This window comes from Triticum aestivum, chromosome 1B, assembly GCF_018294505.1.
Source record: "Triticum aestivum cultivar Chinese Spring chromosome 1B, IWGSC CS RefSeq v2.1, whole genome shotgun sequence".
NCBI classification, from domain to species: Eukaryota; Viridiplantae; Streptophyta; class Magnoliopsida; order Poales; family Poaceae; genus Triticum; species Triticum aestivum.
Window position 1 is genome coordinate 264,904,214 of NC_057795.1, and position 72,089 is coordinate 264,976,302.

The 72,089-nt window shown below is 48.3% G+C and overlaps 1 protein-coding gene across 1 annotated transcript; it reads right to left on the reverse strand.

Moving 5' to 3' along the window:
• Positions 1-13,485: 13,485 nt before the first annotated feature.
• LOC123078159 (uncharacterized) lies at positions 13,486-43,533 on the reverse strand. Its single transcript, XM_044500564.1, has 3 exons — positions 43,469-43,533; positions 16,458-17,039; positions 13,486-13,763 (listed from the first exon to the last, which is right to left on the reverse strand). Exons 1-3 carry the CDS (start codon positions 43,531-43,533, stop codon positions 13,724-13,726), a joined length of 687 nt encoding a protein of 228 aa, XP_044356499.1. The 3' UTR covers positions 13,486-13,723.
• Between the last annotated feature and the right edge of the window lie 28,556 nt (positions 43,534-72,089).

A 72,089-nucleotide genomic window follows, 5' to 3' on the forward strand; every position in this document is an offset into this window, starting at 1 on the left:
CCATCTCGAGCAGCTCGGATGTATGCATCAGCCGAGCTGAAGGCGTTGAATGCCTCTTTTAAAAACCGGGGTCGCGAAGAGCGGCCCGCCGGTGCCGATGATTCATGGCGCTTTCCACTTCAGAGTTCGTGACAGATACATCATCTGAATCATCTGCAGAAGGACAATCCGGTGTCACTCCCGTGTCAACCTCGGTCCTTGAGGTAGGGTCTGGAATCCGGCTGGTAGAAGCATGACCGGCAGGATCCCTGGACATAGTCCGGCGAACGCTTTTCCTGATAAGACACGACGGACAGTGTCACACTTCGATGTCACAGCCAAGGAGCATATTTAAAACCATACCTTTTCGATGAAGGCTCGGCCGTGTTTCCATTTTGCCTTCCTCTTGGAAGGCCTTCCCGGTGTAGGCACCGCTCTCTTGTGAGTCGCCTCGGGTGTAGCATGGCGTGTCGAGCGCCTCCCCTTTGGAGCACAAGATAGTGCGGTGGGTGAGGTAGAATGAGGAAGTTCTTTCGGAAGAGATGTCTCCTGATTACTTACATGTGAGGCAGGGAGAAGACCGGGATAGTCGGCGGTGATGGCCACTTCCGTGCCATCATGGCTCGCCTGGTAAAACACTCCATCTCGAGGTCCACAAATATATCCGGATCGTCTTTGAATCCGGGGTCTAGGTCCCGGTTGTGGTCCTCTAGCTGTGGTGCGGGACTGTGGAGCCCCGCGGTGATCTTCCGCCATTCCTGTTACAACTAGACGAATTAATGCTCGTGGAAAGTGACTTAGGGAGTAAATTGAGTAGAGTAGTAGAATTGGAACTCACCCAGCTGGGAGGATTGTACATGGAAAATCCATCTCGACGCTTAATGCCAATGAACTCCTCTTTCTCCCCTTTGTATAGTTCAGCCAGTATTTTGGCCAGAGCGGCGGGGGTGTCCAGACCCTTCCGACCACAGTGGGAGGCATCATATTCCCCATTATAGTGCCACATAGGGAGCCTTCTGTATTGGAGTGGTTGAACCCCTCGCACTATGGAGGTCGCCATTACCTCAACCATTGATAATCTAGACTGGGCGAGCGTCTTTATCTTGCTCATCAGTTGACGGACTTCTGCACTATCTTCCTCCCTAAGGCTCTGAGGGCGCCAACTGTGGCATTTCTTCAATGGAATGCTTGAAAATTCGGGAAGACCCATTCGAATTGGGTCAGGAAGGGCGACGTCCGTGATATAGAACCATTCGAAAGGCCACTCTTTAGATGCCTTCTTCGGCATGCCGGACAGGTATCCGGTCCTGGCGATGCGCCATACCTCGGCTCCACCCACTTCAAATATCGATCCCTCTTGGTTACGAGGGACGAGGCAGAATAGTTTCCTCCATAAATCGAAGTGGGACTCACAACCCAAGAATATCTCACAAAGAGCGACATAACCTGCGATGTGTAGGATGGAGGCGGGAGTAAAATTGTGCAGTAGGAGGCAATAATACTCCAGAAGTCCTCGGAGGAACGGATGGATTGGAAATCCCACGCCTCTCAGCAAGTAGGGGGCAAAGCACACTCGTTCCTCCCTGGATGGATTGGGGAAGTTCTCTGCTTGAGCCCCGCCATTGAAGGAAGCCAATCCGGCTCAAACAGGGACTAGATCCGCAGGGGGAAGAAATCCATGCATCTGCAGCTTCACTAGCTGACTGTGGGATACGGAACACTTCACACAATCGCCTTTTTCGGGGACGTGGGGGTGGGAGGAAGAGCTCGGAGCGCTAGCCATGTTGGAATGGTTTCTCCTAGCAAGCTCTGAGGATTCTTCGCTTAGGTGTGGATTGGATCTGAAGACCCCCATCTATTTAAATAGACAACTTTCTTACATGGTCAGGGTGCTATGTGCAAAAATAACCCGACCTCTCGTATTCGCTCGACGCGTGGATTCTAAAGTCAGTAAGGTGTGGAATCCGAGGAGTGCAACATTAAATGGAGGGACGAATACTGCTCTCTAAGTCAGGTACTTTGGAATATTTGGAGGAGGAACCCGCCATGCGATGCCGACAATCTACGCGCTGGACGTCTCGTCATTGAAGCATGGTTTGGGGGCTACTGAGGGAGTCCTGGATTAAGGTGTCCTCGAATGGTCAGACTACATAGCGTGGGCATGACTGTTGGGCTATGAAGATACAAGACAGAAGACTTCATCCCGTATCCGGATGGGACTCTCCTTAGCGTGGAAGGCAAGCTTGGCATTCAGATATGTAGATTCCTTTTCTCTGTAACCGACTTTGTACAACCCTAACCCCCTCCGGTGTCTATATAAACCGGAGGGCTTAGTCCATAGAGGCAATCATAATCATACAGGATAGACTTTTAGGGTTTTAGCTATTATGATCTCGTGGTAGATCAACTCTTGTAATACTCATATTCATCAAGATCAATCAAGCAGGAAGTAGGGTATTACCCCCATAGAGAGGGCCCAAACCTGGGTAAACATCGTGTCCCCCTGTCTCCTGTTACCATCGACCTTAGACGCACAGTTCGGGACCCCTACCCGAGATCTACCAGTTTTGACACCGACATCTGGGTCTTCCACAATTGTAGCAATTTTGCTCACGACTAAAAATCTTTTGTCGTTGTAGGACCTTGACTTAGAGCTTCTTTCCTTGCTTCTACTCTTGTAGAATTTATTGAAGTTCTTCACCATTAAGCTCAATTCTTCATTGAAGGATTGTTTCTCATTTGATGATGTAGGAGCATCACATGAGGCTTTGTAATCACCACTATACTTGTTGTGAAGCTCTTCTTTATCCTTGAGTGGCATCTCATGAGCAACAATCTTCCGATGACTTCTGTTGGCTTGAGATCTTTGTAGTTTGGTACCACTTGGATCAAAGTGCACACGGTCTCATATTTTCCATCCAAGGATCTCAAGATCTTTTTAATGATGAACTTGTCGGTCATCTCTTCACTTCCAAAGCCGGCAATCTCATTCGTGATGAGAGGAAGCCTAGAGTACATTTTGGTGACACCTTCAACATCCATCATTTTGAACTCGTCAAGTTGACTTTGAAGCACATCCAACTTGGATTCCTTGACGGAGTCGATACCTTTGTGCATATCAATAAAAGTATCTCAAATTTCATTTGCATTCTCAAGACGGCTGATTTTCTTGAATTCTTCGGGGCACAATCCATTGAAGAGGTGATAAGTGCATTTCATATATATAATTTGGCACTCAAATTTAGCATCTATCGTGATATATCCATCCATTCTTGCTATGAGTTGTGATATATTTGAATGAAAATCATATAAAAGATCATTTACTTGTCATTTGTTTCTTTTGCAGAAAAGTGCGCAAGGCACTATAATCGTCAAGATTTCTACTATGTGGCTAACGAGAAGAGAGAAGGGCTTGTGTGTGACGACAAGAAGTAACCAAAGGGGCTAACTATAGAAGAGAGGGGATCTACTTGGGAGGGAAGAAGATAGTAGGAGGGCCCATGTGCAAACATCAAAATCTGCTGTGAGGGGATCAAAATCCCTAGGTCACTACACAATTCCCCTTAGGCCTGGCATCTCATCTCTCTCCCCCGATCCCTTTCTTCTCCACCTCCGGCCGCCGCCGCGGCCAGGCCGGCGTGGCGTCGTGCCACCGCGCCATCACCAGCACCACCGCGCCACCCAGCACACCCGCCAGCGCCATCAGCTCCAGCCATCGCTGCACCTCGCATGCCTGACCAGACAAGAGGGTCATGGGCGTCTGGTCTTCCGCGTGAGCGCCCCCGTGCTGCTAATCTTCTTATCCTTTCCCCCTGCTGCTTCTTCCCTTCACGTTGATGTTGCTGCCTTTCTTGCGCCCAAGCTGCTTCTCCTCTTCTCTGAAACTGCTGCTGCCTCTTCTCTCGATCTCTGCTGCTTCTTCTCCGGGACCTCAAGCTGCTGCTCCATTCCCAAACTTCTGCTCCTCTCTCCCTAGCGCCACCATACTGCTGCTCCTTCTCCTTCGCCTGCTGCTACTCCCTTGCCCCACGCCTCTGCTCCTTCTCTGAACCAACTGCTGGCTGCTATTACCTCTCCCCAAAACTGTTGTTGCTCCTATTTCTTGCTGCACCTTCTCCCCAGCGCCCTCTTGCTGCTCCTAACTTGCTGAAGTTCTACTCCGAACCACTTCATCTTGTGTGTTCGTGTGTGTGAGATTGTGTGTGTTTGTACTTCATAAGTATTGATAGTGTGTGATGAAGAGATATGTTAATTCCAGGGACATGTAGTTGTTCTTATAATTTTGTTGATCAGTGAGAATTGGTACTGATGCTTATGACCTTCTATTTCTATGTATGAGATCTAGCCAAACCTGTCATTTATATATTGCACTTGCTGAATAGTGTTCAGTTTTCAGTCCCTGTTTTAGCTCTAGTACCCGTGACGTATATGTTCGTGATATATGTTTCATGTGGTTTCGTATTGCTGTTATGTTGATCATTTTAGTGCTAGTACTGTGTCGTGTGTAATCCAAACCATATATGATTTGTGTGTGTGACTAATTGACAGCTAGTAGCTTTTAATAATTCATATTGTTTCTTGTGAATTTTCTAGCGATGTTACTCTCTGTAGAAGTGAGACGTATGAACATTTAATTTCCAGTCTCCGTGTTAACGATGTTAGTGTGAACATATATATATATATATATATATATATATATATATATATATATATATATATATATATTTGTTGTGATATATTTCTGTCCCTGTCGTACTAGCGTGTTCCCACCTTGTCTCATACTTGCTAGTTAGATATATACATATATGTGGTCTTGTCTTGTTAATTCCCCTTGTTGAGGATGTTCGTCTGTAGTTTCAATTTTCTCAAGTGATATGAAAACACCAAAAGGAGCGAGTTTCAATCTTAATCTCCTCGTGCCGTTTGTCATTTTATTTGTCATCATTCTAGATTTGTATTTTCTTCTTTCATCATCTAAATTCTGTCACCTAGCTTTAGCCGAGCATTGTTGCCGTCGCCTAGTCCCTGTGGAGAACACGACATCCATAGTTTGGGCGTAAAAACCCTGCTATATTACTATTGATCAAGAGGATATCGCAAGCTTGAGCATTGTATTGCAACATCTTCAATTCTTCCGAGGTAGCTTCACGATTTGGTTCTCTCCCATCGAAGAATTCACCTTGCAAACCAATATACACAATAGCCCAAACGACGGGGTTATGTCCAAGAATATGCATTTTCATCTTATGTTTCCAACTAGCAAAATTAGTACCACCAAAGTAAGGACATCTATGGTGGTAATTTCCCTCGCTAGACGCCATACTCTCCTAGTTTGTGAAACCAAGGCTATGATCACCGAAGCTATGGAAATCAAGGCAAATGGAGACGAAAGCTCGGATACCACTTGTAGGATCGAAAGTATGTCTAGAGGGGGTGACTAGACTACTTGACCAAATAAAAACTTAACCTTTTCACAATTTTAGTTCTGGGCAAATTTTAGCAACTTAGCACAAGTCAAGCAATCTTAACACAATTCAAGCAAGCATGCAAAGAGTATATGAGCAGCGGAAAGTAAAGCATGCAACTTGCAAGAAAGTAAATGGGAGGAGTTTGGAGGGAGCAAACGCAATGTTGACACGGAGATTTTTTGCGTGGTTCCGATGGGTGGTGCTATCGTACATCCACGTTAATGGAGACTTCAACCCACGAAGGGTAACGGTTGCGCGAGTCCACCGAGCGCTTCACCCATGAAGGGTCCACAAAGAAGCAACCTTGTCTATCCCACCATGGCCATCGCCCACGAAGGACTTTCCTCACCAGGGTAGATCTTCACGAAGTAGGCATGCTCCTTACCGTTACAAACTCCTTGGTTCAACTCCACAATCTTGACGGAGGCTCCCAAGTGAGACCTAACCAATCTAGGAGACACCACTCTCCAAAAGGTAATAGATGGTGTGTTGATGATGAACTCCTTGCTCTTGTGCTTCAAATGATAGTCTCCCCAACAGTCAACTCTCTCACACAGATTTGGCTATGGTGGAAAGATGATTTGAGTGGAAAGCAACTTGGGGAAGGTTAGAGATCAAGATTCTTGTGGATGGATTGGAATATCTTGGTATCAACACATTAGTAGGTGGTTCTCTCTCAGAAAATGAATGTTGGAAGTGTTGGCATGTTCTGATAGCTCTCTCTACGAATGAAGAATGGGTGGGGGGGGTATAGATAGCCTGCACACAAAATATAACCGTTACACACAGATTCCCAAACTCGAGCTTTTCGATGGGACCGATACAATCATCTCGGTGGGACCGATATGTTAGGGTTAGGGCATTACGTAATCTCTGTGTGACCGATTACATAAACTCGGTGGTACCGATTTCAGTAATAGGCACATAGAGAGTTGGTCAGGCAAACTCGGTGGGACCAATCCGCTCACTTCGGTGGGACCGAAGTGTTATGAAAGGGAAATAGTGAGTTTGCATTGCAGACTCGGTGGGACCGATTCGCTCATCTCGGTTGGACCGAAATGTTACAAAAAGGAAACAGTGAGTTTGCAATCCCATCTCGGTGAGACCGAGATCCCTATCGATGAGACCGAAGTGACTAGGGTTTGTGGCGGTGGCTATGAAAAATGAAACTCGGTGGCGCCGGATAGATCAAATCGGTGGGGCCGAATTTGACTTTTAGGTTTAGGACATATGTGGAAATGAGAAAGTGGTTGAGGGTTTTGGAGCATATCACTAAGCATTTTGAGCAAGTAAGCCATTAAGCAACACCTCATCCCCTCTTAATAGTATTGGCTTTCCTATTGATTCAATGTGATCTTGGATCACTTAAATGAAAAAATGTAGAGTCTTGAGCTTGTTACCGATATGTGTCCGTAGCATTTTGAGGGGTCCACATCTCTAGTCCATGCCATGCCAATCATTGAACTTTCTGAAATGATCATCTTGAAAGAGCATTAGTTCAATGAACTATATGTTGTTAAGAATTACCGAAACCACCCAGGGATTAGTTGCACTTTTAGGATGTCTTAATATTTTTACAGGAAACCTTAATGAGTTTGAGAATTGCACACAATTTGTACAAAATCTACTCAGATGCCCTTGGATCCCATATCCAATGACCTCGAAGCTCGTATCACCATAGCATCTATGATGAGGGAGGACCTCATATTCTCTTGTATGTAAGAATATCATGTGCTACCACACCTTAGATGCTTTGTGATACTCCCTCCATTCCAGAATATAAAGTGTATCGATTTCCATGCAAGTCAACCATTTGAATATTTGACCAAGATTATAGAATAAAATAACAACATCTGCAATACCTAATAGATAAAACATGAAATTACTTTTGATGGTGGATCAAACAATATAAATTTTGTATTGTGGATATTGATATATTTTTCTACAAACTCGGTCAAACGTGGACTCGTTTGAATTTTGAAAAAACAAATACACCTTATATAAAGGAACGGAGGGAGTACAAGCTCTTTGGAGCCATTGGATCTGTGATCCAACAACTCCTTGGTGGTTCGAATGTTTTTTTTGCAAAAAAGCCCCCAAAGAGTTTGGGCACCGATAACAAGCACAAAGACTGCTCAAATGCCATTGGATCTCAGATCGAACGACCTTGAAGCTCGTATCACCGTAGCATCCAAGCTGTGAGAGCACTTGATGTGTTCTCGCACGGGAGAATATGAGGTGCTCCCACAGCGTAGATTATATGGTGATACGAGTTCCCGGGAGATCTCATGGCTCACAGTAGGAGGTTTGAATGTTTTTGCAATATAGGCCTCAAAGAGTTTGGGAATTACGCAGAAAGTACAAGTACTATGCATGTGGCCTCGTATCACCATAGCGGCAAATTAATTTGTGGGGAGCACCTAATATGAGCTACTGGGAGCCATTGGATCCAAGATGCAGCATCATACATGAGGCCTTAATGTTTTATTTGCAAAAAAACCTTGGAGAGTTTGGAAATTGTGCATAATTACAAAGACTACTCCCAAGCCATTGGGTCTCAGATCCAACAACGTAAAAACTCGTATCACCATAGCATCTAAGCTGCGGGGTGGTTTTGATATTCTATGCCGCTGTCATTTTTATTCCTAAACTTGTAAAATATGTGTAACTGGTGCCATAACTTGTCTAACCGCGCAAAGTGTTTGTGCAAAAAAAACAATCCTACACTAAAATATCGGAACAACACACAGCGGTCCCACTTGTCATTGATAAAATTTGGACCTAAAACTAACAAATCTGAAAGACGAGATTCGAAATGGCAACCTGGACTACAAAGCGTAAGTCGATAGCCTGAAAGAACAACAACTGTTGGCTTTGTCGCATAACTTGATTTTATACGGTATTACGTTGAGTAGAGTAGAGGGAGTGGCTCGTCAACACGTGCATGACCGTTGACTCACTTACTGGTGGGTCCCATGTTTGTGTTCTCTCTCCTCTCCATCTAGTAACCTTTAGACGCACGGGCACACACGAAGAGTGGCGCGAGCTTGCCGTGGTGTTATTATAACTAAGAAATGCTTGGAAAATAGAAGAATCACCTAGAACAAGAGACGGTGTGGCTAGTCGAGACGGAGCTAACCACACCTATCCTCCGTGCCATGTGAGCATGATGAAGCTGTGTGGCTACTGAGGTGTTTTTGACCGACTGGCCGGGTCCCGAGGTCGAACCATAGGTATTATACGTCTGATACAATATATTTTTACACGCACATTTTTCCTCCATGCCGAGATGTGGAACATCCTACCATGCGGTTTCTGGGTCCTCCTAGGTGGTGCACACATATTTCCTTCCTTGCCGAGACATGGGACGCCCTACCACGCGTTTTCTGGGTCCTCCTCATTCGTAACGCTGAAGCAAGTAAATGAGTCGTCAAATCACAAAGCCCACCTTTCCCACCGAGTACATCAGTAAAGCACAGTGGCTAGCTAGTTGAGCTAGTACGACCGATTAGCTAGGCTGCTGCCACATTTGTCTTTTCACCCCTTTTTTCTCTCCTTGCTGATACGTCTCCAACGTATGTATAATTTATGAAGTATTCATGCTAATATATTATCATTCTTGGATGTTTTACAATCATTTATAGCAACTTTACATCATTTTTTGGGACTAACCTATTGACCAAGTGCCCAGTGTCAGTTGCTGTTTTTTGCTTTTTTTTTACATTGCAGGAAATCAATATCAAACAGAGTCCAAACACCGCGTAACTTTTTGGAGATTTTTTATGGACCAGAACACCTAGGATGAGCCAAAGCAGCATCTGGGGGGTGCCCTGTGAGAACCCGGAATTAACTTCCAGACCCTCCTGTGTATATTTGTCAACCCCGGGATCATTGTTGACAACACAGTGAAATGATATCATTGCATAATATATAAAAGGTATTACAATTTTAAATATATCTTGCCACAAGGCATACCTAGATAAATGTCTCATGATATTTACAATCAGAAAGCAACGGAAAGTAAAATGCGTAGTGACTCCATCTCAGCCACAGGCAGTTGATGTAGTCCACGTGACCTCACTCCTATGGATCGCCATAGTTTTCATAGTCATCACCTTCGTCTTCATGGAACTCTGTTGTTCAACAAAAGTATTGCCATGAGTACATTATGTACTCAACATGCCTCCCATGGGGAAGGACCTAATAGCTAAATGTGGCTTCAAAGGAAGGTTGTATGGATCATTTGCATAAAAGCTAATTTTGTTTGAAATAATTTAGCATTTGAATAAAAGAAGTTTTTGATGAAAACATGTTTTATCTCCAGAATAACTTTCATCAAATGAGGATCCTCGACCAACTCACGTCCTTCATAGGTTTCAAGAATAGGGGCAAAGAGGGAATAAGCAAGACAGGTCCCGTACGTCAAGAAAGATTCATGTGTTGTCCATGACCGTGGACACGGCTATTCGAATAGTTTTACACTCTACAGAGGTTGTACACTTTACCCACACGACACAATCCCGACTTGTTGCCACTAGCCGTCGCTAGCATAGTACACCATTTGGTATACCGGCAGGGAGATTGTGACGAGGTCTTTCATTAGACCAAACTTACTGTGCCAAGCCCACTAGGTTTCAACACGGAAGTAACCGCAATTCACAGTCCGGGCCCCCCTTTTGTGCCGAGGATACTCCTCGCAAGGCAGCTATCCCATCTGTGGTACAACGATGACAACAATAAGAGTGAACTAACTAATTAACCAAGCCAGTTCCCATTAAACCCGGGCATGGGCAGCCCGGCCCGACGACCCGGCCCGAAAAACCCGGGCCGGGCCGGGCCGGGCTTGACATTCGGGCCGGGCTCGGGCTTTGTTTTGCAGCCCGAAAAATAGTTCGGGCCAGGCTCGGGCTTCACTTTTCCTGTATTTCGGGCCGGGCTTTCGGGCTTCGGGCCGGGCTTGCACGTGCGCGTACTAGAAAATAGCATTCGGGCCGGGCTTTCGGGCTTCGGGCTTGACTTCGGGCCGGGCTCGGGCTTGAAAATATGGAGTATTTCGGGCTTTGGGCCGGGCTCAGGCTTGAGAAATGAAGGTCGGGCTTTTACAAGCCCGGCCCGAAACCCGGCCCGGCCCGACGTTTGCCCAGGTTTAGTTCCCATATAGCATGTGGTTGTACTGTTATCACAATCTTCAAATCCAAGACTTATTAGGCCTCATGCGGCACGGACGACTGATTGCCCCCTTCAACACGTGAAGGGCGGCCAATCGCTCCTTCAATCCTTGATTCAGCTGTCGCCCGCACCAGTATTCAGATGGTAAGTTTCACCCAGAGTAGAAGAGAGTAGAGGATCAACAAGGGCCAACTGGCCTAGCTCAGCGATACGTTTCAACTGTCAACGACTCGGAGGTCATTCAACAAAGCACCTATATGATAAGCATGGCTAACCATTTCTACTCTACGGGAATACTATAATTCTACTCAGGTGTCAAATGAATAGGCGACAAGAGGAGCAAGGTAATGTGTCAATAGACAGCCTAGCTACAAAAATTAAAAATAGCATGCATATAGTAACCATAAAACACAATGCAATTTTGTAAACATAGGATAAATATGATCAAAGAAGGATGCATGCCTTCGTTGTTGAGTCCTTCTTCGGTAACCTGATTTTGTCCTTATCCAACATTGTCGTCACTCCCTACTCGTCGTAACGATAGCAAATGGCAAACAAATAAATACCAAAACAAAAGTAAATCCAAAACATCTAAAACAAATAAAGAGAGGATGGATAACAAGATATTGATCGAGATGGAGATTCACGATAGGGAGGTAAGTAGAGAGGAATCAGCGAAGTGACAAGGTTTAGGATGACACAACTATGGAAGGCTTGGCGATCAATACTAACGCTCTAGTATGAACTGTGCTACTAACCATTAGTAGTGCCCACTACACATCTCGACTAACTCTACATGAAACAAGTATATAACAAACACAATGGCATCCACACACATGAAATGGAACCATCCTATGCATTTTAACTACACAATCACAACATGGCATGATAAAGGTAAAAGGTTTAGCACAAATAAATACTTAGATAGAATCTAAATATTTATAATGGTCAGCAGTAGCAAACATATACATCAACTATATAACAATTGAAAAGCAAGTGTTCCATAAGACAAACACACATTTCAAACCATACTAGTTAAGCAATCAAACATCTTTCAACCACAACTTGAATTGAGTTGGATCTAGATTTGGTCCTAAAGCAAAACTAAATGATATAGATAAATATTACAAACCAAACATATGTCAACTAATATAAACAAGTTAAACATCACATCAAATAAATAAGAGTTGTCCTATACATGACATGGTAATACATGCTAATGTAACCACGAACAACCACAAGAAAGAACATGGCATGTTTAAGAGTAACAATTAACCATAAATAAATATTTAGATGTTAGTAAATAATTATAATGGTTAACATCAAGTAGAACCAAACATCAACCATAACAACTATCAGAACACATGATATAACAAGAGCCAACCAACACTATGGTGAAAGCTAATTAAACAACTAAATAATAAGACACATCTCATACAAGGCATATGAGTAGAAAATCACAAAGATGTCTTATATAATAAAACAAGCATCACACTTACAAGTTATCATGGAAACATACTAAAGTAGGACATGGTCTTACTACTAAACAATTAGTACTCAAGTAACCACTAGAAATAAGATTACCACTTAATGCTTAAATAACAAATCAACTATGCACCCTAAGCATATGAGGAAGATACAACTCAACTAATACGAAAGGTAAACTATCATATGCATCTGATGACCTATTGCAACAAGTATGGAACATGCACAATACTAACATGAGACAAGTGTAATCTATAAGAAGCACGAGGACTAAGTACTCAACTATATCATACAGAGCACAATAAGACATGAAAAATCACTATCATGACAAGATGTATAGGTTAGGCATACCCCAAATCAAAGATTAAGATAAATAAGTTATAATGCTAAGCATAGCGACGATCATGATACGAGCCATGTGCAATGGTCCCGATACAATTCAAATCATAACTACAACATAAGTTGATGGATAACGACTAACATAAATATCACACCATAGTATCATGATATGTGACATATAGGCACAAAGGAGAATCATTGTACGCATATAAGCAAGTGAACATCTATCATGGCATCAACAACATCAAGCAATGAAATAGCATAGCATGAATAACAAAGATGACTTGCGTTACCTATCTAGTACTCCCTCCGTCCGGGAAAAGTTGTCCACGGCGTAGTTCATTATGATTTTTGCAAATAAACCCTTAGGATTTTAAATCTCCTGCTAATTACCCCTTTGCTTCTTCCTACTCCAGAGGCCCGCAGCAGGAACAAGCCCAGGGCGCCGTCGGCAGCCACCGTAGAGCCCAGCGCACTGCCGTCCACCTGCGTCGCCATTGCGCCGCCGCTGCCAATCCGTGGTGCCCCTGCCCGCCTGCGCCGCCTGCACGAAGGCGAGCTGCACCGCCGCCCACACGGAGGTGACTGCTCCTCCGCGGCGACCAACTGGACGCCCGCCTCCTCCACGGCTGAAGGCACCTCCCTCGTCGCCCTGCTCGCGTCCCTAGCCGGTGCGGCCCGCGCCCTCATCCTCTGCCCGCTTCCTCGCGCCCGCGGCCGCCGGTGCGGGATTTGGGCAAGTCGCCGGCCGCCGCTTCCTTCTGCTGCCGCCGCGATTCCCTCCAGCCTCTGATGCTGCAGCTGTTGGGCGAAGCCAACGCCCCCAGATCGAGTCCTCGCCGTCTGATGCTTCTGCTCCTCCTCGCCATCTGATGCTTCTGCTCATCCTCGCCGTCTGACTTCTCTCCCCGCGTCTGCTGTTGAAAAGGTGAATTTGTAGTAGAAATTGAAGTAGATATGTGAAGTGGAAATTTAACTGGGCAGTGCTACACCTTCACAATAGTGTGCAACATCCACATTCGCCTGAAAGGGAGAGGGAAGGTTAAAAAGTTCAGGTTCTGTTAACTGAACATGTTCAGGTTCAGGTTCTGTTAACTGAAAAAGTTTAGATTCAGAAACATTGTTGGACTGATAGGAAGTTTGTTGAACAGAGCAATCTATACCTGTAATTTGTACTGTTATGCCTCTGTTACTCCAGTCAAAATTTTCCTGTGAAAATTTTCAGTCAAGCACAACTGATCATGTAACTTGAGAAGATTACTCCAGATTTTGGAAATAATCAATTACTCCAGATTCTGTCCCTCCTTTGGAATGTGAAGTCCACTGGAAATGAGCACAAGTCAGGTCCGTCAAACTAAGATTAGTCAAAAGCAACAGAAGAGCACTAACCAACCAAAGTTCCACTAGAATTAGGCCACTAGAGAGGAAATAAACAAGTGTGCACCATTTATCCAATTGCAAACATGCCTAAAGTTTCCAATTGCAAACTAAGATTATTTGAACCATTTGAATTTATTTGATTTATTTGGATTTATACACCATTTGTCCAATTGCAAACATGCCTAAAGTTTCCAATTGTCCAATTTCAGTCATTCATTTTAGTCCAATTTTGTCTTGTTATTTCTAGCACACTGACATAGAAGATTTTTGCTCTGATTCACTTTTAGTCTAAAAAAAAGACATGACACACCAGAGAAAAAAGAAGAAGAAAAAATAAATCATGCCTTGCAGAAGAAAAAAGAAATCCCAGAAACACTTAACTGTTTTAGACACTTTCAGTTAACTGTTTTGAATTGTCCAAGTGGTGGTATTGTTTCAGAAATCCCAGGTGACTCCCAGGTGACTGTATATTGTCCCGGTGACTAAAGTTTCAGAAATCCCAGAAAGTTGCTGCACCTCTTTACTAAAAGGGGGCAAAACTGATCATGTACTCCGAAGAAATGTTGCAATGTTGTCACAGTAATTACTTGATCAAAATAATTCTGTCCTTAACTGAATAAACTTGATTTAGTTAACTGAATAAACTTGATTTAAGTATATTCTTACAGAAACTTTGCCTACTTTTGTGTACTAAGGCACTGAAAACATGATCCTCCTCCTACATTACGTATATCCATCCATTTTCTTTTGGCCACAACAAGAAAGATCTCCTTTCATCTTTTGTACTCTTGGTATGATTTTCTAGACATAGCCCTAAAATCTCTAAACACTCTTTTGACAAGCAATACTTCTAATAAAACTATGCATAAAAGATCAAAAAACAGCATAAATTGGAAAACGAGCAATACTTCTAAAACCAGTTGCAAGCAAATCTACAGTAAAATAAAATGATCCCATAGTGTACTTAATTCAAAACACATGGAAGAAACTTGACTAAATGTACAGATTTTGGAAAAAAAATCCAAGTTAACTAAATGACTGATTCAATTTCAGGCAACTTGGAGAAGAGATCACTTGATCATTGACTGTACTTAATTAAGAACACATGGAAGAAACTTGTTAGAAACTGAAACGGTTAATATTGAGAATTAAGTTACTCTAATGGAGTACCAAATTTTGAGAACAAGCCATCTGAAAAGAGCACTAGCTAAGATCTAATCCTTATGTCCAGTTAACCACTAATTTACTGTAACCAATGTTCAGAGACAAATCAGACTTGACAGTAAAGATCAAAATTTCAGACTTGACAGTAAATATAGTGGAAACTGAAGATTATTTAGGAACACACACTTGTTCCTAAACTTGATGTCGATTTAGCAACACAGTCTTCAGTGAGAGTATAAAAAATAACTACTCCATCTACTTAAGTGATTCTACACTAAACCAGAACAAGTTGATGTTCAGTCAAGTTGATTTCAAACTTGACACATAAATAAAATTTGACATCAATGAAATTTAGACTATGAGTGCCTGCCCATGACATCTGCATGGTTCTCTACACCACACACCATCAACACTGCTAGCTACTCCTACTCGATCGCCCCAGCTTTTGCCACGGACAGCAAGAACCTAACACGTTCTCCACCTAGCAGCTAGCTAGGATGGCCATGAATCCTCTCTCCCAGGAGCGCCCCAATGCATATCCATGGGGGGTGGCCATGTACACGAACCTGCACTATTGATTTGAACTCTTAACACTACTGAAAACCAAATTCAGTGAACATACACTTCAGAAAATTCAGTAAACATGCACTCGAGAAAATTCAGTGACTGCAGAACATACACTCCAGAAAATTTTCCGTGATCTTGTACTCAATTTTACAGTGAACTTGCTAAAGAAGCTCCCAAGCTTCAAGATAGAGTAGCGACGCGTTTGGTTGGACGCAGGTAACGTATTCAATACTGTAATGAGAATACGCTGTATTAGATCACAGACTGAGCGATTGCACGATGTGTTTGGTTCAAGCAACGGAAAAGGAAACCGTGGTCTGCCGCCGGCGGTCTTGTAGAAGATGCTCGGCTGCTGGGGATGACTTGCGGCCAAATCAGAGAGCGCTAGCTGTTCATGGTGGTGCCACTGCTCACGGTAGAGAAAGGAAATCGGCCACGCTGCTGCCCGTGGCGGATATCAGCGGCGCTGCTCACGGCAGAGGGAGATCGCTGGCGCGCTGCTTACGACGACGACTCACGGCGGCGAATGGAGATCCGGTGTTGTTTTTGAAGGGGAGGAAAATCTCCGGTCCTGCAGGCTGCTACTCGATCGGTGCTCGTGGTGAAGAAAAGATCGCGCAAGCAGAGAATAGAGAGAGGGGATCGATACCAGACAAACGGCGTTATTCCATACCACAGGGTATCTGCTGTTTTTGCTTTTACGAAGAACCTTTTCCGATTACAGGGGACCCGAAACCGGTCTGACTCAAACAAACACAGGTAACGTATTCCTAAGCCGGTGTAATCGGAAGACGGCGGAAAAATCATCAACCAAACGCGTATAAATTGACAGCTAATGTACTCAAAAGAAGCATTTTGGAGTACAAGAAGGGGAAAGCGGGAGGCAAGAAGAGGGGGGAGCCGCACCTTGGCAGGAGGGGGGCGAGGGGACTGGGTTGGGCTATGGGCAGACGGAGGCGGGGGCGGGTGCCTTGGACCAGTCTGGGAGTTGGCGGCGCTTGCCGGACTCGGCGGCGTACGCGACCTCGATGGCCTGGAGCTCCGCCTCGGCCTCGGCGTCTCGGCGACCCACACAGCGGCGTGCGCTTGGAGAATACTGGGTTCATGGTCGACGGCGTCCAGCCAATGAGGAGGTGGTCGACGACGCGCAGGGGAAGCTCCGGCTCGCCGCCCTCGGGGAAGGACACCGTCGGATAGCAGATCGAAAAAAGTCGAGCCTTCCTCGCCGTGATTCGCCATGGGGGGACGATGAGAGGAACGAGGAGGGGGGAAGCAACACGGCAGTGGCGTGGGGAGAGGGAGCTCCGACGACGCGCGGGAGAGCTGTGCGGGGGAGCAGAGGAGGTGAGCTGTGGCACGGGGGAGCTCCGGCGAGGGGGAGCTCCGGTGAGGGGGAGACGAGCAAGGGAGCTCTGGCTTTGGCGCGGGGAGTGTGTTGTTTGTCGGAGGAAAGGGGAGGTGATTTTCGCAAAATGTCGTCGGAGGCAACTTTTCCCGGACGGAGGGAGTACAACTTACACTTGCAAAGACATAGGATACAGAACTACGCATAATATCATCAAACTACTATCATGTATATCTACCAAGTAAAGTATAAGCAAAAGCATGAACATAAGATAAGAAACTAGCAACAATAGAAAAGACTGGCTGGCATGGCATGATTTCAAATATATAAAACACACATACTACATGGATGTAAATGAATATTGAAAACATATCTAAAACATTGCCATGCTAAATAAAAATAAAATAAGATATGAAGTATTTCATGATTCGAATAATCCTATTAATTATAAACATTAAGAACCTTTACAAAATTGTAGGCATGCACAAGAGAGGACTACATGATGTACAAAAAAATAACAAGACAAGACAACGTACAAAACTATAATGGGTAATAAAACAAATACATACAATAAATCTAATCAGTCACAACTAACTCCTACAATTATAAAATAATTAGGAACGACTCCTAGGCATGTCATGAACTTATAAAAATTATCGAACCAACACAGAAGTTCATGGAACAACTACTACCCATGATAATAATTCTCATAAACTTGTATATAGCTATGTTATACGATTACGTACCACACGATAGAAAATATATAACTATAATAAGTAAAATAAATAAATCAAGCAAGTCATATGACACACAAAAATTATGGGGCAAATATCGTGCACTCCTAGGCATATCACAAGCATAAATATTTACACAAAATTTAACCAACGAACAAACCCACTTCAATCTTGGCAGAAAAATGATTATTACAAAATGTATACTAAAATTGTATTGATAAAACTAGCGATCGAACCCCACCATGGGATTACTATGGGTATGAGAAGCAAATCATATGTTGAACACAACATCATCCGAGGAACTAAAAAGTACGCAGACATGTTGATGACATCCATTCATGCATCAACGCGAGCAACGCTCTAGATAGGATGAACGATGATGTCTATGGGATAGAGTAGATGATGATGAGTACGCGTGCAACATGAATTTGATAGAGGCTCACCGAGTTTGACAGAATGACGCGAAGAACTTGAAGAACAGTGTAGACGAACATGCGGAATTCTTCATGTGTGATCGACGGAACGTGTTCGTTCTTCTCTGAATGGATCCTTGGTGTGGAGAGGGACCTTGGGGCGCAAGGGTGCTGATGGAGATTGTCTATGCCACTAGGAACGAGCACCGGCATCCATGGAACAGCAGCAGTTCGGAGAGAGTTTTGGAGAGATTGAGGAAGCGAGAAGGGAGGAGTTGATATGGGTGTGGAAGAGGAGCAAGGGGCACACACATATATATACTCACGGATTTGAGAAAGTTGAGAGAATCAGGGGTGCTAGTGCCTGTACGTTTCAGCTTCTTCTGCGCATGTACGTTCAAGTGTGGGTGGAACCGTGAGGAAGGAGAAGCTCTTGGGTTGGCATTGGAAGATGGGAAGTGGAGAGAAATAAGGAAGGAAAGAGGAATTAAGGAAGGATGCAGGAGTTTCCTATGTACGTGTAGGTGGCTGTTTCTCTTCTTTGCAAGGTGAACTTACAGAGAAGAAGATTGAGAGGGTGCTCCTTCGGCTGGGTAGTGGGCCAGATCGGACAGGCCCAAGTGAATTAGTGGGAGGAGAAAAAAAAGGGCTTAGCCAATTCGGTTTGGAAGAAAAAATGTGGATGCACCTAGGAAAGAGAGAGAGAGAGAAAATATAATAAAAGAAAGAGATGGATTTAGCCTATGCGGTGGACAAAAGAAAATAAGATACACACAAAATAGAGATATATGGATTGAGACTTGGAAATTCTGTCCGAAGTTTGATAGATGGAAAAGAAATTAATTTTCCTCTCAGAAAATTATTGATGAATTTAGAACAATCTACAAAAGGAATAGAAGATCAACAACAGTCAGAAGAAGTTTCAAAAATACACATGCGCATAATTTAATATGCTGAAGGGAGAAAAACAAAACCCAAAAAGAGAAGAACGAAACTCAAGTTAAATTTAAGTTTACATTAGATCAAGCTAAATTCTCCAAATTATAAAAGTCCAATTTAAGCTTTGTTACCAAATAAAACAAATGAAATTTTCTCGCACTGATTTTTGGAAAGCCTTTTCTTGAACATTCTGAGAATCGGGATGTTACATGCCCCGAGGGGGGCACAACCCACCAGGGCGCACCTGGGCCCCCAGGCGCGCCCAGGTGGGTTGTGCCCACCTCGGTGGCCTCCCGCACCCCCTCTTTGCACTATAAATTCTCAAATATTCAGCAACCCTTCAGGGTAGCCCTAGATCAGAAGTTCCGGCGCTGCAAGGCCTCTGTATCCACGAGATCCAATTTAGAACCCGTTCCGGTAACCTGCCGGAGGTGGGAATCATCACCGGTGGCCAGCTTCATCATCCCAGCAGCCACCACGACAAGGAGGGAGTAGTCCACCCTCGGGGCTGAGGGTTTGTACCAGTAGCTATGTGTTTGATCTCTCTCTCGTGATCTATATCATGGGCTTTGTTAGTATAGTTGGATCATACGATGTTTCTCCCCTCTATACTCTTGTTATGATGAATTGAATCTTTACCCTTCAAAGTTTTGTCTTGTCGGACTAAATAATCAGAGAATATAACACATGATATATGTCTTGCAATATGAATACTTGAGGTGACAATTAGGTATCCTATTGATTCACTTGATATGTGTTATGGCATTCAACTCGCGGATTCCCGCGGTGATATTGGGGTAATCTATGCATAGGGGTTGATGCATGTTTTTTATTATCTTTTCTCCGACGGAAAGTTTGGGGTCTCTTTATAGTTCTTTGTGTGGACTGAGCAATATGAATCTGAATTTCCTTTGGTGTTATTCTTGTATGAACTCTAGGATAGATCGAACGGAAAAAATAGCTTTGTGTTATTTTAGTACGAACTCTTGAATAGATCGAACGGAAAGAATAGCTTTGAGTTTGTTTCGTGCCCTACAAACGGTTCCTATCTTTTTTCTCCGCTAATAGGAACTCGGGAGTGATTTTTTATTGCACTTTGAGGGATAATCATATGATCCAACTATGTTAGCATTGTTGAGAGGTTGCACTAGCGAAAGTACGGACCCTGGGCCTCATTTTTAAGCATTGCAATACCGTTTTCGTGCCCGTTTACTATTTGCTACCTTGCTGTTTTTATTTATTTAGATTATAAAAATATATTTATACCATGAATATTACACTTTTATCACCATCTCTTCACCGAACTAGTGCACCTATACAATTTGCCATTGTATTGGGTGTCACATCCCTAGCTCTACCTTGGCCTTGTACTAGCTTGGTTGCTGCATCATGTTTAAATTCAAATGAAATTTGAACTGAGGAATTCAGAAGCCTCAAAACCCTAACTAAAAGAGGGGCAAAAACCCTAGAAATCTCATTCATTGCTCCAAAAGGCTCTTCTTAAATGTTTGATAATTTTTGGTAAGGGTTCTGGTCCCAACCAAAATATTGAACATTTTTAAGGATTTATTTTTGGGACTTTGAATTTAAATCTTTAGCTATTTGAATTTGAGTTATATTCATATAATTAGAATATAATTTCAAATACCCCTGAAATATTTTATGAGCTTTTTGGAAAAGTCCATCTAGCAACATAAATTATTCAGAGGATATTTGGCACTGTTTTGAATTTGTTTAAATTTGAAAACAGTGGCAAAAGAATTAAATAAAAACAAAACAGAACAGAAAAAAATAAAAGGAGCAAAGCTTACCTGTGCAGCCCACCAGAGCCGGCCCAGCTCCTGTGCTGGTCCAGCACTGTGCGGCCCAGCCCACCGCGGTCGCCACCGTCTTCAACCTCCTGCCAGTAGGCAGGAGGGCGTGTGCCCGACGCGCGCGCGCACGCTCCGGCCACCTCCTGCTTACCCGCTCGCCGCTGGAGGCACCCGAGGGCGCCACGCACTCCCCCTCGCCCCCTGCACCTCCCCTCTCTTCCCCTGGACCCCGTTCCCTCCTCTGCTCTCTCCCTGCACGCGCCCGAGCGGAGCTCGTCGTCGCCGACGCTGTTCGCCGCGGCCACCGACCACCCCTCGCCTCGCCGATGCCTCCAGAAGAACCGCCGCACCCTCTTCTTCGTCTCCACCAACCCATGTGACGCCGGAAGCCCCGGAGCGCCGTCCCCGACGTCTTCTTCCTCCTCGGGCCACCGAGATCGCCGGCGACCTCCCGTCGTCACCAGCCCCTCCCCGAGCTCGCTGACCTCCTCTACGGCACCGCTGTGAGCTCCTACGCCTCCCCTCCCTCTTTCCCCCTTCGATTTCGCCCTGTAGCTTCGATTCCACCGGAGCCGCGAGCTCGGCTCCGCCGGCGATGTCGCCGCCGTCGTTGCAGGTCACCAAACTCGCGTCCGAGCACGACCCCGAGCTCGTGGATCTCCCAGGAGCCCGCCCAGCCTCTCAGCTCGCTCGCTCGCTAAGCGTAGCCCCGTGGCCGCGCTGGCCCGAACTTCGGTCGCCGCCGCGGACCCCGTTCCGGTGAGCTCGAGCCACCTCAGCCCCTGCCGCTTGCACAAATGGATGCGGGCGACTCCCAGCTACGCGTAGAGCCCCCCAGTCGCCGTTTTGGTCGCCGAAGGAGCGTTTCCGACGCCCTCCGCCGTTGCTGGCGTCGCCGGCGACAAGCCGCGGGTCAACTCCGGTGGGTTTGACCCGGGGGTTTGACCCCTGACGTGTGGGCCCAGGCGCCTACCTAATTAGTATTAGGTTAATTAGTGTTAATTAATTTAGTTAATTAGGTGAGCCACTGACATGCGGGCCCCGCCCGGCTAACTAAGTTAGTTAGGGCTAACTAACCCGGTTAGTTGACTGGGTCACTGACCAGTGGACCCCACTGGTCAGGTTTGACCTGGTCGACGCCTTTGACCCTGCTGACGTCACTATTACGTCATGCTGACGCAGTATTTGTTCTGGAATTTAAATAAATCCTAAAATGATTTATTAATTTCAGAAAATAACTAAAACTTCTAAAATTCATAGAAAATTAACCGTAACTCCAAATTTAATAAATTATATATGAAAAATCATCAGAAAAATTCAAGGAATCCATCTGTACCATTTTCATGCATGTTAGAACAACTTATCACTACTGTTTAGGACAAATGAAGTGAATGGCATTTGAATAATCACATATGGAGTTTGAATTTGAATCTTGTATTCAAACCAACTTCATTTAATCTGTTGCTAGTTGCATTAGCCCAAAACACATTCATTTTGCCATGTCATGATCATGCATCATATTGTGCATTGCATTGATTGTGTTCTTTCTGTATTGCCGGTATTTGTCCCCTCTCGATAGACGTGATACCGATGATGTGATCGTTGACACTGATGAAGACTCAATGTTATCTTCAGAAGTGCCAGGCAAGCAAAACCCCCTTGTTCATTCCGATACAATCCTACTCTCTCGCTCCTGCTCTCTTTTACTGCATTAGGACAACACCGATTCATCTGTTACTTGCTGCGGTAGTTGAACCCCTTTATCCTCTGCATGACCTGTCATTCCACAGTAAATAGATGAAACCCACTAGCATGAGTAGGAGTTGTTTGAGCCCTGTTGTGCCTACTCATTCATGTTTGTTTGTCATGCCTGCTACTGCTTAGAGTTGAGTCAGGTCTGATTCATCGGGGATGAATCAGAGGCGTGTGAACATGTCCTACTGTGTGTGAGCTAAGTGTGTGAACACGATTTGGTAAAGGTAGCGGTGAGAGGCCATGTAGGAGTACATGGTGGGTTGTCTCATTGTAGCCGTCCTCAGGAACTGAGTTCTGTGTTTGTGATCCATGATTCAGTTACTACCATACATTGGGCCCTGAAATATGACCCCGCTCGACTTCTTATTCACCCTTGTCCTCTGTCCAGGAGTTGCAAGTAGTTTCTGGTGTTTGTAGTATGCTGGAGGCCGTGGACAGCGCTGACCGTAGGGGTGGGCTGTGATGCGGTAGGTACGTGGCCGGGTGTACCGGATACCCGTTAGGTATCTCGGGAACCCTGTTCACATCGTTCGGGGCCGTATGGGAAACCTCGGCCGGACTCCTCATGGATGGAACCCGAATAGGCGATAAACCTGGACTAGAGACTTGAGTGTTTAGGTAGGTCGTGGTCTACACCCACGTCGGCTTTCGCTTGAAGTCTGCCGAGCACATGTCGTGTGCAGACGCTAAGTGGTGGAAACATGTATGAAGAAGTACACCCCTGCAGGGTTATCATCATCTATTCGAATAGCCGTGTCCGCGGAAAAGGACTTCTGGGTTGCTTATATCAGTTCATAGACAAGTGAAAGTGGATACTCTAAAATACGCAAGATAAGCGTGAGTGCTATGGATGGCGTTCTCGTAGGGAGACGGGAGCGGATCCATAGTGGTGTATTGATATGGTGAATATGTGGACTCGTGTGCGCCACCTCAAAAGAGTTACATTGCAGTCGTAGTTTAGGATAGCCACCGAGTCAAAGCTGGCTTGCTGCAGTTAAACCCCACCATCCCCTTTGTTGATAATGATGCATATGTAGATAGTTCTGATGTAAGTCTTGCTGGGTACATTTGTACTCACGTTTGCCTATTTTATGTTTTGCAGAGAGACTTCGGTCTCGCTAGTAGTTCCACGTGGACTTCGACGTTTAGCTTGTTACCTCAGCTACGATCTTGTGCCCCGGCAGGATCTGATAGATAGACAGGCTTCTCAGCCTTTTTCATTTATAGATGTCTGTACCCAGACATGATAGCTTCCGCTTGTGCTTTGACTTGTATGCTCTGATTGTTGGGTCGTGAGACCCATGTTTGTAATGTCTCGCTCCTCGGAGCCTAATGAATAAATACTTGAGTCGTAGAGTCATTTTGTGATGCCATGTTGTATTGCACATATCGAGCATATTGTGTGTATGTTATTGAAATGCTTGGTATGTGTGGGATCTGACCATCTAGTTGTTTATCTTTAGTAGCCTCTCTTACCGGGAAATGTCTCCTAGTGTTTCCACTGAGCCATGGTAGCTTGCTACTGCTCCGGAACACTTAGGCTGGCCGGCATGTGTCCTTCTTCGTTCCTGTGTCTGTCCCTTCGGGGAAATGTCACGCTTTGAGTACCGGAGTCCTGTTAGCCCGCTACAGCCCGGTTTACCGGAGTCCTGCTAGCCCAGTGCTACAGCCCGGACCCACTTGCTGATGACCGACACGTGCGAAGCTGGGTCATGGATGCCTGTCCCTGTAAGTCTGTGCCACTTTGGGTTTACGACTAGCCATGTCAGCCCGGGCTCCTTATCATATGGATGCTAGCGACACTATCATATACGTGAGCCAAAAGGCGCAAACGGTCCCGGGCAAAGGTAAGGCGACACCCGTGGGATACCGTGCGTGAGGCCGCAAAGTAATATGAGGTGTTACCGGCTAGATCGATGTGACATCGAGTCGGGGTCCTGACAGCGTTGGTATCAGAGCTTGACTGCCTGTAGGATTACCAAGCCAAACTGGTCGAAGTTGAGTCTAGAAATTCTTTAGTTATATAAGGGAATTGATTGTGGGATGGAACGTAAGGCTCTTTTTACTCCTTATACCTTATGCCTTCTGATCTGAGTCATCTTATCTTTCCTGCGGGGATTAAGAACTAGGCTATCTCTTCTTTCCATCAGGATCACGTGTTACTAATCCGAAGACTTATAAGATTGTTGGATTTAAGCTTGGGTTCAGTTTCTACTACTTCCGTATGTTAATTGTTGATCTCGAGACTTTGATATTGTGCTTCTGAGTGGTTATGCCACCATTTTTGTGAATGCCTCAAATCTTTTCTGAGCATTTACAGCCGTTATGCTGTCCGAGTCATCCCAGGTTTCTAAGTAGTCTGATGCAATTGCAAATCCTTTCTTCCTGTTTCAATGTTCCCATGGGCCAGATTAACCACACTAATCAGTGAGTTGAGGTACTCCGTTACCTTGACATATATGTTGGAGATACTATTATGGCCCTAGGTGTTTAGGGAGTCACCTAGTAATCTAGCAATGTTTTGTGATCCCCAGTGTGATGATTCTGGCTTTTATTCTCGAAAGCATCCCGTGATGCTACTTAGTAGTAGGTATTCTACTCCTTGGGTTTTGAACCCGAGATTCACCCTACTTACTTCATGTTGATAGGAATTGCTAGCTCCCTTAGGTTATTAGTAACCTTTGCGATAGTCCTTAAAGTCCGTGGTATCTTCTTCTTCCAAATACCATGAACTACTTATGGCAGAAGTTCCTCGTTGAACTGAAATATCACAACAGGATTATTCTTGATGAGTTCTCCGTTATATATTGTGACTCTGCCAGATCTACTTTTCTGCATGGGTTATCCGGAAGAAACATGTGGAATTCGTTCGACATACCAATCTATGCATCCACAACTCAGAAAATTATATGTTCCTTTGAGTTGTTCTCTTTAGTTGTCTTCTGACCTCCGTTTATCAATTGATAGTCAAGATTATGTGTGCCTTCGTTCATCGATGCCTATTACTCTTGTGGTCCGTCAAGCCATTCCATTCAGAATGACTAGGAGAAACAAACTCCAGTACCTCTTCCATATCCAGGATTGGGTCAAAGAAGTTGTGCTCCGCAGATCTAATTGCTAATCCAGCTTTCGTTCTGTTCTACCTTGGAGTATTACCATCTTTAAATCGGGATTGTTATAGGAATTGCACCCCATCCTATGAACTCTTGGTACAGTGATACATCTTGCCATCATTAGTCATTCCTCGGTCTTCGTGTTGATGCAACCGGAATACCGACAAATGAATTGTGATGTGTGAAATCAATACGCCTAGCAACCTCGTTGCTGGGTAGTTAAAGGACAATAATTTCATTCTTAGTGTGTTGGCTATAGAATCATCATTCTAAGATTGATCGTGCTACCTAGTCCACTCTCCTGGTTCACTCCTCGATCGATGAGTTAGGATTATCTCAAATCCTTACTCTATTGATCATATCGTCCTGCCCTGAAAAGCAAGATTGTTCTCGAGCTTAGTAACATACCGGTGGTTCGTGATTTTCCGAATATCTTCTCGGAAGTATTACCAGGTTGTCACCTGACCGCTGTGTTAAGCTCGTGATCAAGTTGGTTTCTTGTGAACCACCTTCTCTCCAAGAATCGGTGTTAGATATCCCAGAGCTAGTTGGTTAAGCTAGACAACAACTTGGAGAGTTGGAAGATAAAAGCTTGCCTGACTTAGTTCGTCCCAAAGGGATATTCTTGTGTAGTGTGTGTTGAAGAAAGATGATATCTTCATCAGTTGGTCCCTGTGATCAGTTGCTGGACCTATTGCCTTATCAATCCTTTGATTTGAGTGTGGGCTATCGTCAAATCAAATCAATACCAATGATGCTCGTAATGTTGTCTTGTTCGTGGTTGATCCCTCGAGCATACACCATTACATCTTTGGCCTGACCAATGCTATCACTTGTTCACTTAACTATGGAATTCCTTTTAAAAGGAAACCCAGATGAATTGTTGTTGAGCCCATTGACAACATCCTTATCTCCTCCATAATTTTGTTGGACATTAAGCTAGTGTTGGAAATTTTTGAAAGCATTTGTTCATGCTAGCTCATGAAGCATATGTTTGGATGAAGGTAGTGACTTCCGTTAATTCATGTGCATCTGATGCAAGTTGCCGCCGTGGATTCGAGAAAGTCAATGTTGTTTTCTTGGAATCATTCCAAATCAGTCATGCACACGTGCGAAGAATTCTGTGGTTTGAAGACTTGCAACCTTCATTCTATATGTATATCCTAGCACACCAAGCCACTGATTGAGTTGTTCAAAGATAAAGGAGTCTGTCCAAGGTGAACTCTTTGGACTTCCACGCGTGGAGACTTCGATGTCATTAATGATGGTTCCCCCTCCTGAACTCGGTAGTGTTTTATTATAAGACTACTTTGTGGTCATGCTTGTCTGGGACAACGTGTTCACATGTTGTAGCAGAACCAGCTCATGTTTTGGAGCTTGCTATCGTAATTCATTTCCCGAGAATCTCGCAACGTCATCTCGTCGATTTGTGTTGCAAACTTCCGTTTTTCTTCCTAGACTTGATGAGTCTGGAATATCCTGACACCAACCAGATCTGAATCTCAGGCAGATATGATGGTTGGAATATTTCCCAAGAATTATAATATTGGTCGCGCGATAACCGGTAAAGTGGATGTCGTGGCCAACACACCCAGCCGGAAGACCTGTTATTATAATATCTTGATTGATGAAGTTGGCCACCTCCCCATAAGGATTTCGTAGGATTTACCTCCGTAACTGTTTCTTATGGATTCTATTGCTCCCGAAGTCCGACCTTTACTTGATGTTCTAGATATCAAACCATATCTATGAATGGGTTACCCTAGCACATCAAGGAGAACATTAGAAGCGGAGTGCTAAATGTCTCTGGGTCGATCATCCAGATTTTATCTCCTTGGCCCCGCCAGGGGTGAAATTTGAGAAGGTGTTATCTTCCTTTGCATCTGCATCATCCATCATCATTCATCGTGGTAGCAAGTTGTGTTGCCAGGATCCTTGACACGGATATTGGTAAAACCTTGATGATTGTGGAATTGCTCAAGTTCTTGAGAGCACGCACAAGCGCTACGTGTTACCGTCGACACTAACTAGGTTTGCTCTCAACTTCCTCGGTTATGCTATAACCATTCCAATAGTGGAATAACTCTCTATTGTTGAGCCCCTCCCCAGTTACTAGAATCATTCCCAGCATTTGCATTTTGTTCCCAGCTTGCACCGCCAATGTGCCATTCTACCATGGGTCTCTTCCATTTCCGGTGATAAGCAAAATTCATCCATTACGTTGTCTTCAACAAGGTAATCCACATCATCCAAGTCTGAGTATGCCATTCTACCGAACCCCTCTAAATGATCGATTATGATTTGCCTTAAGCTGGTACAAAGAGTTTCAATGATCTCTGAATCAAAGGTAATTCTTTTGCCACTTAAGGGGAGATATCTACGAGTCACGGTTCCGAAGGTGTCTCGTTGTGGTATCATGGCAACTCAACTCCTCGCTACGTTGACAATCGATTGCCACCTTCTTAAGCGTGAAATTGTGGTCCACCTAGTGAACCCTCGTCATCTGTTCCACTCCATTCCTATGGATGTGTATCTCGTGTCTCAACTCGAGAGATGGTCCTATGTCTCATTCCGTGAGTTGTTCGATCTTCAAGAAGATCGACCCTTCTAGAGTCTCCTTCCTCCCTCCATGTCATGTGGCAGGATTTCTCAGAGCAAGACGACAAGGCAAAGATGGTGAATGAATCAACGTTCAATTGAAGTGCACCCTGGATCGTGAAGATTATACTAGTTGCGTTTTCCTTCACCTTACCCTACGCTTGAATCTCGAGACGAGATTCTTGTTTAGTGGGGGTGAGTTGTCACATCCCTAGCTCTACCTTGGCCTTGTACTAGCTTGGTTGCTGCATCATGTTTAAATTCAAATGAAATTTGAACTGAGGAATTCAGAAGCCTCAAAACCCTAACTAAAAGAGGGGCAAAAACCCTAGAAATCTCATTCATTGCTCCAAAAGGCTCTTCTTAAATGTTTGATAATTTTTGGTAAGGGTTCTGGTCCCAACCAAAATATTGAACATTTTTAAGGATTTATTTTTGGGACTTTGAATTTAAATCTTTAGCTATTTGAATTTGAGTTATATTCATATAATTAGAATATAATTTCAAATACCCCTGAAATATTTTATGAGCTTTTTGGAAAAGTCCATCTAGCAACATAAATTATTCAGAGGATATTTGGCACTGTTTTGAATTTGTTTAAATTTGAAAACAGTGGCAAAAGAATTAAATAAAAACAAAACAGAACAGAAAAAAATAAAAGGAGCAAAGCTTACCTGTGCAGCCCACCAGAGCCGGCCCAGCTCCTGTGCTGGTCCAGCACTGTGCGGCCCAGCCCACCGCGGTCACCACCGTCTTCAACCTCCTGCCAGTAGGCAGGAGGGCGTGTGCCCGACGCGTGCGCGCACGCTCCGGCCACCTCCTGCTTACCCGCTCGCCGCTGGAGGCACCCGAGGGCACCACGCACTCCCCCTCGCCCCCTGCACCTCCCCTCTCTTCCCCTGGACCCCGTTCCCTCCTCTGCTCTCTCCCTGCACGCGCCCGAGCGGAGCTCGTCGTCGCCGACGCTGTTCGCCGCGGCCACCGACCACCCCTCGCCTCGCCGATGCCTCCAGAAGAACCGCCGCACCCTCTTCTTCGTCTCCACCAACCCATGTGACGCCGGAAGCCCCGGAGCGCCGTCCCCGACGTCTTCTTCCTCCTCGGGCCACCGAGATCGCCGGCGACCTCCCGTTGTCACCAGCCCCTCCCCGAGCTCGCTGACCTCCTCTACGGCACCGCTGTGAGCTCCTACGCCTCCCCTCCCTCTTTCCCCCTTCGATTTCGCCCTGTAGCTTCGATTCCACCGGAGCCGCGAGCTCGGCTCCGCCGGCGATGTCGCCGCCGTCGTTGCAGGTCACCAAACTCGCGTCCGAGCACGACCCCGAGCTCGTGGATCTCCCAGGAGCCCGCCCAGCCTCTCAGCTCGCTCGCTCGCTAAGCGTAGCCCCGTGGCCCGCGCTGGCCCGAACTTCGGTCGCCGCCGCGGACCCCGTTCCGGTGAGCTCGAGCCACCTCAGCCCCTGCCGCTTGCACAAATGGATGCGGGCGACTCCCAGCTACGCGTAGAGCCCCCCAGTCGCCGTTTTGGTCGCCGAAGGAGCGTTTCCGACGCCCTCCGCCGTTGCTGGCGTCGCCGGCGACAAGCCGCGGGTCAACTCCGGCGGGTTTGACCCGGGGGTTTGACCCCTGACGTGTGGGCCCAGGCGCCTGCCTAATTAGTATTAGGTTAATTAGTGTTAATTAATTTAGTTAATTAGGTGAGCCACTGACATGCGGGCCCCGCCCGGCTAACTAAGTTAGTTAGGGCTAACTAACCCGGTTAGTTGACTGGGTCACTGACCAGTGGACCCCACTGGTCAGGTTTGACCTGGTCGACGCCTTTGACCCTGCTGACGTCACTATTACGTCATGCTGACGCAGTATTTGTTCTGGAATTTAAATAAATCCTAAAATGATTTATTAATTTCAGAAAATAACTAAAACTTCTAAAATTCATAGAAAATTAACCGTAACTCCAAATTTAATAAATTATATATGAAAAATCATCAGAAAAATTCAAGGAATCCATCTGTACCATTTTCATGCATGTTAGAACAACTTATCACTACTGTTTAGGACAAATGAAGTGAATGGCATTTGAATAATCACATATGGAGTTTGAATTTGAATCTTGTATTCAAACCAACTTCATTTAATCTGTTGCTAGTTGCATTAGCCCAAAACACATTCATTTTGCCATGTCATGATCATGCATCATATTGTGCATTGCATTGATTGTGTTCTTTCTGTATTTGCCGGTATTTGTCCCCTCTCGATAGACGTGATACCGATGATGTGATCGTTGACACTGATGAAGACTCAATGTTATCTTCAGAAGTGCCAGGCAAGCAAAACCCCCTTGTTCATTCCGATACAATCCTACCCTCTCGCTCCTGCTCTCTTTTACTGCATTAGGACAACACCGATTCAACTGTTACATGCTGCGGTAGTTGAACCCCTTTATCCTTTGCATGACCTGTCATTGCCACAGTAAATAGATGAAACCCACTAGCATGAGTAGGAGTTGTTTGAGCCCTGTTGTGCCTACTCATTCATGTTTGTTTGTCATGCCTGCTACTGCTTAGAGTTGAGTCAGGTCTGATTCATCGGGGATGAATCAGAGGCGTGTGAACATGTCCTACTGTGTGTGAGCTAAGTGTGTGAACATGATTTGGTAAAGGTAGCGGTGAGAGGCCATGTAGGAGTACATGGTGGGTTGTCTCATTGTAGCCGTCCTCAGGAACTGAGTTCTGTGTTTGTGATCCATGATTCAGTTACTACCATACATTGGGCCCTGAAATATGACCCCGCTCGACTTCTTATTCACCCTTGTCCTCTGTCCAGGAGTTGCAAGTAGTTTCTGGTGTTTGTAGTATGCTGGAGGCCGTGGACAGCGCTGACCGTAGGGGTGGGCTGTGATGCGGTAGGTACGTGGCCGGGTGTACCGAATACCCGTTAGGTATCTCGGGAACCCTGTTCACATCGTTCGGGGCCGTATGGGAAACCTCGGCCGGACTCCCTGCGGATGGAACCCGAATAGGCGATAAACCTGGACTAGAGACTTGAGTGTTTAGGTAGGTCGTGGTCTACACCCACGTCGGCTTTCGCTTGAAGTCTGCCGAGCACATGTCGTGTGCAGACGCTAAGTGGTGGAAACATGTATGAAGAAGTACACCCCTGCAGGGTTATCATCATCTATTCGAATAGCCGTGTCCGCGGAAAAGGACTTCTGGGTTGCTTATATCAGTTCATAGACAAGTGAAAGTGGATACTCTAAAATACGCAAGATAAGCGTGAGTGCTATGGATGGCGTTCTCGTAGGGAGACGGGAGCGGATCCATAGTGGTGTATTGATATGGTGAATATGTGGACTCGTGTGCGCCACCTCAAAAGAGTTACATTGCAGTCGTAGTTTAGGATAGCCACCGAGTCAAAGCTGGCTTGCTGCAGTTAAACCCCACCATCCCCTTTGTTGATAATGATGCATATGTAGATAGTTCTGATGTAAGTCTTGCTGGGTACAATTGTACTCACGTTTGCCTATTTTATGTTTTGCAGAGAGACTTCGGTCTCGCTAGTAGTTCCACGTGGACTTCGACGTTTAGCTTGTTACCTCAGCTACGATCTTGTGCCCCGGCAGGATCTGATAGATAGACAGGCTTCTCAGCCTTTTTCATTTATAGATGTCTGTACCCAGACATGATAGCTTCCGCTTGTGCTTTGACTTGTATGCTCTGATTGTTGGGTCGTGAGACCCATGTTTGTAATGTCTCGCTCCTCGGAGCCTAATGAATAAATACTTGAGTCGTAGAGTCATTTTGTGATGCCATGTTGTATTGCACATATCGAGCATATTGTGTGTATGTTATTGAAATGCTTGGTATGTGTGGGATCTGACCATCTAGTTGTTTATCTTTAGTAGCCTCTCTTACCGGGAAATGTCTCCTAGTGTTTCCACTGAGCCATGGTAGCTTGCTACTGCTCCGGAACACTTAGGCTGGCCGGCATGTGTCCTTCTTCGTTCCTGTGTCTGTCCCTTCGGGGAAATGTCACGCTTTGAGTACCGGAGTCCTGTTAGCCCGCTACAGCCCGGTTTACCGGAGTCCTGCTAGCCCAGTGCTACAGCCCGGACCCACTTGCTGATGACCGACACGTGCGAAGCTGGGTCATGGATGCCTGTCCCTGTAAGTCTGTGCCACTTTGGGTTTACGACTAGCCATGTCAGCCCGGGCTCCTTATCATATGGATGCTAGCGACACTATCATATACGTGAGCCAAAAGGCGCAAACGGTCCCGGGCAAAGGTAAGGCGACACCCATGGGGATACCGTGCGTGAGGCCGCAAAGTAATATGAGGTGTTACCGGCTAGATCGATGTGACATCGAGTCGGGGTCCTGACAGCGTTGGTATCAGAGCTTGACTGCCTGTAGGATTACCAAGCCAAACTGGTCGAAGTTGAGTCTAGAAATTCTTTAGTTATATAAGGGAATTGATTGTGGGATGGAACGTAAGGCTCTTTTTACTCCTTATACCTTATGCCTTCTGATCTGAGTCATCTTATCTTTCCTGCGGGGATTAAGAACTAGGCTATCTCTTCTTTCCATCAGGATCACGTGTTACTAATCCGAAGACTTATAAGATTGTTGGATTTAAGCTTGGGTTCAGTTTCTACTACTTCCGTATGTTAATTGTTGATCTCGAGACTTTGATATTGTGCTTCTGAGTGGTTATGCCACCATTTTTGTGAATGCCTCAAATCTTTTCTGAGCATTTACAGCCGTTATGCTGTCCGAGTCATCCCAGGTTTCTAAGTAGTCTGATGCAATTGCAAATCCTTTCTTCCTGTTTCAATGTTCCCATGGGCCAGATTAACCACACTAATCAGTGAGTTGAGGTACTCCGTTACCTTGACATATATGTTGGAGATACTATTATGGCCCTAGGTGTTTAGGGAGTCACCTAGTAATCTAGCAATGTTTTGTGATCCCCAGTGTGATGATTCTGGCTTTTATTCTCGAAAGCATCCCGTGATGCTACTTAGTAGTAGGTATTCTACTCCTTGGGTTTTGAACCCGAGATTCACCCTACTTACTTCATGTTGATAGGAATTGCTAGCTCCCTTAGGTTATTAGTAACCTTTGCGATAGTCCTTAAAGTCCGTGGTATCTTCTTCTTCCAAATACCATGAACTACTTATGGCAGAAGTTCCTCGTTGAACTGAAATATCACAACAGGATTATTCTTGATGAGTTCTCCGTTATATATTGTGACTCTGCCAGATCTACTTTTCTGCATGGGTTATCCGGAAGAAACATGTGGAATTCGTTCGACATACCAATCTATGCATCCACAACTCAGAAAATTATATGTTCCTTTGAGTTGTTCTCTTTAGTTGTCTTCTGACCTCCGTTTATCAATTGATAGTCAAGATTATGTGTGCCTTCGTTCATCGATGCCTATTACTCTTGTGGTCCGTCAAGCCATTCCATTCAGAATGACTAGGAGAAACAAACTCCAGTACCTCTTCCATATCCAGGATTGGGTCAAAGAAGTTGTGCTCCGCAGATCTAATTGCTAATCCAGCTTTCGTTCTGTTCTACCTTGGAGTATTACCATCTTTAAATCGGGATTGTTATAGGAATTGCACCCCATCCTATGAACTCTTGGTACAGTGATACATCTTGCCATCATTAGTCATTCCTCGGTCTTCGTGTTGATGCAACCGGAATACCGACAAATGAATTGTGATGTGTGAAATCAATACGCCTAGCAACCTCGTTGCTGGGTAGTTAAAGGACAATAATTTCATTCTTAGTGTGTTGGCTATAGAATCATCATTCTAAGATTGATCGTGCTACCTAGTCCACTCTCCTGGTTCACTCCTCGATCGATGAGTTAGGATTATCTCAAATCCTTACTCTATTGATCATATCGTCCTGCCCTGAAAAGCAAGATTGTTCTCGAGCTTAGTAACATACCGGTGGTTCGTGATTTTCCGAATATCTTCTCGGAAGTATTACCAGGTTGTCACCTGACCGCTGTGTTAAGCTCGTGATCAAGTTGGTTTCTTGTGAACCACCTTCTCTCCAAGAATCGGTGTTAGATATCCCAGAGCTAGTTGGTTAAGCTAGACAACAACTTGGAGAGTTGGAAGATAAAAGCTTGCCTGACTTAGTTCGTCCCAAAGGGATATTCTTGTGTAGTGTGTGTTGAAGAAAGATGATATCTTCATCAGTTGGTCCCTGTGATCAGTTGCTGGACCTATTGCCTTATCAATCCTTTGATTTGAGTGTGGGCTATCGTCAAATCAAATCAATACCAATGATGCTCGTAATGTTGTCTTGTTCGTGGTTGATCCCTCGAGCATACACCATTACATCTTTGGCCTGACCAATGCTATCACTTGTTCACTTAACTATGGAATTCCTTTTAAAAGGAAACCCAGATGAATTGTTGTTGAGCCCATTGACAACATCCTTATCTCCTCCATAATTTTGTTGGACATTAAGCTAGTGTTGGAAATTTTTGAAAGCATTTGTTCATGCTAGCTCATGAAGCATATGTTTGGATGAAGGTAGTGACTTCCGTTAATTCATGTGCATCTGATGCAAGTTGCCGCCGTGGATTCGAGAAAGTCAATGTTGTTTTCTTGGAATCATTCCAAATCAGTCATGCACACGTGCGAAGAATTCTGTGGTTTGAAGACTTGCAACCTTCATTCTATATGTATATCCTAGCACACCAAGCCACTGATTGAGTTGTTCAAAGATAAAGGAGTCTGTCCAAGGTGAACTCTTTGGACTTCCACGCGTGGAGACTTCGATGTCATTAATGATGGTTCCCCCTCCTGAACTCGGTAGTGTTTTATTATAAGACTACTTTGTGGTCATGCTTGTCTGGGACAACGTGTTCACATGTTGTAGCAGAACCAGCTCATGTTTTGGAGCTTGCTATCGTAATTCATTTCCCGAGAATCTCGCAACGTCATCTCGTCGATTTGTGTTGCAAACTTCCGTTTTTCTTCCTAGACTTGATGAGTCTGGAATATCCTGACACCAACCAGATCTGAATCTCAGGCAGATATGATGGTTGGAATATTTCCCAAGAATTATAATATTGGTCGCGCGATAACCGGTAAAGTGGATGTCGTGGCCAACACACCCAGCCGGAAGACCTGTTATTATAATATCTTGATTGATGAAGTTGGCCACCTCCCCATAAGGATTTCGTAGGATTTACCTCCGTAACTGTTTCTTATGGATTCTATTGCTCCCGAAGTCCGACCTTTACTTGATGTTCTAGATATCAAACCATATCTATGAATGGGTTACCCTAGCACATCAAGGAGAACATTAGAAGCGGAGTGCTAAATGTCTCTGGGTCGATCATCCAGTTTTTATCTCCTTGGCCCCGCCAGGGGTGAAATTTGAGAAGGTGTTATCTTCCTTTGCATCTGCATCATCCATCATCATTCATCGTGGTAGCAAGTTGTGTTGCCAGGATCCTTGACACGGATATTGGTAAAACCTTGATGATTGTGGAATTGCTCAAGTTCTTGAGAGCACGCACAAGCGCTACGTGTTACCGTCGACACTAACTAGGTTTGCTCTCAACTTCCTCGGTTATGCTATAACCATTCCAATAGTGGAATAACTCTCTATTGTTGAGCCCCTCCCCAGTTACTAGAATCATTCCCAGCATTTGCATTTTGTTCCCAGCTTGCACCGCCAATGTGCCATTCTACCATGGGTCTCTTCCATTTCCGGTGATAAGCAAAATTCATCCATTACGTTGTCTTCAACAAGGTAATCCACATCATCCAAGTCTGAGTATGCCATTCTACCGAACCCCTCTAAATGATCGATTATGATTTGCCTTAAGCTGGTACAAAGAGTTTCAATGATCTCTGAATCAAAGGTAATTCTTTTGCCACTTAAGGGGAGATATCTACGAGTCACGGTTCCGAAGGTGTCTCGTTGTGGTATCATGGCAACTCAACTCCTCGCTACGTTGACAATCGATTGCCACAGTAAATAGATGAAACCCACTAGCATGAGTAGGAGTTGTTTGAGCCCTGTTGTGCCTACTCATTCATGTTTGTTTGTCATGCCTGCTACTGCTTAGAGTTGAGTCAGGTCTGATTCATCGGGGATGAATCAGAGGCGTGTGAACATGTCCTACTGTGTGTGAGCTAAGTGTGTGAACACGATTTGGTAAAGGTAGCGGTGAGAGGCCATGTAGGAGTACATGGTGGGTTGTCTCATTGTAGCCGTCCTCAGGAACTGAGTTCTGTGTTTGTGATCCATGATTCAGTTACTACCATACATTGGGCCCTGAAATATGACCCCGCTCGACTTCTTATTCACCCTTGTCCTCTGTCCAGGAGTTGCAAGTAGTTTCTGGTGTTTGTAGTATGCTGGAGGCCGTGGACAGCGCTGACCGTAGGGGTGGGCTGTGATGCGGTAGGTACGTGGCCGGGTGTACCGAATACCCGTTAGGTATCTCGGGAACCCTGTTCACATCGTTCGGGGCCGTATGGGAAACCTCGGCCGGACTCCCTGCGGATGGAACCCGAATAGGCGATAAACCTGGACTAGAGACTTGAGTGTTTAGGTAGGTCGTGGTCTACACCCACGTCGGCTTTCGCTTGAAGTCTGCCGAGCACATGTCGTGTGCAGACGCTAAGTGGTGGAAACATGTATGAAGAAGTACACCCCTGCAGGGTTATCATCATCTATTCGAATAGCCGTGTCCGCGGAAAAGGACTTCTGGGTTGCTTATATCAGTTCATAGACAAGTGAAAGTGGATACTCTAAAATACGCAAGATAAGCGTGAGTGCTATGGATGGCGTTCTCGTAGGGAGACGGGAGCGGATCCATAGTGGTGTATTGATATGGTGAATATGTGGACTCGTGTGCGCCACCTCAAAAGAGTTACATTGCAGTCGTAGTTTAGGATAGCCACCGAGTCAAAGCTGGCTTGCTGCAGTTAAACCCCACCATCCCCTTTGTTGATAATGATGCATATGTAGATAGTTCTGATGTAAGTCTTGCTGGGTACAATTGTACTCACGTTTGCCTATTTTATGTTTTGCAGAGAGACTTCGGTCTCGCTAGTAGTTCCACGTGGACTTCGACGTTTAGCTTGTTACCTCAGCTACGATCTTGTGCCCCGGCAGGATCTGATAGATAGACAGGCTTCTCAGCCTTTTTCATTTATAGATGTCTGTACCCAGACATGATAGCTTCCGCTTGTGCTTTGACTTGTATGCTCTGATTGTTGGGTCGTGAGACCCATGTTTGTAATGTCTCGCTCCTCGGAGCCTAATGAATAAATACTTGAGTCGTAGAGTCATTTTGTGATGCCATGTTGTATTGCACATATCGAGCATATTGTGTGTATGTTATTGAAATGCTTGGTATGTGTGGGATCTGACCATCTAGTTGTTTATCTTTAGTAGCCTCTCTTACCGGGAAATGTCTCCTAGTGTTTCCACTGAGCCATGGTAGCTTGCTACTGCTCCGGAACACTTAGGCTGGCCGGCATGTGTCCTTCTTCGTTCCTGTGTCTGTCCCTTCGGGGAAATGTCACGCTTTGAGTACCGGAGTCCTGTTAGCCCGCTACAGCCCGGTTTACCGGAGTCCTGCTAGCCCAGTGCTACAGCCCGGACCCACTTGCTGATGACCGACACGTGCGAAGCTGGGTCATGGATGCCTGTCCCTGTAAGTCTGTGCCACTTTGGGTTTACGACTAGCCATGTCAGCCCGGGCTCCTTATCATATGGATGCTAGCGACACTATCATATACGTGAGCCAAAAGGCGCAAACGGTCCCGGGCAAAGGTAAGGCGACACCCGTGGGGATACCGTGCGTGAGGCCGCAAAGTAATATGAGGTGTTACCGGCTAGATCGATGTGACATCGAGTCGGGGTCCTGACATTGGGTGTCTGGGGAAACAAGAGACTTTTTGTTATTTGGTTGCAGGGTTTCTTGAGAGAGACCATCTTCATCCTACACCTCCCACGGATTGATAAACCTTAGGTCATCCACTTAAGGGAAAATTGCTACTGTCCTACAAAGCTTTGCGCTTGGAGGCACAACACGAGTCTACAAGAACAAAGTTGCATAGTAGACATCACTTGCCGGTAGGTAAGTTTAAATATCCATCGCGGCGTTGCTCTAGGCTTTGGGTGCGGCAGGCGTGGCAGGATTTTTATTTTTTTTGATTGACAGGAGCAGGCGCGACACCAATTAGTCATGATGACTCCTCCTGTAAAACCCACTGCTCCCTGATGTGAAAAGTCGTCGACTGGTGTTTTCCCATGGTGAAAACCAAAAGATTCACCCCGCTCCTCGGCTGGATCCCTCCGCCTTCCCGTAGATTGCATTGCCTTTCAGTGTTTTGCCCCCTTTGCTTCCTCTACACATTGCTTTTACCTAGTTCCATGGCAGCGCACCAGATCATGGAGTCTGAGGTGAGGCGCCTGACACATGAGCTCCGGGCCAAGGATGCGGAGCTCAGGGCCAAGGACGTGGAGCTCTATGAGCTTAAGGAAGAGAGGAGTGCCATGCTCCTCCTTTATGTGTGGGAGTTCACAGAGCTTCAAAAGCGACAGGCGTCCACCACAAAGATGCTCGAGGCGTCAGCAGTGTTGCTACACAAAGCAGGAGATACGGTAGGTGGTCAAGCGAGCCGGCTGGTGCGCGAGCGGGCCAATCGTGATAAGGTCCAAGATCGCCTCAACTAGTTGCTGGACCATGTTGTCACGCACGTGTTGCGGCTGCACGATGCCTACCGTCATGCCAACGCGACCATGCCGGCCATCGGGCTAAACCTGTTTGACCACCCCGTCGACTTCAATGAGCTGTGGCTTCCTGACCTGGTCTCGTTCTTCACTTATATCTCTGAGAAGTTGAGCCGTCTCCATGCGATGGTGGGGGCAGAGCTGGACAGGGAGGGGTTGCGGGCGGCCATGGCCGTTGCCGGGCGAATCCTCTCAGGGCTTCGTCACCGGAATCCATTCGTGCCATTGGACACCGTCTTTGACGAGCTAGCTCCCATCGACCGGGAGCGGGCTCTGCGAGCGGTGGCACCCTACATCACCAACGCTGTGCGCCTCGAGAAGCAGAGGGACTTCGGTGGTGTTTAGGCATCCTCTGCATGGGCATGTCTCTGTGCAACATGACCGTTGGATCAAACTCAGACAATGCACATGAGTCACCGTAGCACAAAGCATGCGGGTGTGTTTCGTTGCATTCTCATCTCAATATAGTTGTTCCCTCTTCGTGCATGCTCATCTCAACACCCCTCTTCATGCATGCTCCTAGTGTATTTGTGTTAACCTAGCATGGACTCATGCACTCTGCCAAACACCCAAAAGTGGGTCAAAAAGGGAACTTTTGCTCCCATGCACCCTTCATACACCCTACCTAACACTGATTCGTGCTTCATATGGTTCATGTTCTGTGGAGTACTGTAGCACTATACTATCCGTGCGATGTAGACCTAGTTCTGTTAACATTGATCTCACTGTTCATTCTCGATTGGGTAGTCAAAAAGGGGCATGTTACATTACTGCTCATAGTTAACATGCGCACAACATCATTTTTTATCTTCATATCTTACTGCACTAGCAACATTATGATACTGACGTATGAAACACTGCACATGCCTAGTAGTAGGAGTACTGTGTGTTCAAGTGGCTGTCGTGTTTCGCCATTTTTGTTTTTTAGAAACAGGGGACACACTCTACCGCACGGATCCTCCTCGACGGTCGTCAGGAACGTTGCTACTCACTTTCGCCGACGTGTGAGATAGCCAACATCGGGGTCCACTTGTGATACGTCTCCAATGTATCTATAATTTTTGATTGTTCCATGTTATTATATTATCTGTTTTGGATGTTTTATTTGCATTAATATGCTATTTTATATTATTTTTTGTACTAACTTATTAACCTAGGGCCCAGTGCCAGTTTCTGTTTTCCCCTTTTTTTGAGTTTTACAGAAAAGGAATATCAAACGGAGTCCAAACGGAATAAGACTTTCGCGATGATTTTTCCTGGACCAGAAGACACCCACCAGACTTGGAGATGAAGTCAGAGGAGTCCCGGGGAGGGCACAAGCATGGGGGGGGCCCTAGAGGGGCGTGCCCTAGGGGGCACCCTGAGGGCTTGTGAGCCCTTGGAGCTCCCCTAACCCTAATTCTTCCTCTATATATTCCCAAATATTCCCAAACGACTAGAAGCATCCACTAAAATACTTTTCTGCCGCCGTAACCTTCTGTACCCGTGAGATACTATCTTGGGGCCTTTTCCGTCATCCTGCTGGAGGGGGATTCGATCACGGAGGGCTTATACATCAACTCTATTGCCCTTCCGATGAAGCGTCAGTAGTTTACCACAGACCTACGGGTCCATAGCTAGTAGCTAGATGGATTCTTCTCTCTCTTTGATTCTCAATATCATGTTCTCCTGGATGTTCTTGGAGACCTATCCGATGTAATATTCTTTTGCGGTGTGTTTGTCGAGATATGATGAATTGTGGATTTATGATCAGATTATCTATGAATATTATTTGAATCTTCTCTGAATCCTTATATGCATGAGTTGATGTCTTTGTATTTCTCTTCGAAATATCAATTTGGTTTGGCCAACTAGATTGGTTCTTCTTGCAATGGGAGAGGTGCTTAGTTTTGGGTTCAACCTTGTGGTGTCCTCACCCAGTGACAAAGTAGGGGTAGCTAGGCTCGTATTGTATTGTTGCCATCAAGGGTAAAAAGATGGGGTTTTCATCATAGTGCTTGAGTTTATACCTCTACATCATGTCGTCTTACTTCAGGTGTTACTCCGTTCTTTATGAACTTAATACTCTAGATGCATGCTGGATAGCGTTTGATGTGTGGAGTAATAGTAGTAGATGCAGGCAGGAGTCGGTCTACTTGACACGAACGTGATGCCTATTGATACGTCTCCAACGTATCTATAATTTTGGATTGTTCCATGCTATTATATTATCTATCTTGGATGTTTTATATGCATTTATATGCTATTTTATATGATTTTTGGGACTAACCTATTAACCTAGAGCCCAGTGCCGGTTTCTGTTTTTTCCTTGTTTTTGAGTTTTGCACAAAAGGAATACCAAACGGAGCCCAAATGAACTGAAACTTTACGATGAATTTTTATGGACCAGAAGAAGCCCACGGAGCATCGGCGATGGACCACAAGAGTCCCAAGGCCACCACAAGCACAGGGGCGCCCCCCTTATCATGTGGTTGACTCGCGGGCCCCCCTAACTTACCCCCGACGCCAAAAATTTCTTTAAATACCAAAAACCCCAGAAATAAACCTAGATCGGGAGTTCCGCCACCGCAAGCCTCTGTAGCCACGAAAAACCAATCAGGGCCCTGTTCTGGCACCCTGCCGGAGGGGGGAATCCATCACCGGTGACCATCTTCATCATCCCCGTGCTCTCCATGACGAGGAGGGATGTCGGAGTAATGGGCCACGGGTAGGCTCACCCAAGTCCCTCGATTTATCAAGACTATGGGCCAGCTCTGCCTTGCTGGACCCCAAGCTGGAGCTCCGCCCTCTGGCGCCGGCTGGCTCAGCGGCCGGCTGCCAGAGGGCGGCCGATCCAAGTCTACGGCGCTCCGAGTGACTAGCTCCTGACGGCCGCCCTCCAGAGAGGGCGACAACGGGCAGGCGGCCACCTCACGACTACGGTGCGGTCGAGCCCCCATCGAGTGTACAAGTCAGAGCATGGCTACAGTGAAGCGCGTCGCCTCCGACGCTCAAGACGGGCATGGCTACAGTGCTCCGTACAAACGGAGATCTCCGCATGATGGGGCACTGTGCCATATCTCCCCCGACGTCGCTCGGGGCAGGCGGAGCTCTGTTCCCCACGACGGCCTATCGGTACGGCCAACCGGAGGCGGGCCCTATTGGGCAGGGACCCCAAGGAAGACGGCGGAAGCTCAACCAGACGGATTCAAGAGGGGCTGGCCTCCAGCAGGCGGCCGTTCCTTGCCCCGAGGCAAGCACACCATTAAGCTGATAAGACCAGGTATGGCTACAGTGGCCTCCCACCAGGCGGCGGGACTATAGCCACACTAAGATGACCAAGCCCCTGTCACCAATGACACGGCTATAGTAATTAGCCACCAACCAGTCGGCGGGGCCCACTAGGCGACGGGCCCCAACGGTCGGCGGAGAAGCCGGAGGCTGGAGGCACTGACAGCCGGGCCCAGCACCCGGGCAAATTACCATTGTACCCCTGGGGGGTAGGCCTATATAAACCACCCAGGCCACCCATGCAAACGGTTCGAACCCAGATAGAAGTAGCCAGATACCTAGGGCAGGGAAGAGGTAGCCTTGCCTCCTTCTGCCTCTAGCACACAGCTGAAGGAGCACCATTGTATCACTTGTGCATTAGTGATCATGCGGAGACCCCGCAGAGCAGGACTAGGGGTGTTATCTCCTAGGAGAGCCCCGAACCTGGGTAAAGTATGCCGGCATTCGTGTCTACGCCTTATCCCGCTTCCACGCACCAGCGACATTCTACTCGCTCCCACCATGATAAGCCATCCATTGGCATATGTCGCACCCAACCCCCAACATTTGGCACCCACCGTGGGGCGAGGTGCACCATCTCCCAGAGATCTGCTCTGGACGGGAACCCTGTTCCTTCCTGGCGAGCAAAGCCAACCAAGCACGCCCGACGGTGTTAGCCTTGACGCGCTGCACGACGCGGAGATTGCCTGCGCGGCGAGCTGCCTCGCTGACCTCGTCGGCAAGATCGACCTCTTCGACGAGCCGGCCTCCGACGCGGGCACTAGCTGCCCTGAGAGCCGCCTCGTCAGCCTCCTCGACCAGCTCCATGTCACCAGCGAGCCTGCTGTGGACCTGGAGTCCGTCGGCTCGACCGACCCGATGATCGTCGACTCCGACACGGCGTCGCTCGACGCGTTCTCCACTAACGTGGTGGTCTACGACGAGTCGCCTCCTCGTGAGCAAAGTGGCGGGAGCACCGTCACGGAGGTACTCATCATCAGTAGTGAAGAGCACTCGGACAGGCGTGCTCAAGATCCCCTCGACGCCACTCTGCGCGACCTCACGACGCCCATTCCCGAGGGCGCGGATGCAGAGGTGCTGGAGGCACGCCGCCTCCAGCTTCCCAAAAATGCTGGCCGCCTGGCCAGCATGCGCCGGCTTTTGGATGCTTACCGGCGCGAGATGGACCGGGCCGTAGGCGGCACGCCGGCTCCTGGGGGGCCTAGCCGCCTCGGCATGGTTCGTCGGCGTGGTGCGACCCTCGCCAACATGTTCGGGGCAGAGCACCCCGTCTATGCCACGCCTGCGGAGAAAATCCGGGCCGCCCAGGCGGTAACGGATGAGCTGGACAAATACGACGGCGACGAGCGCCGCCACATGACGGAGCGAGTCCAGCAGCTCCTAAACGCGGATGCCGCGCAGCACGAGGCCGCCTACCGCGCTGAAGTCCCAGTTGGACGAAACAACGAGCCGCCCCCACGCCGAGATCATGGGGCGACTTCTCGAACGCCGACTGGTGGTGCCCGCGGAGGAAAGGGCAACGAGCCGGCTGCCAGCCACAGTCTGACGCGCCTGTCCATCGAGCGGGACGAGGACGGCCGCCCTCATGCAGTAGAACGGCGAGGTGACCCGCCGCCTCCCCCGCCTCGTGGAGCGAGGTACCCCACTCCGCCTCTCGTCACGCATCCGACACTCGGCGACCACCTTGGCCGCCGAGAGGGAGTCGGAGAGAATGATGCTCGCCGTCGGATCGATCATCTCAACCGATCCCTGGCACTTGAAGAAGAAGGTGCGCTGGGCCCGCCCTGTTTCGGCCCCCGAATCCGAGATGAGCCCTTCCCCAAGGGGTTCACCCTCCCGCGAGACATGCCCAAGTACACCGGCTCCATGAAGCCGGAGGACTGGCTGGTCGATTGCTCCATGGCCGTCAGTATAGCAAAAGGTAACAAGCGTGTTGCCGTGAAATACATCCCGCTCATGCTTCAAGGTACTGCCTGGACGTGGCTCAACAACCTGAACCCCCGCAGCATCAACAGTTGGGTTGATTTCACTGAGGCCTTCATCCGCAACTTCTCCAGCACCTACAAGCAGGCTCCCAAGCCCTGACAGCTCTCCTTGTGCGTCCAAGGGCCCACGGAGTCAACTCGCGACTACCTCACGTGCTGGACCGAGCTGCGCAATTCCTGCGAGGGAGTACACAAGGTGCAGGCGATCGAGTACTTCACCGCCGGGTGCCGAGAGGGCACCCTCCTCAAGCATCGACTCCTTTGCGACGAGCCCGATACCCTTGATGAGTTGCTGGTCATCGCCGACAAGCACGCCACGGCCGACTCCTCCATGAAGGCGGAAATTCTGGTTGATGCGTCCGGCAAGGTGGCACCCCAGGCCCCTCGGACTCCGGCTGGTGACACCAGTCGGCGATAGCAGCTAGGCGACAACAAGCGGAAGGCCACCCAGCCGGCTTCCACCAGCCGGCAGGTGGCAACGGTCGAGGATCAGCAGCCAGAAGGGCAGTCGGCCCCCAAGCGGCAGAAGGGCGGCAAGTCCAATTGGTTGCCTGCTTTCTCTTATGAGCAAACCTTGGATGCACCCTGCAAGTTCCATAGTGGCGCGAAGCCCTCCAACCACACCACTCGGAAGTGTCACTGGCTTACTAGAATTGCCAAGGGAGATGGACTCCTGCCTCCTCCGCCTGCCGGACCGCCACCTCCTCAGCCCCAGCAGCCGGCGGCCCGACCACTTGGCGCCATACAAGACGAGTACCCGGAGGAACACGGAGCCTATGTTGTGTTCACCAGCGTGGCCGACGACAGACGCAGCAGACGGCAACAACAACAAGAAGTGCAAGCAGTGGCCTCCAACACTCCAGAGTTCATGCATTGGTCCGAGAAGCCTATCAGTTGGAGCAAGGCCTTCCACCCGGAAGTGATGCCTTCCCCTGGTTCATATGCCCTGGTCCTAGAAGAAACCCTTGCAACGGAGAGGCGAGCAACCCGTTTCTCCAGAGTCTTGATAGATGGGGGCAGCAACATCAATATCCTGTACCGTGACACAATGGAGAAGTTGGGAATCAAGCAGAAGCAGCTCGTCCCCAGTCGGACTGTATTCCATGGCATAGTCCCTGGCCTTTCCTGCTCACCAATCGGCAAGACCCAGATTGATGTCCTCTTCAAAGACAAGAATCATTTCCGCCGAGAGCCAGTTTGGTTTGAAGTGGTGGACCTTGAGAGCCCCTACCATGCACTGCTTGGCCGGCCTTCTCTGGCCAAGTTCATGGCGGTCCCCCACTATGCCTACCTCAAGATGAAGATGCCAAGTACCAAGGGGATCCTGACAGTAGTCGGAGACTACAAGAAGTCGATCGCTTGCGCCACAGATAGCAGCCGGCTGGCCGAGTCCCTCGTGATTGTAGCCGAGAAGCGGCTCCTTGACCGGGTGGTGGCGTTGGCAGGCAAGAAGCCAGAAATGTCACCCCCCAGGAGTCGGAGGTTGAGGGCTCGTTCAAACTGGCCAAGGAAACAAAGAAAATACCCTGGACCCGAAGCACCCGGAGAGGCACGCTGGGCCTTGACAGCAAATAGGAAAGCGAGCTCATCGATTTCCTCCGTGAGAATCGGGACATCTTTGCATGGTCTCCCAAAGACATGCCGGGTGTTCCAACGGATTTCGCCGAGCACAAGCTACATGTCCAACCTGACGTCAAGCCGATTAGGCAGCCCTTGCGCCGCCTGTCGGAAGAGAAGAGAAGAGTTGTCGGAGAAGAGATAGCCCGACTTCTAGCAGTCGGATTCATCATGGAAGTATTCTTTCTAGAATGGCTGGCCAATCCAGTCCTAGTGTTGAAGAAGAACAAGCAATGGCACATGTGCATTGACTACACCAGCCTCAACAAAGCCTGCCCCAAAGATCCCTTTGCTCTGCCAAGGATTGATCAAGTGATAGACTCCACAGCCGGATGCGAGCTGTTGAGTTTCTTGGATGCATACTTAGGTTATCACCAGATAAAGCTGAACCCGGTTGACAGGCTGAAGACCGCCTTCATCACGCCATTTGGAGCCTTCTGCTACCTGACCATGACGTTCGGCTTGAGAAAAGCCGGCGCCACGTTTTAGCGTTGCATGCAGAAGTGTCTCCTCAGGCAACTCGGCAGAAATGCCCATGTATATGTGGATGATGTGGTGGTGAAGACAGAGAAGCATGGCACGCTGCTGGAGGACCTCACAGAGACTTTTGAGAACCTGCGCCGATTCCAGATCAAGCTCAACCCGGAGAAATGTGTCTTTGGAGTGCCAGCCGACCAGCTTCTCGGTTTCCTGGTCTCAGAGCGCGGCATAGAGTGCAATCCCGTGAAGATCAAGGCAATTGAGATGATGAAAGTACCCACCCGACTGCTGGACGTGCAGAAATTCACCGGCTGCCTGGTGTCAGTCAGCCGTTTCATTAGTCGGCTGGGCGAGAAGGCTCTTCCCCTATACCAACTCATGAAGAAGACCACTTTTTTCGAGTGGAACAATAAGGCGGACGAGGCATTTCTCCAACTCAAGAAGATGTTGGCAACCCCGCCTATCCTGGCGGCTCCGACTGAGAAGGAGCCCATGCTCCTCTACATTGCAGCCACCAGTCGAGATGTCAGCGTAGTCATGGTAGTAGAGCGCAAGGAGAAGGACAGAGCATTGCCGGTCCAGAGACCGGTGTATTACTTGAGCGAAGTATTGTACGCCTCCAAGCAAAACTACCCCCATTACCAGAAGATGTGTTACGGCGTGCATTTTGCCGCCAAGAAGCTGAAGCCTTACTTTCAAGAGCACCCAATAACCGTCGCCTGCACAGCCCCGCTCGCTGTGATCATTGGAAGCCGGGATGCTTCTGGCCGAGTGGCCAAGTGGGCTATTGATCTGGCCCCTTACACCATCCACTACCAGCCTTGCACCGCCATCAAATCACAAGTGTTGGCCGACTTCCTCGTCGATTGGGCTGAGACCCAATATTTGCCGCCTTCACCATACTCCACTCATTGGCGGATGCATTTTGATGGTTCAAAAATGTGCACTGGTTTGGGAGCCGGCATCGTCCTCACCTCTCCCAAGGGCGACAAGCTCAAATACGTGTTGCAAGTCCACTTCGCCGCCTCCAACAACGTAGCAGAATATGAGGCACTCATACACGGGCTCCAGCTTGCCAAGGAACTCAGCATTCGCCGGATCCTGTGTTATGGTGACTCCGACTTGGTGGTCTAGCAGTCGTCAGGCAACTAGGACGCCAAGGATGCAAACATGGCAAGCTACTGCTTCCTCGTACAGCAACTCAGCGGATACTTCGACGGGTGCGAGTTCCTTCACGTGCCAAGGAATGACAACGAGCAAGCAGATGCCTTGGCGTGAATTGGCTCCACCCGACAAGCAATACCAGCCGGCGTCGCCCTACGCCGACTTCTGAAGCCGTTTGTCAAGTCGTCTCCTAATTCAGACTCCATCTTTGTGCCCCCCAAAGCAGTCGGATCCGACTTGACGATCCCAGAGGCCGGCACGGGGATTTCGACAGGCGGCCCGGGGACTGCTACAGCCACACTCGGCTCAGGGAATTCTGAACCCGGCCCGGGGACTTCAGCAGTCGGCCCGGGGACTTCTTCAACACAGCAGGCGGAAGCAGCCCCCAACCTGCCACCTCCCGGCCCAACCGCCCTCATACAAGTTGCAGTAGTCGTAGTCGAAGAAATTGCGGCGCCCTCATGGGCTCAGCCGATCCTCAAGTTCTTGGTGAATAAAGAGCTGCCGACCGATGAGATCTTAGCCCGACAAGTGCAGAGGCGAGCAGCAGCCTACACCATAGTCAAAAAAGAGCTGGTGTGACGAAGCGTCACGGGGGTTTATCAGCGGTGTGTGGAGTCGGACCAAGGCCAAGCAATACGCAGGGATATCCACCAGGGCGAGTGCGGCCACCACGCGGCTTCAAGATCACTTGTGGCCAAGGCTTTCCGCCATGGGTTCTTCTGGCCGACTGCCCTGGAAGAGGCCAAAGAGCTAGTTCAGAAGTGTCAAGGGTGTCAGAGGTTCCGCTCAAAGCCACACCTGCCGGCTTCTGCACTCAAGACCATTCCCATAGCCTGGCCCTTTGTTGTATGGGGACCGGATATGGTAGGACCATTCAAGATGGCCCGCGGTGGCATGACTCACTTGCTTGTTGATGTGGACAAGTTCACCAAGTGGATAGAGGCAAAACCAATCAAGAGGCTGAATGGGCCGACTACCGTGACCTTCATCACCGACATCACCATGCGATACGGCATCCCACACAGCATCATCACTGACAACGACACCAACTTCGCCAAAGGAGCCTTGGCTCGTTTTTGTGCAACACAGGGCATCCGCCTGGACTTAGCGTCCGTTGCCCACCCACAGTCAAATGGCCAAGTGGAGCGTGCAAATGGCCTCATTTTGTCCGGCCTCAAGCCCCGACTGGTCGAGCCTCTGGAGCGTTCGGCCGGATGCTGGCTCGACGAGCTGCTGGCTGTCCTCTGGAGCCTGCGCACAACTCCGAACTAGTCAATGGGCTTCACGCCCTTCTTCCTCGTCTATGGTGCCGAAGCTGTCATCCCGACAGATATTGAGTTCGACTCCCTAAGAGTCACCAAGTACACCGAGGCGGACGCCAAGGAGGCACGAGAAGACGACGTCGACTTGCTGGAGGAAGGCCGGCTGTTGGCACTTAGCCGGTCAGCCATCTACCAGCAGAGTCTGCACCGATACTACAACCGCAAGGTGAAGCCAAGATCCTTCCTGGAGGGAGACTTTGTGCTCCGGCTGATCCAGCGAACAGCCGGACAGCACAAGCTCTCGGCACCTTGGGAAGGCCCTTTCATCATCAGTAAGGTGTTGGGCAATGATGCCTACTATCTGATCGATGCCCAGAAGCCCAGAGCACGCAAGAGAGATGATTCAGGCAAAGAGACGGAGAGGCCATGGAACGCAAACCTCCTCCGAAGGTTTTACAGTTAAAAGCAGTATGTATCACGCTACCTTTTGTACTATGTATAAAGACTCCGGGTCCCCTGAGAAGAGCTCGGGGACTGCCCTCTTTTATCTATATGATAAGTGTCATGCCTATGAGAATGTACAGTTTTATTCTTCCGCCTGGCACCGGGTTCGACCAGTCGGCCCGGAGCCTCGCCGCCTTCTACAATATGCCGCCTCCTGCAGCTGGACAAGTAGTTTGCCGGCACCAAAACCTTCCTTTGTCAGAAGCCACAGCTCGTAGAGCGACTGTATGGCGGGCAAAGGTTGCAAAGCAGTGCCCCACACGAAAGAATGACTAAGGAAGAAAACACATATAGTAGAGGGCGGCATCGCACCTAGCCGTCTGGCTGCTTGGCGGCCGGACGGCCGGCCTCCGCTTTTATTACCAAAAACTCTGAATGGCTAAGTCCTAGCCCCCTTCACAAACGGCTAGAGTGCTCAAATCAGCTACGGTCTGCAGAGCGGCTGACCGGCTGGTAAGAGCATAGCCAAGAGTTGGTGGCAAAGGAAAAAACCAAGGAGAAAAAGGGAAAAAAGGCTGGAGGTCGGCATAACAAGCATAAGCAATGATAAATATTTACATGGATAAAGGCCTCTGGCCGGCATTCAAATAGAGTTTTGATATACACCCCACGGGTGGATTTGCGCGAATTTAACAAAATGTTCAGAGCAGCAAGCAGAAAGCAATAAAATCCTAAGGAGCAGCAGAAGACTCCGGCTGGGCGGTGCCGGTTGGTGCAGCAGAAGGGTCTGGCTGGACAGTGTCGGATGGCGTGGCCGAGGACTCTGGCTGGACACCGGAGTCAGCTGCATCGCCTGGCGCGGTAGGCGGCTCCATCCGAACGGAGGAATCACCAGCAGAAGGCGGGGCGTTGGAGTGCTGGAGGACGGGGTTGATGGCGTCCGTCTGAGGAATGGGCGGCTGGGTGGCCCCCACCTGGATGCCTCCAGTAGCGGGCAGCACCTTGGTGCGTGCCTCGTTGCTTGAGGCCCGGTCAGGCTGGGGCTGACCATCCGCCCCGACCTCCGGTAGGTCGACGTCGCTCTCCTCGTCTTCCTCCTCCTACTCCTCCTCCTCCTCCTCCTCCCCGTCTTCCCCTTCCTCGCTGGAGTCGATGACTTCGGCTGAATATTCGTTGTCCTCCGGGTTTAACCCGGGCCACTCGTGCGGAGCTTCGCCGCCTTCCTCAACCACCTCCGGGACAAAGACACTGGTGTCGGTGAAGTCGGCAATCGCCGCCGCCCTGTTGACAAGCTCAGCTTCCACCGCCGCCAGCTCCACCTGCGCCTCCAGACGAGACGTGGCCAACTAGGCTAGATCTAGCCCAGGGTACCACACCTTGACGAATTCCAAGGCCCGGCGTGCCCCTGCCTAGGCTGCTGAGCCTGTCCAGGCTTCCAGGCGGCCAGCCGCCACCTCCAGCCAGTCGGCCGTCTGACTTGGGGTGCACGGAGCCGGCAAGCCTGGCCAGAGGGCGGAGACCGCCTAGGCTCCGATGCGCTGGAGGCGGCGTAGCGTGCGGTGAGCAGGCCGAAGTCAGGCCTAAATGCTGAGGATCTGTTTGCCAAGAGTCCCGGGAGCACCAGCGGTGATTTGCGCACCCTCTGCCCTTCACTCGTCGCGCTGGGCCTCGATCATTTGGATTGCGGCTACAGAATGGCCCGGGAATAAGTCTGTCCGGACAGAAGAAGAAAAAGGCCAAGGCTATAAGCAAGGGCCGACAGCTCAAAACAAGAAACCGAGAGAATGAGGCTTACCATCGACCAAGTCTTCGATGTTGCTGAAGCAGGCCGTCATCTGGGCCTCCTTGTCGGCCCAAGCGGAGCGCTCGATCTCAAATTCGGCGAGGAGGTTGGTCTCCTCGTCTTCACCTTCAGCTGGGCCGCCTTGAGGGTTTCCGCCTGCTCGGCAAGTTGGGCGACCAGGAGGTCCCGCTCCTCCGCCAGCTTGCTGCACTCCGCCTCCTTGCTATGCAGGGCGGTGTTGGCTTCGCCCAGCTGCTGCTGCAGGGCGGCATTGGCCTCTGAAGAAAGAAAGAGAAGAAAAAGGCATCAGTCAAGCGGACAATACAAAGGAAAGAAACAACCAAGGAGATTCGGCCCGACTGCTCAGCAGTGGGCCCCAACCTCGGGGACTACAGCCCGCGGGCACGCCATCGCGCCCCCGCGGAAAAGAAGTAGTTGACGAAGGAAAGAGACAACTAAGGAGATTCGGCCCGGATGCTCAGCAGTCGGCCCGAACGTCGGGGACTACAGCCCGCGGGTGTGCCAGCGCGCCCCCGCGAAGAAAGAAGATAGAAACTTACGCCGGCTCTCGGCCAGATGGGCCGTCTGCGTCTCCAGCTCCCAAACCCTGGAGTTGTAGGCGTTCGCGCGGAGATTGTGATAGTCATGCAGAAGAGACATCAGATGAAGTCAGTGGTCGACAATCACAAGACAAAGTTCCGGCCCGCCTGCTCAGCAGCCGGCCCGGAACTTGGGGACTACACCTAGTGGGTGTGCTTGCGCGCCCCCATGAGAGAAGCAAGAGGTTCATCCGAAGAAGAAAGCCAAAGACAACTTATGTGGATGGTGGTGCGCGACTCCAAGAAGGCCTCGTTGCAGCGCTTGAGGGCCTCCGCCTCTGCCCGGAGCTTGGCCTGGACGTCAAGAGACGCCTAGTTCAGGGCGCCCGTCCTGCCCCCGTGCATCCAACCCACGGGTGCGGCGCTGGTCTCCTCGGTGTCGGGGGCCGACGAGCTCGCGGCGCTGAGGCCGCCTTCTCCAGACGACGGCGCGTGGGTGTGCGGACCGTAGGAACCAGGTCTGTCACCATCGTATTTTCGACCGGCGATGCTGGCGGTGCAACCGGCTGCTCGTCCCATGGCTCGGTGGCTGGCGGAGACGGCGGGGGCGGGGGCGGCGGCACGAAGATGTCCGACATAGCTACGTTGCTGCCCTCCCGCTCCCGGAGCGGGTGGTCGTCTCCGGCTCCTTCGGCCGTCGCATGGAATTCAGGCGGAAGCAGCGCAGTGTTCAGGGGCGCCACAAGCAGCGGCTCTTGGCGGCACACGGCCTCCGCGAGCCGCTCCTTCTCTGCGGCCCGGGCTTCCGCCTGCTCCAGCGCCCTCTCAGCAGACGCGGCAGACAAGGCCGCCTGCTCCTTGGCCAGGCGGTCGGCCTCTTCCTCGCGCGCCTCCCACACATTCTGCTCAGTCGCCTCCTGGAGGTCGGCGGCGGGTCGATCCGCCGACTGGTCGAGGAGGTCGCTGCCGACCTGAGGACCGAGGCGGCGCTCGACTTCTCGAGGGTTAGCGGGGCCCTGAAACAAGAAGACAAGTTGGAAGGCTCTCATGCTAGATTGACTAGAAGACAAGAAGTGAGGGATGGATACTTACACCGACACCATAACAGGCACCTTCGGCTGCCTCTGATATTGGGCCACCTTGGTCGCGGCTTCTTTCCGCCTGGTCGCCGCGGCCGGGTTCTTGGGCTTCTTCGGGACGCTGCCGAATAGGGCCGCGCCCTGTTTCCGCTTGCGCTTGCCGCCATGGGCGGGCTGTCCAGAAGAGGGGTCGGCGCCGGTGGTGGCGGAGCTCCGGGCAGGGCGCGGTTCGTCTTCGTCTTCGTTGTCGTCAGGCCAAGTCCCCACACCGCCGCCTGCCTCGGAGCCGCCTGATCCACCACCGCCGTCCGCCCTGCCACCGCCGCCTATTGCGTCGTCAGCCAGGGCGGCCGCCCCCAAGTCGGGGTCGTCCAAGTCGCTCTCCGCCCTGTCCGGCTGGAGGTCATCACCTGGGGGAGGGCGGCCGTGGCCTCGGACATGTAAATCTGCAACCAAGAAAGAGTTGCGTCATGAAGAGAAACGAAGATGAAGGAAACAGTTCAAAGGACGAAATGAAGAAACTTACAGCGGGTGGAGGATTGTGACGAGAGTACAGTCGCTTCCAGTACCGCCACTCCGTCTCCGACACTTTGAGGTCGGAGATCTCGTTTACCATCCTCGCTACTTCAGCGGGCGGCATCCCTTTCGTGCATAGCCGGCACGGATCGCGGTGTCCGCCCATCCGGAAGATCGGATGAGGGCGGCTCTGGAGCGGGAGGACCCGGCGCTCGATAAAGGCGACGAGGAGGTCGGAGGCCACGAGGCCCTCCAACTCCTGGAGCACCTGAAGTCGGCCAATGGCGGCCACCGTGTCGGCCGACACCAGTTTCGGCTTGTACCCCCAGGTGGGCCGAGCCTCGGTGGGGGGGCCGGCCTCGTAGGCCGGCAGGTTAAGGAAGTTGGCGGTCGGGTCCACGTTCTCGACGTAGAAGTAGGAATGCTGCCACATCTTCATCGACTGCGCCAGCTTGATGACGGGGAAGGCATTCCGCTTCGCCGGTCGGCGCACGGCAACGAAGCCCCCGCACTCGGCCGCCGTCTCCCTGGCGGAGGTGCCAAGCTTCCCATAAAAGAACACTCCCCACAGCTCGATTGTGGGGAGGACACCGATGTAGCCCTCGCACGCCGTGACGAAGGCGGAGAGGAGAGTCATGGCATTGGGCGTGAGGTGGTGAGGCTGAAGATGGTAGAAGTCGAGGAAGGAGCGGAAGAAGCCGCTCACCGGAAGGCCGAAGTCACGGAGGAAGTGCGAGCGGAAGATGACCCGCTCGCCTTCCTGCGGCGCAGGCGAGATCTTTGTCTCCGGCGGCACCCGCGCCTTCATGAAGGCCGCGCTGGGCATCTGGCGCGTGTCGCGGAGGAAGGAAATGTGATCTTCGATCATGGTCGACCCGTCCCAATCGCCGCCTATCTCGCGTGCCATGGCTTCCGGCCGGCGGCATGGAGAGGAGAAGTGCGACGACAGCAGGCGACAGCGGCGTTGCTACGGCGGCACAGAGCAGCAGCAACAGCGGTGGATAAGAGAGAAGAAGAAGAAGAGTGGGAGGGGTGCGAGAGCCTTGCCGCACCTCTCCCCCCTCCCTACTTATAGCCCTCGGGCTACGAAGCCGAGGGGGTGGGACGTGGGTCGAGGGATTAACTGCGCCCACGCCCCCACGGCCCCCGTTTTCCCGCACGCATTCACCACGCTGTTAATAGTCGTGGGAATGGCAACCATCTCCTTCGGCGCAGCAGATCCGCTCGGTTGCCGAGGCACGGTAGTGGCGGGCCCGGCCCAGCATCATGTCCCGTCTAAGACATGGGGTGGCAGGCTAACCAGGCTGACATGCGCCGCGTGGCGCGCCTGTGGCGGGCGGCGACCTGGGAAGCTTAGCAGGCACGCCACCTATTTCCCTCCTCGAAGTTCAAAGACCAACCGTGCAAACTCCGCCTGGAAGAGGTCGGCCTCAGCAGTCGACTGGCCGCACGGCGGCCCGGCGTCTTCCCGGAGCCCGGTGAGGGAGGAAGCCGCTCAGAGTTCACAGCCCCTCGACCGCGGTGCCTCACCGGCTTCGGGGACTACTGTCGGAGTAATGGGCCACGGGTAGCCTCACCCGAGTCCCTCGATTTGTCAAGACTTTGGGCCAGCTCCGCCTTGCTGGACCCTAAGCTGGAGCTTCGCCCTCTGGCGCCGGCTGGCTCAGCGGCCGGCTGCCAGAGGGCGGCTGATCCAAGTCTACGGCGCTCCGAGTGACCGGCTCCTGATGGCCGCCCTCCAAAGAGGGCGGCAACGGGCAGGTGGCCACCTCACGACTACGGTGCGGCCGAGCCCCCATCGAGAGTACAAGTCAGAGCAAGGCTACAGTGAAGCGCGTCGCCTCTGATGCTCAGTACGGGCATGGCTACAGTGCTCCATACAGACGAAGATCTCCCCACGACGGGGCATTGTGCCATATCTCCCCTGGCGTCGCTCCGGGCAGGTGGAGCCCTGTTCCCCATGACGGTCTGTCAGTACGGCCCACCGGAGGCGGGCCCTATCGGGCAAGGGCTCGAAGGAAGACGGCGGAAGCTCAACCAGACGGATTCGAGAGGGGCCGGCCTCCAGCAGGCGGCCGTTCCTTGCCCCGAGGCAAGCACGCCATTAAGCTGATAAGACCAGGTATGGCTACAGTGGCCTCCCACGAGGTGGCGGGACTATAGCCACACTAAGATAACCAAGCCCCTGTCACCAACGACACGGCTACAGTAAGTAGCCATCAACCAGTCGGCGGGGCCCACCAGGCGGCGGGCCCCAATGGTCGGCGGAGAAGCCGGAGGCTGGAGACACTGACAGCCGGGCCTAGCACCTGGACGAATTACCATTGTACCCCTGGGGGGTAGGCCTATATAAACCCCCCAGGCCACCCATGCAAACGGTTCGAACCCAGATAGAAGTAGCCAGATACCTAGGGCAGGGAAGAGCTAGCCTTGCCTCCTTCTGCCTCTAGCACACAGCTCAAGGAGCACCATTGTATCACTTGTGCATTAGTGATCATGCGGAGACCCCGCAGAGTAGGACTAGGGGTGTTATATCCTAGGAGAGACCCGAACCTGGGTAAAGTACGCCGGCGTTCGTGTCTATGCCTTATCCCACTTCCAGGCACCGGCGACGTTCTACTCGCTCCCACCATGATAAGCCATCCATTGGCATATGTCGCACCCAACCCCTAACAAGGGAGTAGTTTACCCTCAGGGCTGAGGGTATGCACCGGTAGCTATGTGTTTGCTCTCTCTCTCTCGTGTTCTTGATTTGGCACGATCTTCAAGTACCGCGAGCTTTGCTATTATAGTTGGATCATATGGTGTTTCTCCCCCTCTACCTTCTTGTAATGGATTAAGTTTTCCCTTTGAAGTCATCTTATCAGATTGAGTCTTTAAGGATTTGAGAACACTAACTTGATGTATGTCTGGCATATGCTTATCTGTGGTGAAAATGGGATATTCACGTGATCCCCTTGATGTATGTTTTAGTGATCAATCTGCGGGTTCTGTGACCTTGTGAACTTATACATAGGGGTTGGCACACGTTTTTGTCTTGACTCTCCAGTAGAAACTTTGGGGCACTCTTTGAAGTTCTTTGTGTTGATTTGAATAGATGAATCTGAGATTGTGTGATGCATATTGTATAATCAAACCCATGGATACTTGTGGTGACATTGGAGTATCTAGGTGACATTAGTGTTTTGATTGATGTGTGTCTTAAGGTGTTATGTTAGTATGAACTCTAGGGTTGTTTGTGATACTTATAGGAATAGCCCAATAGATTGATTAGAAAGAATAAATTTGAGGTGGTTTCGTACCCTATAATAATCTCTTAGTTTGTTCTATGCTATTAGTGACTTCAGAGTGACTCTTTGTTGCACTCTGAGGGATTGTTATATGATCCAATTATGTTATCATTGTTGAGAGAACTTGCACTAGTGAAAGTATGAACCCTAGGCCTTGTTTCGAAGCATTGCAATGTCGTTTTTGCTCGCTTTTGTTACTTGCTACCTTGCTGTTTTTTATAACTTCATGTTATAAAAACCTATATCTACCATCCATATTACACTTGTATCAACATCTCTTCGCCAAACTAGTGCACATATACAATTTACCATGGTATTGGGTGTGTTGGGGACACAAGAGACTCTTCTTTATTTGGTTGCAGGTTTTTTTTTTGAGAGAGACCATCTTCATCCTACACCTCCCACGGACTGATAAACCTTAGATCATCCACTTGAGGGAAAATTGCTACTGTCCTACAAAACTCTGCGCTTGGAGGCCCAACATGAGTCTACAAGAAGGTTGCGTAGTATACATCAAGCTCTTTCTAGCGCCGTTGCCGGGCAGGTTAGTGATTGAAGGTATATCTTTAGATCTTGCAATTGAATCTTCTAGTTTATTGCTTTATCACTAGTTTAGTCTATAAAAGAAAACTACAAAAAATGGAATTGAGGTTGCCGCATATGCTTCATCTTTTTAATGTCTTTTGTGAAAATGATGGAAAGGAAAATTGTGCTCAAGTGTTAGAATAAGAAGTCTATAAAATGTTTGGCACTAAATTTTTGAATGATGAGCATGATTGCTATGTTGTTAGTCTAAATTCTTTGAATTTGGTGCTAATGATATGCAAAGCCACAAGCTTGGGGATGCTATGTTTGATGAAGATGATATTTTTAGTCCCCCAAGTTTTGATGAGCAAATTTATTGTGATGACAACGTGCCTCCTATTTATGATGATTATATTGATGAAATAGGGTTTGGAAGAGTGTCAATTTTAGGAAGTAATGATCCCACTGTTTTGGAGGGTGTTGAATCTTATTGTGATAATTATGAAAGTGCATTTTGAGAGGTCATGATTTTATTTAGTGATGAATCCACTATTTCGGAAGAGGTTCCAATTGATTCTGAGAACAAAGTTGCTACCTTTGATGATTATTGTAATGACATGTATGCTATAAACAATAATGATAACCATGAAACTTGTCATCTTGATTTTAATTTTCAATTGGATTATGCCTCGCATGATGGTTATTTTGTTGAGTTTGCTCCCACTACTATTCATGAGAAAATTTTTGCTTAGGTGGAGAGTAATAAAAATTCTATGCTTGTTCATCATGAAAATAGTGCTTTATGTGATAGTTATATTGTTGAATTCATTCATGATGCTACTAAAAATTATTATGAGGGGGGAATATATGCTTGTAGGAGTTGCAATAATATCAAGTTTCCTCTCTATGTGTTGAAAGTTTTCAAATTATGCTTGTTTTGTCTTCCTATGCTAGTTGATTCTTGTTCCCATAAATTGTTTGCTCACAAAATCCCTATGCATAAGAAGTGGGTAAGACTTAAATGTGCTAGTCATATGCTTCATGCTGCTCCCATTATGTTTCAATTCTTATCTTTCATGTGAGCATCATTGAAAACATCATGCCAAGCTGAAAGGCATTAAAGAAAAGCGCTTGTTGGGAGAAAACCCAATATTTACCCCTACTGTTTTTGTGTGTTCACATGATTAATCTACTGTATTAATGATGTTTTGTAGCTTTTTTCAATAAAGTGCCAAGTAAAGCCTTTGGGATATTGTGGATGATAGTTGACTTGACTCTGTGCAAAAATAGAAACTTTTGCTCTCAATCCAGGAATTTTGAAAATTCACTGGAATGTGCTTTTGATCTGAGTTTTTTACACATGATTGATATACAAATTTTCTATGTTGTCGTAAGTTTTCAGAATTCTTGGAATTACAAAAGTATGTAAAGTTTCCATATTACTACAGACTGTTTTGTTTTTGACAGATTCCGTTTTCTTTGTGTTGTTTGCATATTTTGATGAATCTATGAGTAGTATCGGAGGGTATGAACCATGGAGAAGTTGTAATATAGTAGACATAACACCAATATGAATTTAGAATGAGTTCACAACAGTACCAAAGTGGTGATTTTATTTTCTTATACTAACGGAGCTTACGAGTTTTCTGTTGAGTTTTGTGTTGTGAAGTTTTCAAGTTTTGGGTAAAGATTCAATGGACTATGGAATAAGGAGTGGAAAGAGCCTATGCTTGCGGATGCCCAAGGCACCCCAAGGTAATATTCAAGGACAACCAAGAGCCAGGGGATGCCCCGGATGGCATCCCCTCTTTCGTCTTCGTTCATCGGTAACTTTACTTGGAGCTATATTTTTATTCACCACATGATATGTGTTTTGCTTGTAGTGTCATTTTATTTCATTAGGATTTGCTTGCTGCTTGAACAAAATATTAAGATCTGAAATTCTTAAATGTTTGAGAGTCTTCACGTAGTAACATAATTATTCAACTACTCATTGACCTTCACTTATATGTTTTGGAGTAGTTTGCCATTTTCTCTAGTGCTTCACTTATATCTTTTTAGAGAACGGCGGTGGTTTTATTTTGAAGAAATTGATGAACTCTCACGCTTCACTTATATTATTTTGAGAATCTTAAACAACATGGCAATTTGCTTTGGTTATGATTTTAGTCCTAATATGATGGGCATCCAAGAGGGATATAATAAAAACTTTCATATAAAGTGCATTGAATACTATGAGAAGTTTGATTCCTTATGATTGTTTTGAGATATGAGGATGGTGATATTAGAGTCATGCTAGTGAGTAATTGTGTATTGTAGAAATACTTGTGTTGAAGTTTGTGATTCTCGAATGCACGTATGGTGAACCATTATGTGATGAAGTCAGAGCATGATTTATTTATTGATTGTCTTCCTTATGAGTGACAGTCAGGGATGAGCGATGGTCTTTTCCTACCAATCTATCCCCCTAGGAGCATGCACATAGTACTTTGCTTCATTGACTAATAGATTTTGCAATAAGTATGTGAGTTCTTTATGACTAATGTTGAGTCCATGGATTATACGCACTCTTGCCCTTCCACCATTCCTAGCCTCTCTTGTACCGGGCAACTTTCGCCGGTACCATACACCCAGCATATACCTTCCTCAAAACAGCAACCATACCTACCTATTATGGCATTTCCATAGCCATTCCGAGATATATTGCCATGCAACTTTCCACTGTTCCATTTATTATGACACGCTTCATCATTGTCATATTGCTTTGCATGATCAAGTAGTTGACATCATGTTTGTGGCAAAGCCACTGTTCATAATTCTTTCATACATGTCACTCTTGATTCATTGCACATCTTGGTACACCGCCGGAGGCATTCATATAGAGTCATATTTTGTTCTAAGTATCGAGTTGTAATTCTTGAGTTGTTAGTAAATAAAAGGGTGATGATCTTCATTATTAGAGCATTGTCCTAGTGAGGAAAGGATGATGGAGACTATGATTCCCCCACAAGTCGGGATGAGACTCCGGACGAAAATAAGAATAAAAAAAGAGGCCAAAATAAAAAAAGGCCCAAAAAACAAACAAAAAATGAGAAAAAAAGAGTGAAGGGGCAATGCTACTATCCTTTTACCACACTTGTGCTTCAAAGTAGCACCATGATCTTCATGATAGAAAGTCTCCTATTTTGTCAATTTCATATACTAGTGGGAATTTTTCATTATAGAACTTGGCTTGTATATTCCAATGACGGGCTTCCTCAAATTGCCCTAGGTCTTCATGAGCAAGCGAGTTGGATGCACACCCACTAAGTTTCTTTTTGAGATTTCATAAACTTATAGCTCTAGTGCATCCGTTGCATGGAAATCCTTACTCACTCACATTGATATCTATTGATGGGCATCTCCATAGCCCATTGATACGCCTAGTTGATGTGACACTATATCCTTCTTTTTGTCTTCTCCACAACCACCATATTCTATTCCACCTATAGTGCTAAGTCCATGGCTCATGCTCATGTATTGCGTGAAAGTTGAAATGGTTTGAGAACATCAAAAGTATGAAATAATTTCCTGGCTTGTCATCGGGGTTGGGCATGATTTAATACTTTGTGTGATGAAGATGAAGCATAGCCAGACTATATGATTTTTTAGGGATAGCTTGCTTTGGCCATGTTATTTTGATAAGACATGATTGCTTCATTAGTATGCTTGAAGTATTATCCCTTTTATGTCAATATTAAACTTTTGTTTTGAATCTTATGGATCTGAACATTGATGCCACAATAAACAAGATTACATTGATAAATATGTTAGGTACCATTCCACATCAAAAATTATGTTTTCATCATTTACCAACTCGAGGACGAGCAGGAATTAAGCTTGGGGATGCATGATACATCTCCAACGTATCTATAATTTTGGATTGTTCCATGCTATTATATTATCCATCTTGGATGTTTTATATGCATTTATATGCTAGTTTATATTATTTTTGGGACTAACCTATTAACCTAGAGCCCAGTGCCGGTTTCTGTTTTTTCCTTGTTTTTGCTTTTCGCAGAAAAGGAATACCAAACGGAGTCCAAATGACCTGAAACTTTATGATGATTTTTTATGGACCAGAAGAAGCCCACAGAGAATCGGATATGGACTAGAAGAGTCCCTAGGCGACCACAAGGATAGGGGGCGCATCCGGCCCTATCTTGTGGTTGACTCGCAGACTCCCCTGGCTTGCCCTCGATGCCAAAAATTGCTATAAATCCCAAAAACCCCAGAAATAAACCTATATCGGGAGTTCCGCCGCCGCAAGCCTTTGTAGCCACGAAAACCCCATCAGGACCCTGTTCCGACACCCTGCCGGAGGGGGAATCCATCACCCGTGTCCATCTTCATCATCCCGGCGCTCTCCATGACGAGGAGGGAGTAGTTCACCCTTGGGGCTGAGGGTATGTACCAGTAGCTATGTGTTTGATCTCTCTCTCTCTCATGTCCTTGATTTGGCACGATCTTCAAGTACCGCGAGCTTTGCTATTATAGTTGGAATGGTGTTTCTCACCCTCTACCTTCTTGTAATGGATTGAGTTTTCCCTTTGAAGTTATCTTATCGGATTGAGTATTTAAGGATTTGAGAACACTTGATGTATGTCTTGCATGTGCTTACCTGTGGTGACAATGGGATATTCACGTGATCCACTCGATGTATGTTTTGGTGATCAACTTGCGGGTTCTGTGACCTTGTGAACTTATGCATAGGGGTTGGCACACGTTTTTGTCTTGACTCTCCGGTAGAAACTTTGGGGCACTCTTTGAAGTTCTTTGTGTTGGTTTGAATAGATGAATCTGAGATTGTGTGATGCATATCGTATAGTCAGACCCGTAGATACTTGTGGTGTCATTGGAGTATCTAGGTGACATTAGGGTTTTGGTTGATGTGTGTCTTAAGGTGTTATTTTAGTATGAACTCTAGGGCTGTTTGTGACACTCATAGGAATAGCCCAATAGATCGATCAAAAAGAATAACTTTGAGTCGGTTTCGTACCCTACAATAATCTCTTCATTTCTTCTCCACTATTAGTAATTTTGGAGTGACTCTTTGTTGCACGTTGAAGGATTGTAATATGACCCAATTATGTTACTATTGCTGAGGGAACTTGCACTACTAAAAGTATGAACCCTAGGCCTAGTTTCGAAACATTGCAATACCGTTTTCGCTCACTTTTGTTACTTGCTACCTTGCTGTTTTTATAATTTCATGTTATAAAGACCTATATCTACCATCCATATTACACTTGTATCACCATCTCTTCGCCAAACTAGTGCACCTGTACAATTTACCATTGTATTGGGTGTGTTGGGGACATAAGAGACTCTTTGTTATTTGGTTGCAGGTTTTTTGGGAGAGACCATCTTCATCCTATGCCTCCCATGTACTAATAAACCTCAGATCATCCACTTGAGGGAAAATTGCTACTGTCCTACAAAACTCTGCACTTGGAGGCCCAACACGAGTCTACAAGAGGGTTGCGTAGTAGACATCAAGCTCTTTTCTAGTGTCGTTGTCGGGCAGGTTAGTGATTGAAGGTATATCTTTAGATCTTGCAATTGAATCTTTTAGTTTCTTACTTTATCACAAGTTTAGTGTATAAAAGAAAACTACAAAAAAATGGAATTGAGGTTTCCTCATATGCTTCATCTTTTTAATGTGTTTCTTGAAAATGATGGAAAGGAAAATTGTGCTCAAGTATTAGAAGAAGAAGTCTATAAAATGTTTGGCACTAAATTTTTGGATGATGGGCATGATTGCAATGTTGTTAGTGTGAATTATTTGAATATCCATGATGCTAATGATATGCAAAGCCACAAACTTGGGGATGCTATGTTTGATGAAGATGATATTTTTAGTCCCCCAAGTTTTGATGAGCAAATTTATTATGATGACAGCATGCCTCCTATTTATGATGATTATATTCATGAAAGTGGGTTTGGAAGAGTGTCAACTTTAGGAACTAATGATCCCATTATTTTGCAGGGTGTTGAATCTTGTTGTGATAATTATGAAAGTGGATTTGGAGAGGTCATGACTTTATTTAGTGATGAATCCACTATTTTGGAAGAGGTTCAATTCATTCTGAGACCAAAGTTGCTACCTATGATGATTATTGTGATGACATGTATGCTATAAAGAATAATGATAACCATGAAACTTGTCATCTTGATTTTAATTTTCAATTGGATTATGACTCACATGATAGTTATTTTGTTGAGTTTGCTCCCACTACTATTCATGAGAAGAATTTGCTTATGTGTAGAGTAATAAAAATTCTATGCTTGTGCATCATGAAAATAATGCTTTATGTGATAGTTATATTATTGAATTCATTCATGATGCTACTGAAAATTATTATGAGGGGGGAATATATGCTTGTAGGAGATGCAATATATCAAGTTTCCTCTCTATGTGTTGAAAGTTTTGAGGTTATGCTTGTTTTGTCTTCTTATGCTAGTTGACTCTTGTTCCCATAAATTTTTGCTCACAAAATCCCTACGCATAGGAAGTGGTCTAGATTCAAATGTGCTAGTAATATGCTTCATGATACTCCCGTTATGTTTCAATTCTTATCTTTCATGTGAGCATCATTGAAATCATCATGCCAAGCTGAAAGGCATTGAAGAAAAGCGCTTGTTGGGAGACAACCCAATATTTACCCCTACTGTTTTTGTGTGTTCACATGATTAATATACAGTATTAATCATGTTTTGTAGCTTTTTTCAATAAAGTGTCAAGTAAAGCCTTTGGGATAGCGTGGATGATAGTTGACTTGATTCTGTGCAAAAATAGAAACTTTTGCTCTGAGTCCGGGAATTTTGAAAATTCACTGGAATGTGCTTTTGATCTGAATTTTTTACACATGATTTATAAACACATTTTCTACGTTGTCCTAATTTTTCAGAATTTTTGGAGTTACAGAAGTATGTAAAGTTTCCAGATTACTGCATACTATTTTGTTTTTGACAGATTCTGTTTTTCTATGTGTTGTTTGCATATTTTGATGAATCTATGAGTAGTATCGGAGGGTATGAACCATGGAGAAGTTGGAATACAGTAGACATAACACCAATATGAATTTAGAATGAGTTGACAACAGTACCTAAGTGGTGATTTTATTTTCTTATACTAACGGAGCTTACGAGTTCTCTGTTGAGTTTTGTGTTGTGAAGTTTTCAAGTTTTGGATAAAGATTCGATGGACTATGGAATCAGGACTGGCAAGAGCCTAAGCTTGGGGATGCCCATGGCACCCCAAGGAAATATTCAAGGGCAACCAAGAGCCTAAGTTTGGGGATGCCCTGGATGGCATCCCCTCTTTTGTCTTCATTCATCGGTAACTTTACTTGGAGCTATATTTTTATTCACCACCTGATATGTGTTTTTCTTGGAGCGTCATTTTATTTCATTAGGAATTTCTTGCTGCTTGAATAAAATATTAAGATCTGAATTCTTAAATGTTAGAGAGTCTTCACATAGTAACATAATTATTCAACTACTCATTGATCTTCACTTATATCTTTTGGAGTAGTTTGGCATTTGCTCTAGTGCTTCACTTATATCTTTTTTAGAGCACGACAGTGGTTTTATTTTGAAGAAATTGATGAACTATCATGCTTCACTTATATTATTTCGAGAGTCTTAAACAGCATGGTAAATTGCTTTGGTTGTGATTTTAGTCCTAATATGATAGGCATCCAAGAGGGATATAATGAAAACTTTCATATAAAGTGCACTGAATACTATGATAAGTTTGATTCCTTATGATTGTTTTGAGATATGAGGATGGTGATATTAGAGTCATTCTAGTGAGTAATTGTGGATTGTAGAAATTCTTGTGTTGAAGATTGTGATTCCCGTAGCATGCACGTATGGTGAACCGTTATGTGATGAAGTCAGAGCATGATTTATTTATTGATAGTCTTCCTTATGAGTGGCAGTCGGGGATGAGCGATGGTCTTTTCCTACCAATCTATCCCTCTAGGGGCATGCATGTAGTACTTTGCTTCAATGACTAATAGATTTTTGCAATAAGTATGTGAGTTCTTTGTGACTAATGTTGAGTCCATGGATTATACGCACTTTCACCCTTCCACCATTGCTAGCCTCTCTTGTACCGCGCAACTTTTGTAGGTACCATACACCCAACATATACCTTCCTCAAAACAGCCACCATACCTACCTATTATGGCATTTCCATAGCCATCCCGAGATATACCATACAACTTTCCACCGTTCCAGTTATTATGACACGCTTCCTCATTGTCATATTACTTTGCATGATCATGTAGTTGACATCATATTTGTGGCAAAGCAACCATTCATAATTCTTTCATACATGTCACTCTTGGTTCATTGCACATCCCGGTACACCGCCGGAGGCATTCATATAGAGTCATATTTTGTGCTAAGTGTCGAGTTGTAATTCTTGAGTTGTAAGTAAATACAAGTGTGATGATCTTCATTATTAGAGCATTGTCCCAGTGAGGAAAGGATAATGGAGACTATGATTCCCCCACAAGTCGGGATGAGACTCCGGACAAAAAAATAAAAAAAGAGGCCAAAATAAAAAAAGAGAAGGCCCAAAAAACAAAAAAATGAGTGAAAAAGGGAGAAGGGGCAATGCTACTATCCTTTTACCACACTTGTGCTTCAAAGTAGCACCATGATCTTCATTATTAGAGCATAGATTGGGGACTTGCTTGTATCTCCTACTGGATTTGATACCTTGGTTCTTAACTGAGGGTAATACTTATCTCTACTTTTCTGCATCACCCTTTCCTCTTCAAGGGAAAAACTAACGCAAGGTCAAGAAGTAGCAGGAAGTATTTCTAGCGCTGCTGTCAGCGTTCAGGCTACCAGGGTACCCAGACTTGCCTGCCTGTGTCCCACAGCGTGGCTCCATCGACGACCTGGTATGGCCCATCTTCAACCATGACAAGACAAGACCCACGTGAGGGGCCAAGCCTCGCGAGGCGGACGACATCAAGACTTCCTGAGGAAGCGACCTCCTGAGGAGCGGAGATTTCTATGCAACCACTCGCCTCATAAGGCTAAGGTGACATCAGCCATGACGACCAAGGCCAGGCGCGCGCCAGCAGGTGCAGAGCGGTAGGTTTCCTATTTTGTGCAAAGGAGGCAAGCGCAGGTGCGGAGTCCCAAGGAATCAACCAAAGGTTGTTGTTTGCGTGCAACAAGAGCAAGACCTCTAGAACGGCAGGATGGATGTCATCGCCGAGCCCACCATGATGTCACGATCAGAAGCTTTGCAGGCGAAGACCACCTTCCATCAGGATCAAGTGTACTACTTGTCCCCTTTCAAAATTGGCCATTGTGGGATCCCTTTCCGCCTAAGTTTTTGGGGAAGAGGACCAAGGCCACTATAAATATAGCCTAGCCACCACCATAGAAGATATCGACTCATTGAATCCTCGAGCCCTTGAGAGGCAAAGCCAAAAAAGCTCATCACAAGAACAAGCCTCCTGAGGTTGTTCTTGCCCTTGTACTAGTTCATCTTAAGCCCCCCGCGAGGCTAATCCACCACAAAGCAGGAGTAGGGTTTTACACTGCAAGGTGGCCCGAACCTAGGTAAACTGTCGTGTCATTTCCCCTCCTGATCATCGAGCTAGGTCGTGAGAGAAGCGGGTCGATCGGCTTGAGAGGTTGAGTTCTTCGCACACACACCTGAGTTCGAACCTTTCTTTGGTCTGCGGAGCCCGGAATCCGACATTTGGCGCGCCAGGTAGGGGGCGTGTCGAAGCTTGGCCTCTTCATCAACCGTGCTTCACCTTTGCTGCTGGGTCTCCATGGCGGGCGCCACTCCTTCCTCTAGTCCACCGGGTGCGTTCGGAGGCGTCGTGGGCCTTCGGGCCTACCCCTGCCCCCACCCGCCTTGCGGCAGGTGCGATAGCCTCCGAAGTTCACGCCGGAGCTGCCATCGTGCTACGATGGCTCGGTGGACCCTGTGGAGTTCCTCCAGGTGTACATGGAGGCCATCTCGGCAGCGGGCGGAGACGATAAGGCCATGGTAAATTGGCTCAATACGGCGCTCACAGGCGCGCCTCGCTCCTAGCTGCTCGACCTGCTGGAGTCTTTGGTGGCTTCCTAGGAAGAGTTGCGCAAGCTGTTCATCGCGCGCTTCGCGGCTCCGGCACCCCATGCCATCGTGGCCATCCTTGGCGGGTCACACGCGCCCATTTCAAGCCGCCACGCCAAGTAGTTCTTCTGCCATATGGGGGCTTCTCCGTCCCCCCATGGGGCCCCTATGGGCTGGGTGACGCCCAAGGCCGATCTCACCTTCGGCTCCAGGGATCACCCCAAGACCACGGCTGGCGTCGGCGCACTACCCATGCTCTGCGCCCCCACCATCTGCAACGTAGCAGTCACCAGGACCCTCATCGATGGCGGCGCCAACCTCAACGTCCTCTCCATGGAGGCGTTCGGCCAGCTTCACGTGCCTCATGGCCGACTCCTCCCCATGAAGCCATTTTCCGGAGTGGTCGGCGGCTCCACCTGCCCCGTGGGACAGATTTGCCTCCTTATCACCTTTGGAACGCGTGACAATTACTGCACTGAGCTCATCGACTTCGACGTCGCGCGTATAGGGCTCCCCTACAATGACATCCTTGGGTACCCAACCCTCGCCAAGTTCATGGCGGCGACTCATCCCGGATACAACATCATGAAGATGCCAGGAAGCAGCGGTGTCCTCACCATGGCGGGAGATACTGGGGATGCGCTGACAGCCCTCAGGATTGCCTTCAAGGCCGCGACAGTCGTGCGGCCAAATGCAGGGAGAGCTCCGGAGGGCCTGGGGGCTGCCCCGACGAAGAAGAAGTCGTTGTTCTCCCAAGACAGACGAATCAAGTACTGGTCGACGAGGACGGGGAGTCAGGAGCTAGCTTCACATAGGCGCTGGCCTCCCTCGAGACCAGGAGGAGGCGCTGGTCAGCTTCCTTCATGCAAACAAGGATGTATTCACATGGCAAGCAACGGTCCTGGTGGGCGCTTCGGGAGGGGTGATCGAACACCACCTCATGGTGTGCTCCCACGCGCGTCCCGTGAAGCAGAAGGCGCCGCGACAAGCCCCAGAGAAGGAGTCATTCATCGTCCAGGAGACCCACAAGCTGCAGGAGGCCGGCGCTGTCCGGGAAGTGCGGCACTCGGAGTGGTTGGCAAACCCAGTCATCATCCCCAAGAAGGGTGGAAAAGAGTGCATGTGCGTTAACTTCACGAGCCTGAACAAAGCCTGCCCTCAGGACCCATTTCCTCTTCCGGGCATCGACCAGATCGTCGATTGTACCGCCGAGTGTGATCTATTGTGCTTCCTGGACGCCTTCTCGGGCTATCATCAAGTCAAGATGGTAGTGGAAGACATAGAGAAGACGGCCTTCTTGACCCCGTTCGGGGTGTATTGCTACACCTGCATGCCGTTTGGGTTGCACAATGTCGGGGCAACCTTCCAACGGTTGATGGACATCACCTTGGGCAAGCAGCTCGGGAGGAACGCAGAGGCTTACATCGATGATATAGTAGTCAAGCCCCGGGAGGCAAGAACCCTTGTTGGAGATATGGAGGAGACATTCGCCAACCTGCTCGAGGTGAAGTTGTGGCTAAAACCTGAGAAGTGTGTATTTGGTGTCCCGTCTGGTAAGCTGTTGGGGTTCCTGGTGTCGCACAGAAGAATTGAGGCCAACCCAGGTAAGGTCAAGGCGATAGAAAGGATGACCCCCCCCCTCAAACTCTCAAGGAAATGCAGAAGCTGGCAGGCTGCATGATCTCGCTTGGGCACTTCATCTCCAAGCTAGGCGAGCACGACCTCCCTTTCTTCAAGCTGATGAAGAGGAAGGGCCCGTTCGAATGGACTCCAGAGGTTGATGTGGCTTTCCAAGACCTCAAGAAGTACCTCACCAGCCCACTGGTGATGGTGGCGCCTAGCCCTCTTGAGCCCCTGGTGCTTTACCTGGTCGCCATGCCACACTCATCCAGTGCGGCGCTGGTGGCGTTCCACGAGGAACATGCAGTCAAGAGTGTGCGGCGCGGAGCCGCGCATCCGTCTAAGGAGTCGCGACCTCAAAATGGCGTGCCTGAGGCCACGGACCCACCCTCAAGAGCTGGGGCTCCTGAGGTCGGGGCCCCTGAGGCAACAGAAGATGGGGCTCCTGAGACTCAATCACCTCAAGAGGAACAAGACTCGGCGGACACTTCCTCCCTCATCGAGCATCCCGTTTACTTCATTAGCACCGTACTAAGTGACACACAAGCATGTTACCCCATGCTGCACAAGCTTCTCCTTGCACTCCTCGTCGCTTCCACGAAGATGCGCCACTACTTCCAAGGCCACACTATCAAGGTCGTCTCAGCCTAGCTCCTGGAGAGGGTGCTCCGAAGCCCTAACACCGTAGGAAGGGTCGCCGAATGGAACATTGAGTTGCAAGCGTTCCAGCGGGAATTCAGCAGCACCCGAGTCATCAAGGGCGTAGCCCTCGCCGACTTTGTGGCTGAATGGACTTACGCACCAAGCCAAGAAGTGGGTGAGGACCACTCCCTCGCCCCAGGAGAGGAAGCTTATGATGGCTGGGTCATGTACTTCGATGGCGCATTCGCACATCATGGCGCGGGGGCTGGAGCCGTCCTCATCTCACCCACCCAAGACAAGCTCTGCTATGCCACGCAGCTCTGCTTCCAGCACGGTGAGAAGGTCTCCAACAACATCGCCGAATTTGAGGGTCTGATCGCCGGGCTCAGGGCCGCGGTTGCCCTGGGGGTCAGGCGCCTCACCATCAGGGGCGAATCCTAGCTCCTCATAAATTTCTCCAACAAGGAGTATATGCCGAAGGACGAGCACATGGAGGCATACCTCGAGGAGGTACGCAAAATTGAGAAGCAATTCTTAGGTTTGGAACTGTAGGACATGCCGCACGGCTTGAACAAGGAGGTGGACAACATCACCAAAAGGGTGTCCCGGTGCCTCCCCCAGGAGCCTGGCGTCTTGGAGGAACAGCTCCTCGGGCTGTCGACACCCCCCTGTTCCCGAGCCAGTGCTGCCTCAGGAGGAGCTACCTGCGGCGCCCACTATGGGCGCCCCAGCCTACGGCCCGGCTTCAGGGCTCGCCTGCTCCTCGCGCTCTAGCCTCAGGAGGGGTGCTGGACCGAGAAATTCAAAGCATACCTTCTTCAAGGCACCCTGCCGGAGAAGGAAGAGGATGCAGAGTGGGTGGCCCACCAGGCCACCGCATACTACATCCAGGACGGCGAGCTCTACCGGAGGCGCCCGAACGACGTCTCCCTGTGGTGCATCTCCAAGGAGCAGGGGTGTGAGCTGCTGGCCGACATTCACGGTGGGGATCATGGGCATCACTCCTCATCACACACCCTCGTGGGCAAGACGTTCCATAGCGGATTCTACTGGCCCAAGGTGCTCAATGAAGCCACTGAATTGGTAAGATCCTGTGAAGCCTGTCAATTCCATGCAAAGCAGATCCACCAGCCCACTCAGGGCCTCTAGACCATCCCGCTCTCGGGGCCATTTGCAGTCTGGGGGTTGGACATCTTGGGTCCATTTCCTCGAGCACCTGGGCGCTACCGCTACCTCTATGTCGCCATCGACAAGTTCACCAAGTGGGCAGAGGTGGAAGCTGTCTGGACCATCCTGGTCGGCTCTGCAGTCAAGTTCATCAAGGGCCTCGTAAGCCGCTTCGGGGTGCCCAACCGCATCATCACCGACAACGGCTCCTAGTTCACGAGCAACCTCTTTAAAACATATTGTGCTAACCTTGGAATGCAGATATACTATGCTTCGGTGGCGCACCAGCAGAGCAATGGCCAGGCCGAGCGCGTCAATGCGGAGGTCTTGAGGGGCCTCAAGGCAAGGAGCTTCAAAGAAAAAAGCTCGAGGCCGGCGGCAGAGGCTGGCTCGACGAGCTCCCGTCTGTGCTGTGGTCCATCCGCACCACCGCCACCAAGCCTACAGGCAAGACCCCGTTCTTCCTCGTCTACGGAACCGAGGCGGTCCTCCCTCACGAGGTCAGGCATCACTCCCTGCGGGTCCTGGCATTTGACAAGGCGCGTCAGGACGCCTCACAGCGGATGGACCTCGTGTTGCGGTAGGAACGTTGTTGCCAAGCCTCGCTCTGAGCTGCAAGGTACCAGCAGGCGCTGCGGCGGTACCACTGTCGCAACATCTGTTCCAGGAACCTCGAGGTGGGTGACCTCATCCTGAGGCGGGTGCTCTCCAGGGAAGGGCTTCACAAGCTCTCCCCTATGTAGGAGGGCCCGCTCAGGATCGCCCGTGTCTCCAGGCCTGGCGCCGCGCGCTTGGAGATCCAGGACGGGGTCCCCATCCAGAATGCCTAGAACATCCAGCACCTCCGGAAGTTCTACCCATAAAGAAGGCTCCGCGCCTGTGAAGGTCTCCCCTCGTGACACTCTCATGTAATAATGATTTGGGGATGTACATGCCCCGGAGTCTCCTGAGCGTCACCCTTGGGCCTCACGGGGGCTCCCTCCCATGCCCTAGTGGCAGCACTTAGCTCCGCGCCGATGAGAAGACTAGTATAGGTGCCGGATGCGACTATTTTTTGCTTGCTTTCTATGTCTGATTTGTGACTTCTTGAATGGAATTTGGAGTTTCAGCATCACTTTTTGAGGGTTGGGAATTTTTCTAATTGCCCCGCTCATTCTCTCAGGCCTTGCTTCAAGAGGAGTGGCAGTTGACCATCACTCCTCCTCACGCATCCCGCGTGCCGGGGCTGGGCAGGTATGCGCGCTTCAGGCTTGCCCACGAACACACCTCGCCAAAGCCTCAGTCCCTAGCCCTATGGCGTATTTTTCCTCACGCAACGCTCTCGAACGAGCTTGCAGGCACTGCGCCTCTGGGGCCTCCTAGTTCCGCAACTACGAGGGCCACCCTCCTGAAGCCTGTTGACCACTGGGTCACCCCTCGACGAGGAGTGCTCCGCAGCGCGGAAGTTCATCATAGGAAATCTAAGGTAAGTTATCCCAATCGCAATCAATGGCAACACGCATATCAGGAAGGAGCA

What these genes read in the sequence shown, in the direction of transcription:
- LOC123078159 (XM_044500564.1), bottom strand. Translation starts at nt 43,533, where the DNA reads ATGCCGAGGCGGCTAGGCCCCCCAGGAGCCGGCGTGCCGCCTACGGCC. An exon ending in GCCCGGTCCATCTCGCGCCG is followed by an intron (nt 17,040 to 43,468) that starts GTAAGCATCCAA and finishes GTCCGGGAAAAG; the next exon opens with TTGCCTCCGACGACATTTTG. An exon ending in CTCGCCCCCCTCCTGCCAAG is followed by an intron (nt 13,764 to 16,457) that starts GTGCGGCTCCCC and finishes GCTCATTTCCAG; the next exon opens with TGGACTTCACATTCCAAAGG.